Source organism: Bubalus bubalis, chromosome 5 (genome assembly GCF_019923935.1).
Source record: "Bubalus bubalis isolate 160015118507 breed Murrah chromosome 5, NDDB_SH_1, whole genome shotgun sequence".
NCBI classification, from domain to species: domain Eukaryota; kingdom Metazoa; phylum Chordata; class Mammalia; order Artiodactyla; family Bovidae; genus Bubalus; species Bubalus bubalis.
In genome coordinates this window covers 117,892,089-117,957,737 of record NC_059161.1, presented here as the reverse complement: position 1 = coordinate 117,957,737, position 65,649 = coordinate 117,892,089, and the positions used below count along the sequence as shown (strand labels likewise).

At 49.7% G+C, this 65,649-nt stretch overlaps 4 protein-coding genes and 1 long non-coding RNA gene across 7 annotated transcripts in view; 3 read left to right on the top strand and 2 right to left on the bottom strand.

The window, feature by feature from the left end:
• The first annotated feature begins 6,553 nt into the window (after nt 1-6,553).
• On the top strand, nt 6,554-21,484 carry SLC15A3 (solute carrier family 15 member 3). Its single transcript, XM_025286441.2, has 8 exons — nt 6,554-7,159; nt 10,577-10,866; nt 14,662-14,809; nt 16,460-16,570; nt 17,388-17,556; nt 19,664-19,822; nt 20,636-20,791; nt 21,268-21,484. The coding sequence occupies exons 1-8, from the start codon at nt 6,602-6,604 to the stop codon at nt 21,420-21,422; spliced, it is 1,746 nt and encodes a 581-aa protein (XP_025142226.1). The 5' UTR covers nt 6,554-6,601; the 3' UTR covers nt 21,423-21,484.
• Nucleotide 21,485: 1 nt separating this feature from the next.
• Nucleotides 21,486-34,585, bottom strand: TMEM132A (transmembrane protein 132A). Of its 3 annotated transcripts, none has more exons than XM_006061706.4 (11): nt 34,329-34,583; nt 31,552-31,766; nt 31,126-31,344; nt 29,884-30,215; nt 27,724-27,873; nt 26,527-26,725; nt 26,300-26,443; nt 24,584-24,786; nt 23,798-24,074; nt 23,199-23,390; nt 21,486-22,776 (listed from the first exon to the last, which is right to left on the bottom strand). In XM_006061706.4, exons 1-11 carry the CDS (start codon nt 34,426-34,428, stop codon nt 21,718-21,720), a joined length of 3,090 nt encoding a protein of 1,029 aa, XP_006061768.3. In that variant the 5' UTR covers nt 34,429-34,583; the 3' UTR covers nt 21,486-21,717. The 3 variants fall into 3 exon arrangements, with proteins under 3 accessions (XP_006061768.3, XP_006061769.3, XP_044799516.2); XM_006061707.4 differs by having other exon boundaries at nt 26,527-26,722; XM_044943581.2 differs by lacking the exon at nt 23,199-23,390 and having other exon boundaries at nt 34,329-34,585.
• A 958-nt stretch (nt 34,586-35,543) lies between these two features.
• On the bottom strand, nt 35,544-44,128 carry TMEM109 (transmembrane protein 109). Its single transcript, XM_006061704.4, has 4 exons — nt 43,987-44,128; nt 38,329-38,573; nt 37,336-37,438; nt 35,544-37,137 (listed from the first exon to the last, which is right to left on the bottom strand). The coding sequence occupies exons 2-4, from the start codon at nt 38,563-38,565 to the stop codon at nt 36,746-36,748; spliced, it is 732 nt and encodes a 243-aa protein (XP_006061766.3). The 5' UTR covers nt 38,566-38,573; nt 43,987-44,128; the 3' UTR covers nt 35,544-36,745.
• A 17-nt stretch (nt 44,129-44,145) lies between these two features.
• Nucleotides 44,146-54,291, top strand: LOC102408209. The gene is made up of 3 exons (XR_003109624.3): nt 44,146-44,282; nt 46,136-46,181; nt 54,035-54,291. It is a non-coding gene; the product is annotated as an uncharacterized LOC102408209 (long non-coding RNA).
• An 8,233-nt stretch (nt 54,292-62,524) lies between these two features.
• PRPF19 (pre-mRNA processing factor 19) overlaps nt 62,525-65,649 on the top strand; it is a 9,745-nt gene continuing 6,620 nt past the window's right edge. The window contains exons 1-4 of the mRNA XM_006061703.4: nt 62,525-62,766; nt 64,441-64,590; nt 64,788-64,864; nt 65,616-65,649. The exon at nt 65,616-65,649 is cut by the window's right edge and continues 108 nt beyond it. Of these exons, the coding sequence (XP_006061765.1) occupies nt 62,748-62,766; nt 64,441-64,590; nt 64,788-64,864; nt 65,616-65,649 (280 nt within the window). The 5' untranslated portion in view covers nt 62,525-62,747. The remainder of the gene's footprint in view (nt 62,767-64,440; nt 64,591-64,787; nt 64,865-65,615) is intronic.

Here is a 65,649-nt window from a genome sequence, read left to right as displayed (position 1 = left end):
AATGCAGGAGACACAATGCATAGGACAACTCTAAAGCAAAGAATTAACCAGCCTAAAGTGTCAATAGTGTTGAGGTTGAGAAACCCTGATTTATAATGAAAGTGAAAGTGAAGTCGCTCAGTCGTATCCGACTCTTTGCAACCCCCTGGTTTGTAGCCTGCCAGGCTCCTCCATCCACAGGATTTTCCAGGCAAAAATACTGGAGTGGGTTGCCATTTCCTTCTCCATGATTTATAATAAATTATTATTATTGCCTATGCTCTAAGAAGCCTCCACGGTCAACTTAATCTCTTTATCCAACTTTATTTTTCATTATAGCCTTTATTATTTGCGACACTAAATACATCCTATTCTGTTTTATTCTATTCATTTGTTTGTTGTCTGTCTCCCTCAACACATCAGCTCAATGAGGGCAGAGATTTGTGTCCGCTTTGTTCATTGCTATATCCTCAGCCTTTTGAACAGCACCCAGAATGTAGTAAGCAATTTCCAAATGTGTATTTAATTATCTCATTAGTTAATTAAAATGAAGATATTTCCTGAGCTCTTACTGTACATGAACATAGTGCTAGGTTATCTCATTTTATGTTCATTAAAAAAAAAAATTTTAGAAGGTAGGAAGTATTGTTATTCTCCTCCATTTTCCAGATAAAGAAACTGAAGAAGTTAAACAGCTTACTGAAGATTACACAGCTCTTAAGAGGACAAGACAGGAGGCTTCCCTGGTGATCCAGTGGCTAAGACTTCTCACTCCCAATGGAGGGGGCCTGGGTTCAATCCCTGGTCAGGGGACTAGATCCCATATGCTGAAACTAAGAGTTTTCATGCTGAGTTTTCACCATGAAGGCTGAAGATCCCACCTGCCACAACTAAGACCCCGTGCAGCCAAATAAATAAATATTAAAACAAAAAAAGAGATCAAAGTAGAGCCTTTTCTCAGGTGTCCAATCCCAGGGTATATTCCCTTGGAGAGGTTGGGCTTACCATGTGCCAGGCAGGGTACCAGGGAACACAGAAGTGAAGAAGACGCAATCCCTGTCCCAAGTCTCTAGTCCAGTGGGACAAAAAGCAAGTAAATAGGCACTTATGGCACCAGTCATTGCAGGGGACTCTGAGGGTTAAACCAACCTCGGGAAATCAGGGGAGACTTGATTGTGGTTCAGTCAGTAAAGAATTCGCCTGCAATATTGGGTTGGAAAGATCCCCTGGAGGAGAGCATGGCAACCCCCTCCTGTATTCTTCCCTGGAGAATTGCCGTGGACAGAGGAGTCTGGTGGGCTGCAGTCCATGGGGTCTCAAGAGTCGGACACTAGTGAGCGACTAAGCACAGCACAGCACATCATCTGTGATGCTTTGCCTCCCAACCCAAACCTCAATCCATGGATGTTCACACTCATGTGTGCTCAGGGGACAGGAAGACAACAGGAGGATGGATCCTCTACTCCATCTGCCCCCTGGGGGCCACGGCCATTCACAGACCAGTCTGCATCCATGCCAGACCTTCAGCCCTGGGAATGTCCTGCTTTCATTCATGGCCATGGGAAGGCATCCACTCCTTTAAAGGCCCCTGGCTCTCTTGGAGGTCATGGGAATGGAACAAACCAGCAGTTATCAACCTTGTCCTGAAAAAACCCAACAGAACCAGGGCCTTCCATGTGCTGCTACCCACTTAGTGGGGAATGCGAGTCCTGCACGAACAAGTCAGGTGCAGGTTACAGGCCATTCCTGATGTGCTGCTACACCCCAGGGTGTGCTGGGCTTGGCCACCCCTGCATAGGAAGCTGTTGTGGGTGGACACCTGCACAGCATCCAGGAATCGCCCTGGACTTTGCTGTCCTTTCCTCTGCTCTGCCCCTTCTCCACTTTCATCCAGGTCTATTTTGATTCCTGTGTGTGTTCTAAGTTTCCCTGAGCATGCATGCTCAGTCATATTCAACTCTTTGCAACCCCATGGTCTATAGCCCGCCAGGCTCCTCTCTCCATGGGATTTCCCAGGCAAGAATACTGGAGTGGGTTGCCTAGGTGAAGACACTGCCTCTAAATATCCCCAGCTTGCAGACACGGCCATCCTCCCCTTTGTCACCTTCACCAGCAGCTGTGGCTCCATGCGTAGGTGAAAGGCTCCATCAGCAGTCCCCGATGGAGGCATCTGCTGAGCCACTCCAGTGATTCAGTGGTGGCCTCTCTAGATGGGGTGGAGGACTACCACTTGGCTCCATTTGAGCCTGTGGGCCCAGAGTTGCCAGACTCTCCCTAACTTCAAGAACAGCCAAAAATCCTGATTTTCTTTTCTTTTTTAAAAATCAGTCTGTTAATTTATGTATTTATCTGTGTGGGGTCTCAGCTGGGGCTCACAGGCTCTTTGTTGCAAAGCAAGGGCTTAGCTGCCCTGCAGCATGTGGGATCTTAATTCCAATGCAGGAATCAAACCTGCGTCCCCTGCATTGAAAGGTGAATTCTTAACCATTGAACCACCAGGGAAGTCCCCAGAAATCCTGATTTTCATGTGACCATTTCTGAATTTTTTAAGGATGCAACTCAATTTAAACATTTTTTTTAATTAAAAAAAAAAAAAACAAGAACAAAAACTTTGCACCATGGGGCCAAATGCTATTTGGGTCAAACCACATATGCTTATGGGGCATGGACATGGGCTCTAAGTCTCCTCAGACTAAAAATCTGCTCTCCAGACCTTTATACAGGTAATTGATGTTGACTCATGCCAGGAAAGTAGTCACGGTTGTCTTCAGAACACTACTTCCAGTGTCTGCAGTACACAAATCACCCCTACCCAGCAAATTAGATCCCTCATCACCCCATCCTAGTTCCTGCCCCCTGTACACTTCAGGGACAGAGACTGGATAGCAAGGGAAAACCGGCACTTTTTTTGTGTGTTTTTTTGCTGCTTTCTTCTCTTGGTTCTTCTCTGCTAGCCACATTGTTGGTTTCTATTTGTTTTTATTTTGGCTGCTCTGGGTATCACTTGTGGCTTGCAGGCTCTTCATTGTGGCTTGCAGGCTTTCTCTAGTTGCAGCACATGGGCTTCTCGTTGAGGTGCGCAGGCTCAGTAGCTGCAGTGTGGGCGCTTAGTTGCCCCCATGGGAAGTGGAATCTTAGTTCCCTGATCAGGGATAGAACCCACGTGCCCTGCATTGGACAGTGGATTCTTAACCACTGGAACACCAAGGAGGTCCCGCCACACTGTTTTTAGGAAATTTCCTTTCATCCACCTCCTCCTGAAGGTCACAGGTGGCAGGTCAACACTCTCATCTGCAAGGCTCAGCCCCCCAAGATGGCATTTGTCACACCTGCCACCCTAGTGACCTTGTCAAGAGAGGACAGAGTCTGAATGTGACATGCATGTTGTCACCACATCCTGGTGATCCTGAGTGTCCTCCAGGTAGAGGCAGAAGAGTCCAACTATCTGGGAGGGACTAGGAGACTCCAGTCTCTGCCCAACTCATCCACAGCGCTTGCCCCTGACTAAGGTGGCTGAATCCTGGGTGGAGAGTGCTGCTTTCTCTCCATCACCCTCCATTACTCTTATCCCTGCATGGGCTTTTCCCATCCATCACAAGCTTGGCTTCTTGCCTGATAGAAAATTTGAACAACCAGTTTTTTGTGGCATCTACAGCTCTTGCAAGACTCCATTTATTTTAGCTTTAAGCCTTCCTGAGACTATAGTAGGCTTCCCTGATGCCTCAAATGGTACAGAATCTGCTTGCAGTGCAGACCTGGGTTCGACCCATGGATTGCGAAGATCCCCTGAAGGAGAGCATGGCTACCCACTTCAGTATTCTTGCCTGGAGAATCCCATAGACACAGGAGCCTGACGAGCTACAGTCCATGGGATCGTAAAGAGTCAGATATGACTGAGTGACCAAGCAGGCTCGAAAGCATGCAAGACTATATAACCCAGTACCAAGTACTGGACAGTCATTAGGTTAAAACAGTGAAAAGTTAGACAAGTGTCTTCTACAAATAGTGCTGGAACAGCTGGATATATGATCCAGCAATCGAGCTCCTTGAATTTTAACCCAAAGAAGCTGAAAATGTACATCCACACAAAAACCTGCATGTGGATATTAATAGCAGCTTTATTCATAGTTGCCAAAACTTGGAAACAACCAACATGTCCTTCAGTACACGAATGAATAAGTTCACTGTACCTTATTCATTGTACCTTCCCTGGTGGCTCAGATGGTAAAGCGTCTGCCTACAATGTGGGAGACCTGGGTTCGATCCCTGGGTTGGGAAGATACTCTGGAGAAGGAAATGGCAACCCACTCCAGTACCCTTGCCTGGAAAATCCTATGGAAGTGTGGTAGACTACAGTCCATGGGGTTGCAAACAGTCGGACACGACTGAGCGACTCCACTTTCACTTTCATGGTCCATTAGACAATGGAATATTATTTAGCACTAAAAAGAAATGAGTTATTAATATCAAGCCTTGAAAAAGTATGGAGGCACTTTGAACGCCATATTACTGAGTGAAAGAAGCCAATCTGTAAAAATTACATACTGTATGATTCTAACTATATGACATACCAGAAAAGGCAAACCTATGGAGACAATAAAAAGGACCAGAGGTTGCCAGGGCTTGAGGAGTGGGGTGGGGATGAATTGGCAGAACACAGAGGAATTGTAAGACAGTGAAAATACTGTGTGATGCTATAATGATGGATGCATGTCATTATATATTTGTTCAGACCCACAGAACATACAGCGCCAAGAATGAGCCCTACAGTAAACTATAGACTCCAGGTGACTAAAATACTTCAATGTAGGTTCATCCTTGGTTTAAAAAAAAAAAAGTATTATTCTGGTGAGTGATCTTGATAACGGGGGAGGCTATGCATGTGTGAGTGTGAGAGTAGTGGTGTGTAAGAAATTTCTGTACCATCCTCTTGATACTCTTATAAACCTAAAACTACTCTAAAAAGACAGTCTTTTTAAAGAGGTTCAACAAGTTCCTTGACCCAGTGGAACAGGTTCCTTCTACTCCACTGGAGGAGACAACCAGTCATTGAACGAGTATTCTGTGCCCTGAAGACATTAAAATGGGACAATGAGACAGAGAAAGGATGGTGAGAATCCAGTAGACAACTTCTTAGACAGGTAACCAGGGAAGGTCTTCCTGAAGAGGAGATACTCCAGCTGAAACCTAAATAAAGAGAAGAGACCAGTCATGCAAAGAGCTGGAGGAAAAGCAGTCTGGTAGAGGTAAGAGCAGAGACCAAGGTTCTGAGGCAGGAAGGGGCTCAGCGCCTGAGAGGAACAGAAAGAAGGTCAGTGTGGCTGGACGTGAGTGGACGTGGGGCTGCGCGATGTTGGAGCAGGGCAGCGGCCAGATGCCGTGGACTTTTAGGTCAGGGTGAGGGCTGGCCTTTAATCCAAGTGTTCTCGGGGCTCCGAGGAGGGGAGGGCTGAGGCCTGATTTTGATTTAGTCTGAGGCCAGGCTCTCTCAATCTCGACTCACTTGTGGGCCCTCTACAGCGCAACAAGCTTCTTGGAGGTGCCCCCACTTCCTTTTCCACAATAGCTTTTGCACAATCTGAATTGCATTTGAGAGCTTCCTGTGTCTCTCAAGAGACCGGTCAGTGGTTTACCCCTAGTTCAGCTACCATAATTAGTCATTCCCAGACCTTCCTTCCTCGCCCTTCCATGGGGGCCTCAGTCTCCGCATCCACTAAGTGGGAGAGTAGGACCAAGCGATACAGGCTGCCTTTCTGGTTCTGTATCTCTAGTTTTGGAAGTGACTGGAAGAGGATGCAGCGAAAGTGGGATCTGAGGGAGAAATGAAAGTGAAAGATGGGAAAACATTCCTCCAGCTTCCAGAAAAGTGGGCAGAACTGGGAGAGAGGGTGATGGGCGGGGAAAGGAGGTTTTTAGAAAGCTGGGCAGGCAGGGTCCGTGTGACCCGGGCTTTCGCTTCTCCTAAACAGCCCCGGGGCACCATGTGACGCATCCCGGGCCACAGAAGCAGCGAAAGGGGAAGCTAGGGGCTCCCCGAGTTTCTCAAGAAGCGGAGAGCCGGACCGAGGCTGAGCTCGGAGGGAGAGGGGCCCGGAGGGCCGGGAGGAGGGGACAGGCTTACAGTCTTGGGACGGGAGGCGGTGGAGGAGACAGCGGGCGGTGGAGGCAGAGGCAGGCCCCGTGAGGACCCCTCTCCCCGGAGCGCAGGCCAGGTGTCGCCAGGGAAAGGAACAACGGTTAAGAAAAGGCAGCCAACCGGGGAGACTGACAGGAAAGGAGGGGGAGGGGCAGAGCAGAGGCGAGAAAAAGGGTCGGCAGTGAGGATGACTGGAGGCAGGAGGAAGAGTTAGGGGCGGCAGGAGGGGAGAGGTGAGAGTTAGGGAGCAAAGAGGTAGAATCCGGGTAGCCCCCCAGGCCCCGTGGAGGCGAGAAAGACCAGGAGAGGGGACGCGGGAGCAAAGAAGGGGAAAGGGAGAGGAAGGGGGACCCCAAGGGAGTGAGAAAGGAGGGAAGGGAGGAGAGGAGTGAGGCCGCAGGGGAGGGGCGAGGGACTCGGACGGGGGAGGGGCGGGGGTTCGGCGGGGGAGGGGGTGGGTCCGAGTCGCTTCGCAGGGGGCCCAGAATGCCCGGGCCGAGCGCCCCCCGGGCGCCCTGGGAGTCGGAGGAACGCCAGGCGCTCCTGGCGCGCAGGCCGCGGAGGCCCCGTCGGTGGTGGCGGGCCGCGGCGGCCGCGGTGCTGCTGGTGGAGATGCTGGAGCGCGCCGCCTTCTTCGGCGTCGCGGGCAACCTTGTGCTTTACCTAAACAGCGCCGAACTCAACTGGGCGGGCGAGCAGGCGTCCCGCGCCGCGCTTGTCTTCCTGGGCGCCTCCTACCTGCTGGCGCCCGTGGGCGGCTGGCTGGCCGACGTGTACTTGGGCCGCTACCGCGCCATCGTGCTCAGCCTGCTGCTCTACCTGGCCGCCTCTGGCCTGCTGGCCGCCACCGCCTTCCCCGACGGCCGCAGCTCCTTCTGCGGAGAGATGCCCTCCGCGCGCCTGGAGCCCGCGTGCCCCTCGCCCGGATGCCAGTACACCTGGCGCGCCACCTACTGCGCGCCCACCCTCTACGCGGCGCTGCTGCTGCTCGCCCTGGCCGCCAGCTCCGTCAGGAGCAACCTCACCTCTTTTGGGGCCGACCAGGTGAGTGGCAGAGGGCCAGGGAGTGTGGCGGGGAGAGGGAGGGATCTGGGAGTCAGGAGGCTACGACTGCCGGCGTGACCTTGGACAAACCACTTCCCCTCCCCGGGTCCAGTTTCCTTATTTGAAAGAAGCTGCGGTGGGGGTGGGGGGTCGGAGTTTGCTTATTCCAACAACTAAAACGACAACAATAGCGACAATCCTAGTTGGCCTTCTTTGACGATGTGTCACTCCGTGTTTTAATTCATTTCATCCTCTGAACTACTTACAGGGTAGGTAGGTGCGTTATGCCCATTTTACAGATGAGGACACTGAGGTTACAGGACATTAATCAACCTTGACAAGGTCTCATAGAGAGCAGCTCAAAAGGAGGATACGGCTACCTGGACTTCAGGCCCCGTCAGGAGCCCCAGCTTTGTGTGTTATAGCCATCTGGGGGCTGCAAGAGGAGCAAGCCTTTTCCTGCCAGCTGTGCCAGAGGTGGAGTCAGGCCTATTTGCTCACATCTTAGCTCTGCCGCTCACGAACCCTCAGCACTTGGGCCAATATCCTAACTACTGAGCCTTTTTTCTGTACCCTTTTGGACAGAAGATGGCACATAGGAGAAATTCAATAGATATTTGCTAACTGAATGAGTAATCACCTGATTTATTGTTGTTCAATTGTCAAATCATGTCTGACTCTTTGCAACCCCATGAACTGCAGCATGCCAGGCTTCCCTGTCCCTCACTATCTCCCGGAGTTTGCCCATATTCATCTCCATTGAATCAGTGAAGCCATCCAACCATCTCATCCTCTGTTCCCCCCTTCTCCTCCTGCCCTCAATCTTTCCCAGTATTAGTGTCTTTTCCAATGAGTCAGTTCTTTGCATCAAGTTGCCAAAGTATTAGAGCTTCAGCTTCATCATCAGTCCTTCCAATGAATATTCAGGATTGATTTCCTTTAGGATTGACTGGTTTGATCTCCTTGCAGTCCAAGGGACTCTCAAGAATCTTCTCCAGCGCCACAGTTCAAAAGCATCAATTCTTGGGGCCTCTGCCTCCTTTATGGTCCAACTCTCACATCTGTACATGACTGCTAGATAAATACCTAATAGCACAGCTGTATTTTGATAGCTCTACTCAGTGGGATGTTAGACAGTAATTTTTAAAAATATGTAACATGATTTGAAAAAAATCACTTACAATGTTAATGAGCAAAAGCAATGCAGAACTGCATACAGAATATGATCACAGCCATGTGAAAAGACCAGGTGTCTACAAAAGGAAGAAACTGGGAAAAATTGTAACAGTAGTGGAAACAGGCTGCTGGACTAGTTAGTTGTACTTTTTTTACCTAACTGTCTATTTTAAAATGCTCTTTAATTACATGTGTTACAATCAGAAAGGGGACATTTTAGAAAGCATCATTGCATCCAGCTGTCATCCACAGTCCAGCATCCAACATAGTCTCCAGTGTCCTTGCCAAGGAGTGACTCACCCAGCCTGTTTGGATTCCTTTGGTGATGGGGGATTCAGTGCCCCCAGGACAGCCCTCTCCATTTCTCAGCCCCCACTGATCTTCCTTCAGACCAGGAGACTCCCAAAATCTGCCACTGGGAATCTCTCATCTTCCCTTAACTCTCCTCTTCACTGACATCCCACCCCATCCCCAGGTGCCCTTAATATGTGCCTTGACCTCATTGACCTCCAGAGGGCCTCAGCCATCTACTGCCTCCTGTCTTTCCCACCTTTTGGTGGCAGAACTGACTTCTCAGAGGCTCGGCCACTGGGCAGCATGGACTTTGGGTGGGGCCGGGCCAGGCTGAAAGACTGCCTAGGGGTCTGGCCTGACCCCTAGGGCAGTTCAGAAACACTAAAATGATATGAGGCAGGGATAGACATGATTAGATTTGAGTTCTTTAAAATGGCTCTGGCCACAGGTAGACAGTTGATGGGGGTCACAAGAGTGGGCACACCAGAGCAGTGAGGAGGCTGTTGCAGAATTCAGGGGGGCAGTCAGATGGGCTTGAGGGTGGGAAGGATTGTCATCATCTGGCAGAACAGCCATACACAGGAGCCAAGTGTTTTAACACACTTGCTGGTTTCAGAACGGGCCATCCATCATTCTCAACAAAGTGGCTGCTCATTTTGGGAGAACTCATTTATATCCTGAATGGGCTGTCTGCTCTTCCCCTTAGAGTTGCAATTGTCATATTCATTTACATCCAATTAATAAATGGAGTGACTGCTCGTTATGGGACTTATTCAATTTTCTGCTTGAAAGTCTACAGCAAGGATTTTCAGTGAGTGGACAGGCCTTTCCCTCTTTATTGCCAAGAGGATCCCTCAAAATCTCCAAAGGGATGCAGTTTTAAATGCATCTGTGTGAACTCTAATCTTACATTTGGAAAAGGAACAAAATACCTAGTTATCTTTTTCCTAGTGCAATCACAGAAGTTAAAGCTTGACAAAATCTGCTTAGCTAATGGGTATATGTATCCCTGGGTAGAAGAAGAATGATAGGTTCTGAGATTTGGGGAGTTGTTGAAGGGGTGATGGGGTACAGAATTGCTTATTTAGAGAGGTGACTTCCAGAGCTCACTGCTTTTTCAGATTTCAGATGTCTGGGCCCTGCCCCAGACCTGCTGAGTCAGAATCTGTGGACCAGGATCTAGGAGCAGGACAGCTGCCAGTACAGTTGATCCGAGCCAGCAGACCGGAAGTGGGCCTGGGGCTTGGCTGTCGCAGATTGATCCAAACCCTGGGTAAAGATTTTTCAGCCCTTCTGCCCTTGCTGGGGGGCCTGAATTTTTTTTTTTTTTAAAATCAGGCCAAAGTCTGCTCTTGGGGCTGCATCTAGGATCACTTCTGCTTTCCCTGATTATGCCAACTTTGTTTGACTGGGAGGCAAGTGGGGGTGGGGGCACAATAGAAAACGCTATTTGCATCTCCAAACTGCAGAGGAAATTCTCCATTGGACTTTGGTTCTTCCAGTAATACACATGAATCATATTTAATAATGTGGAGCAGACCCGAGATCTTGACTGGCTTTTTTCTGACTATGAAGGTTATGCACACTATGGTCTGCTCAAACACAAAGGGATAAATCAGCTAGAAATGAACAAAGTGGCATCAGAGACATCTGTTGTGTGCACCACTTAGTGACAATAAAAAAGCAACGTGTGTCAAGGGCATGAAGAAACAGCTGCGCCAAAATGTCCTTATCATTAACGAGTGACTCCCAAGGGAAGGGTTTATTCATTCATTCGACAAATATTATTGAGCATCTATTTAGTGATCAGGGATTAGGAAAGTGCCAGAATGCCCACCCACTGATGGAAGAAGTGTCTCTGTAGGAGGGTCATGCAGTCACAGAGAGTATGTCATGGCAAGGTGCCACCACACCTCCTTGGCCCTCACTCTTACCCCTGCTTGACAGGTGATGGATCTTGGCCGCCATGCCAGCCGCCGCTTCTTCAACTGGTTTTACTGGAGCATCAATGTGGGTGCCATGCTGTCGTTGCTGGTGGTGGCCTTTATCCAACAGAACATCAGCTTCCTGCTGGGCTACAGCATCGTCGTGGGCTGTGTGGGCCTGGCCTTCTTCATCTTCCTCTTTGCCACCCCCAGCTTCATCATCAAACCGCCCACAGGCAGCCAAGTGTCCTCCATGCTCAAACTTGCTCTCCAAAACTGCTGTCCCCGACTGTGGCACCGACACTCTGCCAGGTGAGGAGGGGGCTCTGGGGGGAGGGGCCGGGTGGTCCAGTTTAAAGATACTCTGGATCAGCTCCAGTGGTAGCCCTTCATGATGACAGGCACCTCTATGCCTGAGGATGGTGATGGAGATGATGGGGGTGGTAATATTGACAGTGGACTAACTGTAGAAGGTATGAGGATGTTAACGGTCTTGACAGTGATGGAAGTGATGGATATAGGGATGATGGTGTTATCGGTGACAATAACTTCCGGCAATAAATGCTGACCATGGCAGCAGAGGTGGTGGTTGTGGAGATGATAGTACAGTGAAGGCACTTGGGACAGAATTCTATACCACCTTGATATTAAGTATAAGAAAGACTAAGAAGTCAGCCAAATCAGTTTCTTTTCCCAAGGGAAGAAAACCATCCCCAAGAAAAAGAAATGCAACAAGGCAAAATGGTTATCTGAGGAGGTCTTACAAATAGCTGAGAAAAGAAGAGAAGCAGAAGGCAAAGGAGAAAAGGAAAGATATACCCATCTGCATGCAGAGCTCCAAAGAATAGCAAGGAGAATTAAGAAAGCCTTCCTAGGTGAACAAAGCAAAGAAATAGAGGAAAACAATAGAATGGGAAAAACTAGAGATCTCTTCAAGAAAATTAGAGATACCAAGGGAACATTTCATGCAAAGATGGTCACAATAAAGGACAGAAATAGTATGGACCTAACAGAAGCAGAAGATATTAAGAAGAGGTAGCAAGAATACACTGAAGAACTATACAAAAAAGATCTTAATGACTCAAATAACTATGATGGTGTGATCACTCACCCAGAGCCAGACATCTTGGAGTGCAAAGTCAAGTGGGCCTTAGGAAGCATCAGTATGAACAAAGCTAGTGGAGGTGATGGAATTCCAGTTGAGCTATTTCAAATCCTAAAATATGATGCAGTTAAAGTGCTGCACTCAATATGCCAGCAAATTTGGAAAACTCAGCAGTGGCCACAGGACTGGAAAAGGTCAGTTTTCATTCCAGTCCCAAAGAAGGGCAATGCCAAAGAATGTTCAAACTATTGCACAATTGCATTCATTTCACATGCTAGCAAAGTAATGCTCAAAATTCTCAAAGCCAGGCTTCAACAGTACATGAACTGTGAACTTTCAGATGTTCAAGCTGGATTTAGAAGAGGCAGAAGAACCAGAGATCAAATTGCCAACATCTGTTGAATCATAGAAAAAACAAGAGAATTCCAGAAAAACATCTACTTCTGCTACATTGACTACACTAAAGCCTTTGTGTGGATCACAACAAACTGGAAAATTCTTAGAGATGGGAATACCAGACCACCCTACCTGCCTCCTGTGAAACCTGTATGCAGGCCAAGAAGCAACCAGACATGGAACAATAGACTGGTTCAAAATTGGGAAAGGAGAATATCGAGGTTGTGTATTGTCACCCTCCTTATTTAACTTATATGTAGAGTACATCATGAGAAATACCAGATTGGATGAAGCACAAGCTGGAATCAAGACTGCTGGGAGAAATATCAATAGCTTCAGATATGCAGAGGACACCACCCTTATGGCAGAAAGCAAAGAGGAACTAAAGAGCCTCTTGATGAAGGTGAAAGAGGAGAGTGAAAAAGCTGGTTTAAAACTCAACATTTAAAAAACTAAGATCATGGCATCCGGTCCCATCACTTCATGTCAAATAGATGGGAAAATAATGGAAACAGTGACAGACTTTATTTTCTTGGGCTCCAAAATCACTACAGATGGTGACTGCAGTCATGAAATTAAAAGATGCTTGCTCCTTGGAAGAAAAGCTATGACAAACCCAGATAGCATATTAAAAAGCAGAGACAGTACTTTGCCAATAAAGATCCGTATAGTCAAAGCTATGGTTTATCCAGTAGTCATGTACAGATGTGAGAGTTGGACCACAAAGAAGGATGAGCACTGAAGAATTGATGCTTTTGAACTGTGGTGGTGGAGAAGACTCTTGAGAGTCCCTTGGACTGCAAGAAGATCAAACCAGTCAATCCTAAAGGAAATCAACCCTGAACGTTCATTGGAAGGACTGATGCTGAAGGCAGGAGGAGAAGGGGATGACAGAGGACAAAATGGTTGGAAGGCATCACCAACTACACAATGGACATGAGTCAGCAAACTCCGGGAGATGGTGAAGGACAGGGAAACCTGGGATGCTGCAGTCCATGGGGTTGCGAAGAGTCAGACACGACTGAGTAAACAACAAGAAGGGAGGAAAGTTCTGAATAACCTTGCATATGCACAATGGCTGCCTTTTGCCCCTCTCTTCCCTGAGTTTATTGACTACTTACGCTAAGCAAACCTGTCTCTAGACCGTGGACCCAGTTATAGCTCCTATCCATGGAATCTAGACAGAAAAGGTATACAGCATGCTTTCTCCCAACCTGGTACATTGCTGTAAGGTTTTGTTTGAATGATCCATTGCTGCCTAATGAACCACCCCAGAACTTAGTGTCTTAAGCAACCACCTTTTTTGCCTCTCAAAATCCTGTGGTTCACTGGGCTCACCTGGGTAGTTCTGCTTCTTGTGTTGTCATGGGGGCTGCAGTCACATGGGGGCTTGTAAGGGTTAGAACATCCAAGATAGCTCACATTCCTGGTTGGCAGTTGACGTTGACAATCAGCAAGCACACCTTGGTTCCCCTTTGTGTGGCCTCACCCTCGGGCAGCAAGGTGTTTGGGCTAGGAAAGAAAGGAAGCATGCCAAGAGAAAATGTCCCAAAGGGCAGGAAGCGGAAGCTCCGTGTCCCTTGAAGGCCTTTTGGAGTTTCAGCGTCCCAGAGCGTCACTTCTTCCTCAGTCTGTTGGTTAGCACAGTCACAGGCTTGCTCAGATTCAAGGGCAGGGCAGATAAACCCCATCTCTCAGCCAAGAAGCGACATCACTAACTGGGAGGGGAGAAGCTCACGATGGCTATCACACTGCACTGGTATGGTCCCTTTGGGCATCTCAAAGGATGAGCCAAGGCTCTTAGGTAAAAAGGGATTAGAAACTTCTCAAGACAAAGGGCAAAGGGTAAAAGTTGATCTTTCCTGCTTCCCAATAATGTCCCCTCCACCCCTACCTCTCCATTCCTTGGTCTGTAGGGAGAGGGCTCTCATGTTGCCTGTTAAGGAGGATGGGCTTGGAGACCACACCTGGGGAACTGGATTGTCTCAAATTGTGATGCCTCTTTCCCTGAGTCAGGCATGAACGGGGGCTTCCCTGATTCCCAGGCAAATCAACACTATGAGCCAAAAAATCCCCCAAGACTCTGCCTGCCACAGCCTCTGGTCTTACTTCCCCCAGGACCCAAGAGGCTGACGCTCTAGGATGGAATGAGCCTTGATCACCACCTCTGCTTCAGGGATGATAGTGATCGTATTGACAGTGGCAATGCCAACACCAGAAGGAAAAAAAAAATTAATGGTGATAGGAATGCGAATTCCGTGGAGAAGATGGCTTTGGTGACTGTGGTTACCGTTCTAATGACGGTGCTGCTGCTGCTGCTAAGTCGCTTCAGTCGTATCCAACTCTGTGTGACCCCAGAGACGGCAGCCCGCCAGGCTCCCCCGTCCCTGGGACGCTGATAGGGGTGCAAATGTTGATAATGTCGGTGAAAGTGATGCTGATGGTGGAGTGGAGGAGAGGAGGGCAGTGATTTCCGAGATGATGGCTGTGATAATTGGTGATAGGGGAATGGGATTAAAGTAGGGGATGATGGTGGAGGTGGGAAGGTAGCCATGGTGGTGGTGACGGTAGCTGCCATTTAATCTGCTGCCTCTTTGGCCCCTTAGAGACCCTCCCAGTGCCCAGCTGCTGCCTGACCAGAGGTTTCCCCAGCCTGGCCCTTCCCCCCAAGAGGACATCGCTAACTTCCAGGTGCTGGTGAAGATCTTGCCCGTCATGGTGACTTTGGTGCCGTATTGGATGGTATACTTCCAGGTCAGCACCCCTGCCCTTTCACTCTGGAGGAAGTGGCTCCCTAAGCCCCTTAGTAGTCTCATCTCTCACCATAGATGCTCTGGGCACATGGAATGAGGGTGGTGTGGTTCAGTCGCTAAGTCATGTCCAACTCTTACGACTCTATGGGCTGTGTAACCTACCAGGCTTCTCTGTCCGTGGAATTTTCCAGGCAAGAATCCTGGAATGGGTTGCCATTTCCTTCTTCAGGGGATCTTCCCAATCCAGGGATCGAACCCCCATCTCCTGCATTGCAGGCGGATTCTTTACCATCTGAGCTACCAGCCCTTCCCCCCATCCCCCCTGTGGAATGGGGAAAGGGCTTACAAAGTGAACTGCAGGGAGAGGGCCTCACAAAGTGAACTGCTGCCTGTAGCAGCCAGGTGGGCCCTGATGCAAAGCTGTCCCTGAGTGCACAAGGAGCTCTGGAGATGGGTTTGAGGCCCAGTAACTGAATAAATCACCCCATACCTCCCAGCCTCAGTTTCTCATGTTAGACTAGAGTTCAGACAGCTCTGAAGCATTCTGATTCTCCGACTTGGCAATGAAAGCCCAGAGAAGGTGGATCAGTTACCTGAGACCCTACAACAAGTCTGAGACAAGCTCAGCACCTCGAGTGCTTTGCAACAGAAGTTCCCAGCCCTGGCCTTGCCTCAGAATCCCCTGCAAAGTTTTTAAAAAATATACAGATTCCCAGGTGTCACCCCCAGATTTGTGAAAGAGAATTGCCAGGGGAGTCTCTAGTGTAATAAACTTCTCAGATGATGCTAATTCTCAGCGAGGTTTGAGAACCACTGCTTTCTCCCACCCCGCAAAGTGTGTGGGTATGTGGAGGGTGGGCAACTAACTCCAATCTCTAAGCCCCAGGCCCCACATCTGCTTTCTAGGAATCTTGTTTTGAGATGCAGAAGATGGGGGTCGTTCGGGGTCAGCCTGCTACTTGGGGACAGCACAGAGGCAGAAACTGTCTGTGATGGGACGTGTGTGTCCATGGTGATCCCCAGTCACATCAGTTGTTAGAACACTGACATCCTTCCATAACCAGTCAGCAAATAGCTGCTGCCTTGGTCAACACAAGGGCCCTCTGCTGCCCCCGGCCCTTCTGTGGGATTCTCTCAGATCCCCCTCCCTCACAGAGCAACTAACAGGGTAACACCTGGGATGGCAGGGCCCCCTGGAGTCTGCTCCTGCCACTGTGTCCAGGGACACTCTGGTGGATCAGTGGCTACGCATCCCCAGTTGTGTCAACGTGTGTGACTCAGCTTGGCTTCAGTGTCAGATAAGAGCTCCCCATGGGGCCAACCATGTCATTATCTTCCCCATGTCAACAAACATTTATCCACGAGTACTCTATGCTGGCCCTGGAGACATGAACATGAGCCAGACCAGCTGGGACCCCGGCTCTGGAGCAAAGCTAGGCACGTAGCCCTCAGGCCTGGGAACATAGTGACGGAAGCTCCCCAGGAGCGAGGAGGGTGGTATGGTCTCTTCTCCCTGAGACTAGGAAAGGGGACAGCTGCCTGGCCACCCTGTACTGCTGCAGAGGAGTGCCTGACTTGGAGCTGGGAGTGTCCTGGGGTGGAGGTGAGGTGGCCAGCTCTGTTCCAGCCTCACCTCTAGCTCTCTTGACAGATGCAGTCCACTTACGTCCTGCAAGGTCTTCACCTCCAAATCCCGAACATCTTCCCCAACTGCCCTACCAACAGATCCAAGGCTCTGAGAGCCCAGGGCAGTGTCTACAAGGTGAGAGACACATGTGCGTTCAGCCGCGATCTCAGGCCAGGCTGGGGGATTCCTCTGAGAAAAGGAAGACTGAAGCGGCCTCCACACTCCCATCCCCCAGTGGCAGAGCATCCTTGGAATATAGAAAATGCACCTGGAGGTCCAGGCATCCTGCCCCAAAGCTCAGCTGTAGCTTGTACAAGACTTCAGGCCAGCTTCAGTCCACTGCTGCTCTGAAGTGGCCCTCACTGCCCAGTTTGCACCAGACCCTCAGATCAGACACACTCGGGGCATCCTCATCTCTTCCTCACTTGCTCCCTCTCTGGAACCCCCAGATACTCAGATCTCTGCCTTGCACCAGAACTTTCCAAACCAGTTCCTTGCCGCCTCAGAGACTCTTAAAATCAAAGACTCTTCATAATAATGAGAGCTATATGGCAGATAAATGACATATTAGGTGCATAAAAAGTTTGTTCAAGTTTTTCTGTTAACACCTTATGGAAGAACTCCAGTGGACTTTTTGGCTAACTGAATATTTGCTACTAAACCTCACGCCTTGCCCATGGCAGACATCACTAATCAATCTCGACATTCTTTCATGCTGAGCCCATGAATGTTCCAGGCAGCCACAGCCAATTGATAGAAGTTAAAGGAAGCTGTTTGCCATCCCTGATCTAATCCGTCCCCTAGTTGCACAGCCGAGGAGTGTGCATTCAGGGGAGGGGAACAAACTGACTCTGGGTCACGCAGGGACAGTCTGGATGGAGTCCAGGTCTGCCGACCCCAGTCCGAGCTCCTTCTGCTCTGCTCACCTGCCTTTCTTGGTTTCTTCTTGCAGATCCCAGAAGCCTGGCTGCTCCTGGCCAATGTCGTGGTGTTGCTGATCCTGGTGCCTGTAAAGGACCACCTGCTTGACCCTTTACTGCTGCGCTGCAAGCTGCTTCCCTCGGCTCTGCAGAAGATGGCCCTGGGGATGTTCTTTGGTTTCACTTCGGTCATTGTGGCAGGTGCAGTGTAGGGCCTGGGGGAGTGGGATGGCCTTTGTCTGGGGCTGGAGGGAGGCTGGTTCCCCCAGGGGCTGATGCTGGAGCTGTGGGTCTGGGCCAAGTACACCCTCCACCTGTGGGTGCCAGTCTTGGTTTCTGGAAGATGTGAACTGAAAGAGACCCTCCTCCTTGAGTCCACCCTCCTCTCATTTTTGACAGATGAGGAAGCTCAGGTCAAGAGAGGAAGAAAGATTTTCCCCAGTGGGATGTAAGCCCCCTGAAGGCAGGGAATTTTTTTTTCTTTTTTTATTCACTGCTATGAATAATGAGGGGTTCTCTGGTGGCTTGGATGGTAAAGAATCTGCCTGCAATGTGGGAGACCCAGGTTTGATCCCTGGGTCAGGAAGATCCCCTGGAGAAGGGCATGGCAACCCACTCCAGTATTCTTGCCCATAGAATCCCATGGACAGAGGAGCCTGGCAGGTTACAGTCCATGGGGTCGCAAAGACTCAGAAATACTTTGTTGAGCGACTGAACAACAACATGAATAATGAACATGGGTACTCAATAAGTGTGTAGAATGTGTTTTCCAAAGACACACAGCTGTTCAGTGGTTGGGGGAGTTTTTTCAAAAAGTATTTACTATTTATTCTCTTCTTTCTTCCATTTCAAAAGGATTTGAAGCTGCAAAGCTGCTTACAAGAAAGGGCTCTGATAAAAGAAGCTTTGCATGCTACTGTGCTGACCTCAACCCTTTCACTTTGTGACATAATGATCCTGAAGTTTCTTAGTGTCTCTGAACTTCATCTTTAAAAAGGAGAGAGTAATTCATTCAGACACTATGCAGGGCCTGGGCTCTGCCCTCATGGAATGTGGTCCAACAGGAGTGTTGTGAGGATTAAACAAGATGAAGTCAGTAAATCACTCAGCATCATGCCTGGATCATAAGTAGGAGCCAGAGGAATTAAAGCTCAGTAAACAGTATTGTGTTTGTTTACTGGAGGATGAAAGGATGAAACCCAAACTAGATTGTTTTTCAACTAGGTACTTTGGTAAATTTTGTCCTATATCACCCTCACAAGAATCCTGGGATTTTTATTCCTGTGTGCGTGCTCAGTTGCTCAGTCATATCCAACTCTGTGACCCCATGGACTGTAGCCCACCAGGCTCCTCTGTCTATGGGATTCTCTAGACAAGAATACTGGAGTGGGTAGCCAATACCTTCTCCAGGGGATCTTCCCAACCCAGGGATCGAACCAGTTTCCTGCATTGCAGGTGGATTTATTGCCACTGAGCCTCCTGCATGAAAATACTGGGTCTCAGAGAGGTTAAGTGATTGGCCCAAGGTCACACAGCTAACCAGTGGCAGGGCCATGACTGGAACCCAAGTCACTTAATTACATAAATGGTTTTCATTCCATGAGAGCACAGCTGTCTCCTAAGCAATGAAGGGAGAGAAAATAAACTTGAAAGCCAGGTTAGAAATGCTGCTGTAATACTTGATGCTGCAGCAGAGGAGTCAGGTGATATCATGGGAAACGGGCCAGCTTTGAAACCAGACACAGAGGCACAAGCACAGCCTCAACTACTTATCAGCTTTGTGACTTGGGGCTGATTGCTTAAAGTTCTCTTTCTCATTTACAAGAATGCATACTAGGTGTCTCACCCATAACAGGCTCTCAATTAATAAGAGCTGTTACTGTTATTGAGTGCAAAATCTAGTTCTGAGCTTCCTAGCAGCTAAGGCAAAAAGGGAATAGTTGGAGGGCCAGTATTAATTTCCTTACCTGATGCCTGATCAATCACTAGCTGCTTAGGGAATACCCGCTACCTGCCAAGCTCTGTCATGGGCAAAGCTGCCTAAAGGCTTCTCAGGTGGTGCTAATGGTAAAGAACCTGCCTGCCAATGCAGGAGACATAAGAGACATGGGTTCCATCCCTGGGTTGGGAAGATTCCCTGAGGAAGGGCATGGCAACCCACTCCAGTATTCTTGCCTGGAGAATCCCACGGACAGAGGAACCTGGTGGGCTGCAGTCCATGGGGTCGCAAAGAGTTGGACATGACTGAAGAGACTTAGCACAAGCTGCCTACGGTGGATCTGACTGTATTCCTTCTCTCTGCCACCAGGAGTCCTGGAGATGAAGCGTTTAGAATACATCAATCACAACCAGACTGTGTCCCAGCAGATTGGGCAGGACACGTACTACGCAGCACCACTGTCCATCTGGTGGCAGACCCCTCAGTACCTGCTCATCGGGATCAGTGAGATTTTTGCCAGCATTGCAGGTACCCTGGACCCCCACCCCCGCCCTGCTCTTGCACAGGTGATGGGCTCTGCCTGGTGGTGCCTTGAAGTAAGAGGTTTCACAGGCTCAGCCTCTGGAGCTTGTCTTCATGGAAGCAGGCAGGATCTTCTGAGCAGGGCTGCAGTTACCCAGTGGGGACTTGTCAGCACTAATCCCAGTAGGGATTAGAGGTGAATAAGACATTCCCATACCCAACTTCCCCCCAGTCCCCCTGGTGCCATGTTCCCCACCTTCTGTGTCTTTGCACTTGCTGTCCCCTCTACCTCCCTATTTCACAGATTGGATGTGAACTCCCATTTCCCCTTCAGTCTAAGGGGACTTAGACTTCCCCTCCCTGTCTAATTGCCATGTCCTCCACGAGTCCATCTCCAAGGCCCCTGGGCAGACGGGGGTCCTCTCTGCCCTCCCTTTGTTCATGTGGCCCAGGGCAGAAGGAACAGGGGTTGGGACAGACTTTGGGAAGAGACTTCTGAGGTTGAATCAAAATGATGTGGTGATGATGTGAAAGCTGGGCAGAGAGGGTGGGGGAGAGAGAGGGTGAAGACCGGGCTGGCTCAGCGGTGCCATCACTGAAGTGGGAGACCCAGGAGGAAGGGGCAGAGGGGAGACAGCCGTGTGGGAGCAGCCAGGAGGACATGTCCAGACAGGGAAGATGAGCCGGGCAGAGGCAAGGGGCCATCTGGGGGAGGCTCGGTGGGGGTGGGGTGGGGGCTGTGGCCCAGCAGGCTGGGGCCTGAGCCTGTTCTCTGCTCATCCCCCAGCCCCTTGGGTAACCCTTCCTCCCTCTCTGCAGGCCTGGAGTTTGCATACTCAGAGGCCCCACGCTCCATGCAGGGCGCCTTGATGGGCATCTTCTTCTGCCTGTCCGGGGTGGGCTCGCTGCTGGGCTCCAGCCTGGTGGCACTACTGTCACTGCCAGGGGGCTGGCTGTACTGCCCGGAGGATACTGGTGAGTCTGGGGGGCTCCCCGGGAATGGGACACGGTTGGAAGGAGGCTTAGAAAGGGGGTGTCAACTACGAAGTGCTTTGACCCCAGGCAGAAGGAAATGGCACGTTAGACTCAGGAGAACGGGGTTGGAGCCCAAACCTAGCCCACCGCCCACAGTATGGCCTCCCCTCCATGGGCCTCCATGACCCTAACTATCCAAAAGGAGTCTGAACTCAGCAGACCTCCAAGGCGCCTTCCTGCTTCTGGAACCCTGCCAGTCTAGTTAAGGGTCACCTTTCTTGGTCTGTTTTAAGCCCCTGAAAGAACAGCCAGCTAACAGGACATTGTAGACGCCACAGAAAACACCCAGGGCAGCCCAGTGCTAGAGGATCATCTGCCCAGTGTGTTCAGATCCCACCCATTGCCCACTGTGGCTTCAGCTGCCAGCCCCAGGAGAGCCCCACCCTGACCCAAACGCCAACCCCTCCTTTCTCCAGGGAACATCAACAAATGCCGAATGGACCTCTACTTCTTCCTGCTGGCCGGCATTCAGGCTGCAGCAGCCCTGCTGTTCATCATGATCGCTGATCGCTATGAGAGGGCAGCCAAGGGCCCAGCCCCCCAAAGCTGTCCCAGGAGAGACAGTGGCTGAACAGGGCCCCCATCCCCCACCCTCGCCTCTCTTCCCCCAACACAGACAGCGGCAGTCCCCGGCTGGAGTTTCCTTCTCAGTTTATTCCAACGTTAGGATGAAATGGTTCTCATAAATAAGGGCCACGAGCCCTTCCTCACGACCACGGTCCATGACAAGGGGCAGGGCAGAGGGGGCCTGGGTGGGAGTCCCGGCAAGGGACCAGGCAGGGACTCGGATCAACAAGCACCAGAGGATGAACGGGAGGCTGCCCGGGCTGGAGGCCCACGGCGCAGGGCCAGGCAGGCTGGGAGGGTCAGGAGCTGCCCCGGATCCGCTCCATGTAGCTGCGCAGCTCCTCAGGGTCCTTCAGCCCCATGTCCTCACACACCCAGCGGATGTCCTCCTCGCCTGCCACCAGGATGGACTGCACGGCAGGAGCCCCCACCGGCTCCTCGGGCAGCTGGGCCGGGGGCACTGGCGCAAACGTCACAAATTCCACACGCTTCCTCCGCCCCCCGGCTTCCTTCCTGGCCAGGGTGCCCGAGGAGCTGGTGGTGCCCCCAGTAGGAGGAGCCTGGGCCTGGGCCAGGGTCAGGGCCTCCCCTCCTCCCCCACTCTCACAGGGGCAGCCCCCCTCCCCCTTGGGCGGGCCAGGGGACTGCCGGTCCAGCTGGCGACTCAGTTCCTCCTGGTCGGTGCCCAGCCAGACCCAGTTGTGGGGCTGGGGGGAGGCAGGGTCAGTGGCACCGTCGGGAGGCTCCTTGCGCTGGTAGCGCAGCACGAAGACCACGCCATTGACCAGGAAGATGAAGATGGCCAGACAGAAGATGCCCAGAAGGGCATACATGCCCAGCTCTAGGTCGGTGACCCGCTGAGGGGTGGGGACCATCTCCTCCTCTCCCTCCTCCTCCTCCTCCTCCCTAGCTTCTGCCTCTTCCTTCCTGGCCTCCTCCTCTGTCTGCTCGAACTTGCCCCTCACATCCCCGCTGCCCCCCATGCTGCCTGCTGCCCACCGTCCTCCACCCACGCTGGCTCCTGGGGCTGGCGATGAGCTCCGAGCTGGGCTGGATGGGAGGGCAGGGGCTGAGGTGGGAGCAGGGGGCAGCCCCAGCCAGGCAGTGCCAGAGGCCAGGGGCACACGGTGGCGGCCGCGGCGGCAGGGCTCTGGGGGGTGCAGAGCCACGTGCAGGGGCAGCCCCTCGGTGCCCGCCCCACTCACCACTACCCGGAGTTGGGCACCCTGCTCCTCGGCTGGCAGCACGGCCCCGGGCTCCTCAGCCGAGACGGACAGTCCCAGGTCATGGTGGTCGTAGAGCTCGGCAGGGGCCAGGGTGTGGTCAGAGAAGGACAGCCACAGGGAGAGGGCCACCTCCTGTGGGGTACACAGACACAGGCAGAGACATGCGAGGGCACGCACGCACGCATGCACACAGAGACCACTCCCACGGACACAGGCCACATGGAGGAGAAGAGACCAGAGAAAACAGACACAGGCAGAGAGGGACAAGACACAGGGAGAGAGGGGACATGCGTCAATCACCTGTCTGCTACTCGGCTCAGGGTCTGAGTCATCGGGAGGGTCCTCAGTTAGAGCCCTCTAATAACCTCCCACTGCCACACTCCAGCCAGCCACTGCTTGATCACCACCAGCCGCAGAGTGCTCACTACCTTACAGGGAGTCCGTCCTCATCCTGAAAACCCTAAGGTGAAGGGTGGAGGTACCTCCCATCCCTCTGGTTATCAACCCCCAGCTGGAGATGTCGACCTCAACCCCCTGACCCCGCAGCGTGTCACCTGCTTTGGGGCGGGAAGGGCGGACTGCGCCCAGCACGTGGCTGTGACCTCCCCCGGGTGGGCAGTGCCCCGGCTTAGGGCCAGTGAGATGCCCATCACCGGCTGCACTCGCAGCTCCAGCACCGAGACCTTGTCATCCGTCACAGCCAGCGCCTGCTCCCCGAGGATGGAGTCAGACAATGGGGAGCGCACCTGAGGGTGAGAGGGAGTTGGAAGTGGGGTAGAGTTATCACCCACAGACAGACTCTCCCCTCTGAGAGCCCAGCACCCCTACGGAGGGATCTGGTTTATGAGCTAGGCAGCTTTCCCACTTTCTGCACCCCAACCACACACCTTATACATACCTGGACCACAATCCCACTCCTAAGGGACAGTTACCTCCTCTCTCAAGACCTGGCCCCCTACACCCAACCCCCGCCCTTCATACTTTGAGGACTTCGCCCCCATTCATTACACGGCCGCCCTATTTTGACCCAATCCCCCATCCCCCGGGCTCATACTTCCCCAGGTGCACTCTGGGCCCTTCCGACACTCTTCGCACCTGCCCATTAATATTCTGGGAGTCACCTCCATACACCCTTTTCGGGGCGTCTGCTCACCTCGATGGAGGTGACACCGGGCTCCCGACCCACCAGGACCCGGCCTCCCTCCAGCGAGGCTACGCGCGGGTCTTGCACGCGAGCGTGCGGTGCCACGAGGTGGGACACGTCCAGCAGCCAGTCCGGGCCGAGCAGATGGGTGAGGCGGCGGCCGCCGTCCAGCGGATGGGCCGCGAAGGGGACGAGGAATCGCACGCCGGCACGCTGGTACTGCAGGCGGCAGCCGCGGGCGCGCCGCTCCGCTTCCTCTACCCCCGCAGCCTCTGGCTCCGGCGCCCTGAGGGAAAGGGCGGCCCGGGGGAGGGGCGTCAGCGCGGGCTCCGCCCCCTCGCTGGCCGAGGGCCCCGCCCACGAGAGGCCCCGCCTCCAGGTGGGGGACAGGTTATCCAAGCCCTGCCCACAGTCGCGCCTCAGTGGTCAGGTCCTTCCACCTGCTGGCGCTGAGTTCCAGTCCCCTCTGGCTCCTAATTGGAACTCTTTGACTATGCATGAGGGGAGGAGTGCGGAGGGGGATAGTCAGACCACAAACAAAATTAACCTGATCACGCGGTATGTTAGAAGTGATATGTACTATTAAAGAGGCAGGGAAGGAGGAGAGGAGTGGAGGTCAGCAGTTACAAACAGCGGTCAGAGACTGTGTGAAGGGCAGGAAGGGGCAGAAGGAACCGCAGACCACAGGGCAGTTTTGCCAATTCGGGTTTATGGCGGTATCCCGCCCCCCTCCCCGCAAGCTAGTACCAGAGGGACTTCGCCAAGGCCAGCCAGCTTCCCCAGGGCTCCACTCACCCTTCCGCTGGGCCGGGTACCCTCCAGCCTCGGACCTGCTCGAGGGTGGTGTCAGTCACTTCGATGCGCAGGGGCAGCAGCGGGGCCCACACAGTCATCCGCAGCGAGGCCCGCAGCCGGCGCCACCAGAAATCCACCCGCACCCCTCGAGCGCCCCGGCTCTCCTTGCCAGACACAAACACAGCGTCACAGGCCTCGGACACCTGTGGAAGGGCAGAGGGCAGGGGGTGGGCTTAGCCACAGCGGACAGGTGCAGACCAGAGAGTATTCCTGACTCCTACCCGTAAGAAAGGGTAAGGCTGAAATTCATCCTGTAGTCTACTATAAGGTATGGCTTCCCTGAGATTTTCCCAAGCAGCCAAGATCCATTGCCCAGGGAGGTACCGCCCTTCCCTGAGTTTACCTGGGGCTGTTGGGGAAACTGGCTTTTTGCATACAGCAAAATTTTTCCGCCAGCAGGTAAGGGTTTGAATGCACAAGTTTGGCTCCTCATTAGTGCGTTGGTAGACAAAGGGTAAGGGCAAGGCAGGCGTATCTACCCAAGGACTCTCAGGTAGGAACCACTTACATAATGCTACCTGGCACAGGTAGCAAAGGACACCTTCTCTCAGGCAGCCAGGATTTAGGAAGCAAAGCCTCTGGGCTTCCCCCTCTTAGAATTTTGATTGGGGAATGTTGCCCTGCCTTTTTTTTTTTTTTTTTTTTTTTAAAAGCCTCACGCATTATTTCAAGGCTCCAATAATGATAATTATTCTACAACAGAGGATGAGATGGTTGGATGGCATCACTGATTCAATAGACATGAGTGAGCAAACTCTGGGAGATGGTGAAGGACAGGGAAGCCCAGTGCGCTACAGTCCATGGGGTGGCAGAGAGCTGGGCACGACTGAGCGACTGAAGAACAACAACGAATGTAACAGCAGCAGCCGCTAGTGTTTCGGCCCCTGCTTTGCTGAATACAGTCTTAGAGTGCCTTTTTTTTTTTTTTTCTTTTTTGATGTGGACCATTTTAAAGTCTTTATTGAATTTGTTATAATCCTGCTTCTGTTTTATATTTTGGTTTTTTGGCCGGGAGGCATGTGGGATCTTGGCTCCCTGACCAGGGATCAAACCCACACCCACTGCATTGCAAAGAGAAGTCGTAGCCACTGGGCCACCCGGGAAGTCCCTCGTAGAGTGCTTTTAATTCTTACAACATCCTTAAAATATATTTTCATTTTAAAACTTAGGAAACGGAGACTCAGAGAAGTTGAGATTTGCCCACAGTCACACAGCTAGTTGATAACAAAGATGGGTTTCAAGCGAAAACTTTCCCACTGTAAAGTACATGCTCTTAACCCTCCCAGGTCAGTTCATCTGCCAATGTAATAATGAATGGGAAAATGCCTGAGTTGGGGGCTTTGGGGTGGTACAGCTCCCACTTAACTCTGGAGAGAGTTGGTGGGACCAAAGCTGTGGTTCCCCTAAGGAGGTCACTGGTATCAAGAAGAAGCTGCTCTCTGGGACTCCCTTGGTGGCCCAGTGGTTAACACTCCACGCTGCCAATGCAGGGGCCACAGGTTCAGTTCCTGGTCAGGGAACTAAGATCCCACATGCCGTGCAGTGTGGCCAAAAGATTGAAAAAAAGAAAAAGAAGCTGTTCTCTTGGGGACCTGATTGGGGAAGGAGGAACGCTGCGTGTGCATCAAGCAGGTACAGCCCCCACGTGCCACTCACCTGCAGGACCTGTGTGTTGGCCGACTCACAGCCGATGTGCTCTGTCACCTCCACCAGAGCTCCACCACTGTCCACGGTGACAAGGCGCACAGGGACGCGCCGCGGCACTCCAGTCAACGGTGCCGTGTTCACGAGCTCCTCAGCCTGGGGGTGCAGCAGAGGCTCAGCCCCAAGCTCTCCACCTCTTTCACCCCCAGCCTGGCCGGGAAGAGCTGTGGACCCCTTACCTTGGCCAGTGGGACGAGGGCTCTTATGTCCCGCTCTGACACCAGGATCTCCCACACCATTTTGTCCTTCTCTGCTTCGGGGGCCTGGCCTGGGTACTCCAGCTGCCAGGTGACAGGGCGAGTGACCGCCACGCCCCCACTAGTGCCATTCTCCACCAAAAAGTCCACCCACAGGAACTCGGACAGTTCAAGGGGGCTGCTGGCCAAAAGAGAGAGAATCTGAGTGCTTGCTAGCAGTCAGGTGTTGTCGTGAGCACTTCTTGTCTTGGTGAGGTCATTCCTGTGATTATCCCCATTTTACAGATGAGGAAACTGAGGTACAGAGGTTATATAACTTGCCCAAGGTCATGCAGTGAAAAGTGGCAGAGCTGGAATGAAACCTAACCATCCTGGCTCCAGAGTCCCAGTTCTTATCTGCTCAAGATCCAAGTAGCCACTTTACCAACCCCAGGGAGGCTTGCTAACCTCTGCCTTCCATAGCTGTCAGGGTGGCATAAAACACCAAGGAAGAAGATTCACTTCCAGGACTGGCACTCGACTCCTGAATTATAAAGAACCTCACAGCTTCCTTTGATCAAGCACCTACTATGTGCCAGAAACTGGCCTAGAAACTTGCTGTGCAGTACTTTATTTTCATAAACTATAAGGGGTGCATTGTTATGTCCATTTCACAGGTGAGGAAACAGAGGCTGGGGTGGGAATGGGGGAGGTGGGTTTCATCAGCTTGCCTAAGATATTTATCCAAAAAGTGTCAGAACTAGAATTCAAACAGAGGCTACAAAGTCCAAGGCCTTGACCCAGATGCAGGGCATGAATAAGGAGTTCATAAGTGTTTAAGACCTGCAGCTGGGCTTTTGGGGAAATATTAACAGCCTGGAAAAATGAACACATGTAGTGGGAGTGGGAGATGGGGTAGTGGCTGTGAGGGTTGTGACTGGGTGACCAGGACAGGTTGATGTCACCTGGAATAAGACTCAGACACTGTACCTGGCATGTGCCAAAAGATGGATAAACAGTAGCTGAGTGAAGGAAAGATATCTGTTTTGTGCTGCTTCCTTGAAGGAGACTGACTGCTCTTGTGCCTGACTACATGTAAATACAGGGGGCCGCGTGGCAGCCTCCTCCCCTCCAGCCCCATAAATCTGCCCACTTGCACTCTAGGACCATTCCCTCCCCTCATGGAAAGAAAGTACCCACCTGGAATTTGGCTCCACTGGCCCAACTCGATGGCAGGTGATGAGCGTGGTGTGGTGCTTGGAGCCCTTGAAGCGTTCCAGCTTGGCAGTCCAGAGGGTGGGCTGGGCTAGGCGGGCAGCCATCACGTGCAGCCCCTTCTTTACCTTGATCCTGGGGGAGGGGACATAGGTACAATTTGTCATGGGTGGGGTGGTGTATGTTGAAGTGCGGGCTGGATTGGAGCAGGAAGATAAGGAGCTCTGGTCTGAATCTTCTCCTCACCACCCTCCAACCCAGGGGGACCCATCTCCATGCAGGTCCTGTCTGTCACACACTCTCCTCATTCACAGAGCACTTATGACTCCCCACGGTCCACAAGGTCAAGTCTTAGCCTGGCATCTGAGGCCCTCTAGGGTTGGTCAGTCCAGTCTCATCTTCGGTTGTGACATCTCTCCATTGCGCCCTTAGCTTCAGCTGCTCCCAAAGTACACATCCACCATACCCCTTCCTGCCTCTAGCCTTTGCTCAAGCTGTGCCTTCAGCCTGGTCTGCCCTTCCTTCCTTCCTTAATTTTTTTTTAAAAAAATATTTATTTATTTATGCTGCACTGGATCTTAGCTGGGCTTCCCTGGTGGCTCAGATGGTAAAGAATCTGCCTGCAATGTGGGAGACCTGGGTTCGATCCCTAGGTTGGGAAGATCCCCTGGAGGAGGGCATGGCAACCCACTCCAGTATTCTTGCCTGGGGAATCCCCATGGACAGAGGAGTCTGGCGGGCTATATATTCCATGGGGTTGCAAACAGTCGGACAGGACTGAGCGACTAAGCACAGCACAGCAGGTTCTGGATTGTAGCATGCAGGATCTTCGATCTTCATTGCGGCATGTGGAATCTTTAGTTTCAGCCTGTGATCTCTTTTACTTGTGGCATGAGGGATCTAGTTCCCTGACCAGGGATGGAACCCAGGCCCCCTACATTGGGAGCATAGAATTTTAGCCACTGGACCACCAGGGAAGTCCCTGCCCTTCCTCTTTTCACCTGCTCATTCTTCAAGCCTCCAGCAACACAGATACTGTTTTATTTAAAAAGCTTTCCTGATGACAGGATGAATTTCCCCTTCCTCCCGGAGAAGGCAATGGCAACCCACTCCAGTACTCTTGCCTGGAAAATCCCATGTGCAGAGGAGCCTGGTAGGCTGCAGTCCATGCGGTTGCAAAGAGTCTGACACGACTGAGCAACTTCACTCTCACTTTTCACTTTCATGCATTGGAGAAGGAAATGGCAACCCACTCCAGTGTTCTTGCCTGGAGAATCCCAGGGATGAGGGAGCCTGGTGGGCTGCCGTCTATGGGGTCGCACAGAGTCGGACACGACTGAAGCGACTTAGCAGCAGCAGCAGCAGCAGCAGCCACCCTCTAACCTCTGCCCCTGCAGAGCTGGGTATGGTATGATCCAATCCATGTCCATGCAGCCCCCTTCCCTACCACTAGGGGTCCCTCAGGACACGGGGGAACCAGGCCTTGCTCTATCCTGAGCTCCAGAGTGGAGACACAGGGCTTGGCATCCTTTAAGAGTCTAGGAAAGATCTAATGATGGTGCCAGTAAGCAGAAGAGAGGGAGAGACACAGGGGTGGGACACACACAAACAGTAACAGTGGGGTGGGGGAATGGCTGGGGCGGAGTGGGGAGGCCTTCCTAAAGAAAGGGAAATGAAAAGGAGGGCCTTTGTATGGGAAGGAACCAACTCTGTCCAAAGGCTAAGGACCATGGTGAGGGTGGCCAGCGGGAAAAGATGTAGATGAATGGGACTGGGGCAAATACCTCTACTGGGGCATCCAAGCATTAACTACCCCCAGGCACCACACTTCCCAGTTTCTAAGTCCTCTTCCTGTTTCCCCTCCCTGGAGACACAATTGTGGGCAACGTTAGCCCCACCGGACCAAGGAGTCTCAGAAAAGTGCTGGGGGGAGGGGAGCTTCCTACTTCCAATTCCAAGTTCAAGGTCCTGCCCAATGGCAGCGTCCTGCCTGCTACCAGTGCCTAGCCTGGAGGGGGTCTGATGGACCCATGTTTTGCAGAGGTCAGGGATTCCATAAGGACCCCAAGAAGAGGGGGCACCTGCCCAGTCTTCCTGCAGAAGTTCCCTGCCTCTGACCCATCCCCAGGGACACAGGCAGCTCACCGCAGGGTCAGGACACCAGCTGTGAGGTTGTGCCGAAGCAGGAGGGTGGCGCTGAAGAGCTGGCCGGGCCGCACAGGCACGTCAGGCACCCGCAGAGTCACTGCCTCATCCAGGGGCACCTCTTGGTGCTGTGGGGGGTCCGCTGGGCGCAGCTCCACACTGCCCACTGGGAGTGCCTGCTCCCTGGGGTCTTCCTCCCCACCGGGGCCACAGCCCCCAGGACCCTCAGTTGCTGGCTCCAGGGTGTAGGCCAGCTCTGCCCGGGTGGCCGAGCCCTGGGAGAACCAGTGTGAAGGGAACTCCAGCTCCACCACGCAGGCGCCCAGGGATGGCTGCCAAGACACAACAGCCATGGTCAGAGTGGTGGGGGAGGGGAGCCCCAGCACCCATCCTCTGGCAGGAAACCCAGAGCTGAAGGGGTCCACAAATACAGGGCCAGCATGGGCCAGAGACGCAAGCAGGTGACATGCCAGCTGGTGACACGACAGGCTAGGTCTTAGAACACGTCCCATTGGCCATTTTTCTACCTTTGGGAACATTCTTATTCCAAAGTGAACCAGCCTCAATACCTCCCCCTGATCATACCCCGGGACTGCCCTGACTACAGCTCAGGTTTCTCAGAACCCACAGCCCAAAGAACACCTCTCCCCAGTGGAATCCCATGCTAGGCTGCGAAAGAGGGGAAATTGCAACAGTAAAAGCAATATTAGCAATAATATAAACACTCGCTGAAGGATTGCTCTTGTGCCAGGCATTGTGCCAAAAGCTATTCTTGCATCTGTCTCATTTATTCTTTTTTTTTTTTAATTACTATTTCTGTTTTGTTTTGGCTGCACCACACTTCACAGCATGTGGGATCCTAGTTCCCTGACCAAGAATCAAACCTGTGCCTCCTGCATTGGAAGGGCAGAGTCTTAACCACTGGACCACCAGGGAAGTCCTCATCTCATTTCTTTATTCCAGCTCCATATGAGGTAAGAATTGCTATTATCTCCTTTTACTGATGAAGAAACTGAACCTCAGAGAGATTAAGTTACTTGCCCAAAGTCATGTACAATAGACTGAACTCCTCAAAGGGCCCCAAATAACAGGGCCCTGTGAGAGCTAGCAGAGTAGGAATGGAATCAGGTGGTCTGTGACCCCCAAACCTCCCAGAAGTGGTGAGCCCTCTCTTTCCTATTCTGGGATCACCTTCTGGCGGGCACAGCAGCAGGGCCAAACCAGGTGGGGGCCCCCACTCACCTGGAAGCGGCAGGCTCGGTGAGCAGTGCCTGCCGGGTGTGTGGCATGGAGCCGGGCGCAGGGCAGGCTGCCAGGCCCTGGGGGCCAATCCTGCCCTCTGAGGTGGAAGAGGACACGGGCGTGGGGCTCTGCTGGAGTCACGGCCGCTTCCACTGACACGGCCCTCACGTCCCATGGGACTGGCCGTTGGTGTGGCTCAGTGACCCGAGGAGGGACCACCTGGAGGGAGAATGGGGGTGCTCAACAAAACAGGGGGTGGGGGGAAGCGAAATCTCAGGCTAGTAAGAGAGAGCCTTGATGGGTCTCCTTCTCCCCCTCTGGAAAAGGGGGAGCGCGACTAGGGCTGTGGAAGGGCCCTGAGCCACACACAGCAGACCTCGGCTCTGAGTCTCAGTAGCCCAGGAGTCTCTGGTGGCACCTCCTTACCTGCTGAGTGGCGAAGGGTGGGTAGGAGGCCCGGAAAAGTGGCTGGGCCCTGGGCCAGGGCTGCAGGAGCAGAAAGGTCTCAGATCGGGAGCCCAGAGAGGAGTTGGCAGGGGGGTAGCGGCCCACCTGCTGCACACGGAAGTGCTCAGGGGCATCCAGGAGTCCCAGGGCTGCCGGCAGGTAGACTGGGTCCAGGGGGTCCTGGTCACAGTCCACTAAGGAGGGAGAAGGGGTAGGGGTCGTGGCAGCTTCAGAGCGGGCAGGGGCTGAATCCAGCTTTGTCCCAAGGCACAGCAGTCATGGAAGGTGGAGGAAGAAAAGGGCTGTGAGTCCCATTCTTCCAGGATGTTGGAGTGGGGATCTCCCCATTTCACAGGTAATGGGGGCCAGGATTTGAATCTCCATCCAGGACTGACTGCCAGCTTCTGACTCACTCCTGCCTTCCATAGACCCAGGCCTTCCTCCCACCAGCAGAACCTTCTCAATGTCTCCTCTTCCCCCACCCGCTCCTGCCCTCTACCTACCTGCCTCTGACACCAAGGCATTTGTGTGACACCAAGCCCTCCCCAGACAGGGTCCATGTGATAATAAAAGATGGTGACGAGGTGAGCTTTGTAGAATTAGAGACCCTTCCTCTGCCCCCTGGGTCCTTGGCAAGACTTGGCTGGGCATCCACCCTCGCTACCACTGCGTCATCACCATGGCAACCTTGCACTGGTTTCCCAAACTTGCTCCTTTCTATGCCATCCCAACCGGGTATTGGAGTACAAGTCCAGAATGGGGTAGGGGGCAGGAACCCTACGGAAGCCTGGGGAGAGAGTCAAAGTAGTCAACACTCAAAAGGGCAAAGGACCCCTCAGAGCATGTCTGGTTTGTATCAACTGACTACTAGCTAGCCCTAATAATAATTTTTTGAAAGTTAACTGTGTGCAAGTTACTATTTTAAATGCTGTGCATATGTTAACGCTTCCGTGTTCTGTAATAGCTCTGAGAACTAGGTTTATTACTATTAATGCCATTTTATGGTTGTAGAAAATGAAGTTGAGAGGTTCAGGGACTGGCCTGGGGTTCCATATCTGGAGTGTGGTAGAGTTGGGAGTCAAAGAGCCCAGCTACCCACCATTACACACCCTGTCTCTCCACCCTCCCCCTCTCTCCACCCTGGGCTGCTTTCCACTGCGCCCCTGCGGGCTTCACTCCCTAGACTGTATAGGTCTCTTGTCCTCGCCTCCCTTCTCCTTGAATGTGAATGTTGACTCCTTCTTTAGGAAGCCCTCCTTGATTGCTTGCCCTCTCACCCTGGCTTCCTCCTCTGATTTAGTTTTCTTGTCTGTTGACCAGGGGGCTTGTCACACTCATCCCAGAATCCCCCATTCCTGGAGAGGATGATCTGGGAACCTGAAGTGAAAGTCCCTCAGTCGTGTCTGACTCTTTTCGATCCCATAGACTATAGTCCATGGAATTCTCCAGGCCAGAATACTGGAGTGGGTAGCCTTTCCCTTCTCCAGGGGATCTTCCCAACCCAGGGATCAAATCCAGGGCTCCCGCACAGCAGGAGGATTCTTTACCAGCTGAGCCACAAGGGAAGCCCTCTGGGAGCCTGGAGACCTGCATTTACGTCCTAACTCTGCCTTGATGAAGCTTGGGTCAGTATGCTCTTCACCTGTAGAAGGAGCATTTAGTGACACGGTAGCCAGAGGAGGGCTTTGTAAACCGGTGGCACATTGTCTGGAGGAGGGGTTGTTGCTGCTGCATAATGGATGTGACAAGCCTTTCCTCTTCTCTCTGTGTGAGGGGTTATTAGGGCTCCTGCTGGGTCCCCAGGGAGGGGAGCAGGTGGCTGAAAGGAGCCCTAGAGCCAGTTCACTCTCAGCCCCACTGCTGGTCTGGGGGACTGGATGGTTTCAACCTCCTTCAAGACCCTTCCCTCCAAGCAGCCTGTGGTGAGAAGCTTCACTCCCCCCTCCCCAAGTGTAACAGGTGAGTGACTGTGGCTCCCTGGGTCCAGACCCTGGCTTCTGGTCCTCTTGTCTATTCCACTGCCTGGATAATTACAACATGGTCTTGTGGCCTGACTCCCACGGACTCCCATCACTCAGAGTTCTGCTCTCTTGTGAGGGAGGGGAGGCGGGGGCAGAAAATGTCTCACTATCCCCCGCTCTCTCTGGCATCATCCACCTAGCAGCCTCAGTCCACGCCAGGGGCAGCCTGACTCCCACCCATGGGGTCCAGGGGAGGCTCTGCCCCTCCTCCAGGGATCCCCATACTCAGGAAGGCATGGATGGGGCAACCCCTGGAGACTCCAAGGTCAGAGAGCTCCTTGGCGCAGGGGGAAGGCAGTGAGGATCTCTCAGGTTCTGGGCAGAGGGGAGGGGGCTAGGAGCCACAGGGCTACAGCTCTCTGGACGGCCAATTAGGGAGGTGGTGCGTGCGGGGCAGGGGGCAACCAGGTTAGACGTCCCGGCTGGAGGGGAAGCTCGCGGAAGGTGCGGGGACTCGGCGAGGGTGGGAGGATGACGCGCGAGAGCCCGGGGACCGTGCTGGTCCTGGACCAGGAAGGAATCGCCAGGTTATGCAAGTGAGGGAAGCAACAGAGGCCCGCGGCTGGGGGCCAGATCCCGGGGATGAAACCTCTCCACCCTCAGGGCAGGTTGCCGGGCGACTCAGCTCGGGGCTTCGTCCCAGAACTCGTAGACTCCCGGCTCCCGAGCATCCCTCGTCCCCGGCCTCAGTTTGGGCCCGGCTGCCCCTCGCCCCGCCCTGTCCCTCCCGCTGACCTTTCACGATGTCCAGGGCGAAGGCCACCAGGAGGCAGAGCCAGGGGCCGCAGGGCCCCCGGGGAGCCGCGGCCGTGCGCCCCGCCATCCAGGCGCACATCCTTCCCAAGGAAGGCGGGGACTAGGCGGGCGGCTCAGGTGGCCGCGGTCCGCCCGGCATCTCCAGGCCGGGTGAGTCCCCGGTGCTGCCTGCGCGTCCGCAGGTCCGCCCGCCCGGCGGCTGCAGTTCCCAGACAATGGAGCGGGAGCCAGAGCTGGAGCAGGAGGGTGGGAGGGAGCGAGCGCGGCTCGCGGGCTGCCCCTCGGCCCCGCCGGGTCCTAGTGCCCCGCGGATCCCGACCCCAGAGCGCCTCCTTGATAGAGGCTGGCCATAAGGCCACTTCCCTGGGGGCTGATTTGGCTGTGCCAAGGGACAGGACGAAGTGTTCAGTTCGATCCCTCTCTGGGAAGCTCCTGATCAAGGAGGAAAGAGCCACGTCCTCTGCTTCATCCCCACTCCACAAGCAGCTCACCTGTAAAGGCATCTGACACCAGAACCAGAATTCAGGGATATAAGGAACGGAGCTCAGGGGTGGAGAGGGGATGAAAGAGGGCCCATAGGGCCAGGGGACCACTGCCTGGGTGCATGCAGCCCCATCCCTGCGGGGAGCCTGTGGGCCTAGAAGTGTGAGGGAGGAGCCCCAGGGAGAAGGCCTGCCTCCCAGGTGGTCTCCTGGCCCAGCTTCCTCCGCCAAGCAGTGTTGGGAGTGAGCGGTCTAGAGCAGGGCACCTGGCTGCACATTAGCCTTTCCTGGGCAGTTTAAAAAGGAAAACCCACACCAGGACCCCTCCAGGAAATAACTGATCCATTCCATGGGCCGGGTTGAGAACCATGGTGGGGATGCAGGGAGGGCAAGCCAGTCTCTCTCTGGCTGGAGGCCAGCCTTTACCGCTCCTGCACACAGGGATGGAAGCAGTCCCTTCCCTCCTCCCCTACAGGCACACTACTCTCTCCAAGCTGGTCAGTCCCAGGAAGTTTGGGAATGGGGCATGCCCTCCTCATTCCTCAGCCCAGGAGGGAAGGGTCCCTGGTACCAGCTGTCTTTCTCACTCCCTTTCTCCCTATTTGGCACCTGCAGGGAGAAACTAAGCAGCTCCGCAGAAATGGGTTTAGCTGGAGAGGGAGCAATCAAGGCAAGCCAGACTTTTAGCAAATACATTTTATCCAGAAAGAGATAATAAAATAGCGTGCACTTTATTTAAAACCAACCAAGCGCCGATAAAAATATATATATATATATCACTGCAGCTGTGATTCCATTTCAACTTCAACAGTAAGAACTGGGCATTTCTTTACTCTTCACATCGTGTGCAGGGCCTGGCAGAGGAGGCCACCCACCTCCACCAGAGCCTTGGAGGAAGAAATGAGTGGCCCCCCCACAGTGGGGACATCTCAGCTGCAGGGCATGAGAAGGGGCTGTGTGGTACATCTCTGTTGTCTGTGCTGCTCTCCTCCTGGGCCGCTGATCAGCGAATCCTCAGTGGCAATGACGGAGAGAGAGAGGGAGAACCATCTGGAGCTGTGCAGACAGGAAGATGAGTCCTCTTTCCTCCTTCAGGGTCTCTGAAACCCCCATGGGGGTCCCATCGCAGGGTCCTACTTGCAGGCACAAGCCTGCAAAGCAGTCATCTTTTGCTCTGGCTGAAGGGGAATCAAGAATCCGAGAGGAACCACTTTCCTCTTGACACAAAGCAGCCACAGGGAAGTTTCTTACATACAGTATGGCAGCAGCAGGCAAACGGAGGACCCCGCTGGCTCGGATTAAGGCACTTGTAACAGACTCAAGGTACGTTCCAGCCCCGGCCCCAGGTGGGAACTTCCTCACTTCTGTTTGCCCTCAGGCTCCACAGGCACTGCCTCTCCCCAACCCCACCACTGGGCAATGAAAGGGACAGGAGCACGCCTTGAGGGACTGGGGTTTGGTTGGAGTACAGGGCTGGGAGGAGAAGACAAACAAGGATGGAAGCAGGGGACTTGGCAAAGGGGGAGGTAGAGAAGGACAGGAGGGAAAGAGCACTGGAGGAAGGCAAGTCGTGGCTGAGTCATGGAGGCCATTGGCAGTGATTGGGGTGTTTGCTGAGAGCAGGTGCAGAAGCTGGCAGGAGCCCCCCGCCAACCACCTGCCCTGCTAAGACAGGCTGGGAGCAGAGAAAGAGTGGGGAGAACCAAGCCCAAACAAGAGAACCTCAGAGGACAGGGCCCCTGAGGACAAGTTGGGGCATGGTCTTCCTCTCTCGGCTAAGGGGCTGCAGAGAGAAAGGTCTGAAAGGTTCAGAGACAGGGCGAGAAAGGGGCAGGGGGCTGGAAGGAGGGTTGTGCGACCCAGAATCAGCTGGGCTCTTTGGTATGATGCAGGGAGCAGCGTCCGACGACCCTCTCACTCCTCCTCCACGTTCCGGGGCCCCTTGACCGCTCGCCTCTGCCGCCAGCGCAGCTCCTCCACCTGGCGTTCCAGACCCCGAACCTTGGCCTCCAGCTGGGCCCCCGAGGCGCGGGTGCCAGTGAGCCGGCTCAGCAAGGCGTAGAGGGTCAGCAAGGCCAGGAGAAGCAGCGCCCGGGTGGAGGGGTCGGGCACGGACCTCACCAGGGCCACAAAGGCAGCCAGGAAGAGGGCAAGCTTCAGGCCCCACAGGATCCGCCCCAGCAAGGCCAAGACCAAGCCGAGGAGCACTGACAGCAGCCAATAGGCAACCAGGGCGCCTGCTCCCCACAGTAGGAAGGTCTGGACTTGGCTGGGGCTGAGCTTCAGGCCCTCGGTGAGGTGATCTCCTAGAAGGGGAGAGAGTCATAGAATCAGCCACCCTGGCACGGTGAAGGGAGTGGGGGGAGCTGTCAAGGACCAATAAAAAGGGGAAGAGCCAAACCCCCTTCGCCAAGGAAAAATCCTTTCCCCTCAGGTCATGGAGCTTAAATCCCAGCATCTACAGGTTAAGCTCCAGCTGACCTAACCAGTTCTCTGCCACTCACCTTCTAGCCCCAAGGCGTTCAGCAACTGAGCAGCGATCCCAGACAGTGCAAAGAAGGCCACAGAAATGGCTGATGAGATGGCCCACATTATCTGCGCCAAGGTCTGTGGGAAGAGGAGGGCACGAGATGAGTCCATAATTAATGATGTTCTTCTTCTCCGAGCTTCACCACCACCGGCCAGGAACGCCTCCACCTGCTTCTCGGCCTGGCCGAGGGGTCCCTTCCACAGCCACCTTCCAGTGCATGGGGACAGGCCATTTCTCCTTCCTGAGCTGGAACCCATGACACTGGGGCCCTAATTCAACTGATGTGCTCAAATACTTTGGTAGTGGTAGTGGGTGAATGTGGTTGTGTGGGAGAATCATCAAATCCCTGAAGCAGTCACCCTGTAAAATTTGGTGGGGGGGTCCTCCTAGCCTCCCAAGGATTGAAGGTCTGGGAAGCAGCATCCCTGACGGGCTAGGCTGTTTCAGTGACAACGAAGTCAATCGGCTCTTCTGTATCATGGATCTTATAAATGGTAAGATCTTTGTTTCAGGTATTCAATAAGACCTATCAAAAGTATATGGCAACATGCTTGGGATGCCACTGGGTAGAAGAGACAGCCCTGCCTTAAGGCCCTGAGTCATCCCCACTCCCGCCTCTCCAGGTAAAAGTATGGACTCAGGTCTTGATATTTGGCCAATTTAAGACTTAAGGTCAGATTTAGACCAAAGTCAGACACATTGTCACCAGTGACATAGGTTTACAAAGATGGCTCATTTCCCAGTCTATCTGGCAAGAAAAGGCAGGGATAAGGGAAAGATGGGGGTGGAGCTAAACGCTCTGGGATAGGAATGAAACAAAGGGGGTGCAAAAAGCAGGGGCTGTCTGGCTTCATTCCGTGGCCCCACGGATTATGATACAGAGGATGTGGAGTCAAGACAGGTGGCCGTGAACAACGGCTCCTCTGTCCTCAACATGTGTGGTCACAGCAGGGAACACTCTCTTTACCTCGGAAACCAGGTGCATGGTTTCTGCCCCAATCAAGGCATCCAAGGTTCCCCGCACAGAGCGACCGATCTGGCTCAAGAGATCAACCGGGGCCTCCCTCTTCTGCTGGCCCGGTGTCACAAAGTCTCGATGTGACTGGGAAGACGCTGAGTGCAGGAGCAGGAGGGCCACGAGCACCATCAGGACAACTTTGAACAGATACTTGCCCCATGGCGAACCGCTGCCTAAGCCTGCCATGGCTGGATCTGTCAGAGTTGAGAAGCATGGCATGAGTGAGGGCCCGAACTGGCAGAGAAACCCACTGTCCTGGGTGTGACTTGCCCCAGCACCCTCCTCCACCCCTCCCTGTTAGTTGAAACGCAGAACTGAGACTTTCAGCCTCAGCTGGGTACAACCATCTAATTCACAGGTTCCTCTTTCACGTTCTTTACTGTTTGCATATTAATAAACCAGTAAGTATACGTCAGCGCCTTAAGGTGGATGAGAAGATCTCTCTGAGGCTTACTCCAGTTCTAAAAACCTGAAGGCCTGCCTTTGTGTATTAGGTGCTTTGGGCGTTAAAAAAAAAAAAAAATTATAAGACTATAAAGCTTTGTCCCCAAGGAAGTTATAATCTACTTTAGATAAAGCTAATACATATATTTTACAAACGTAAAAATTGCACTCAAATAGGATTACCACTGCATAAAGAAGTAAAGAAACATGCTTGGTTGGGTGCTCAAATACACAAGAACACACTGTACACAGGCCATTTGTTCTGCAGGAGTATCACGTGAGATGGTCCTTATCCTCCTCACCACTATGGGTAGAGAAGAGACTGAGACTTAGGACTTAAGTCATCCACCCAAGGTCACTGGGGCTAAGGAGAAAGGCCAGGATTTGGACCTAAACTTCTGCTTCCAAATCACAGAAGTGAAGGTGGATCACAACTGTGGTTGCTCACTGGAAACATCTGGAAGCTTCACAAACTATTGATGCCCCTGCCCTAAAGACAGGAGGTTATGATGTCACGGTGAGTATGGCCCGGGCTTAGACCTCCAAAAGCCCCCCAGAGGATTCCACTGTGCAAAGTCAAGATCCACTCACACTGAATGACCTCAACTCCCTAGCCCCCAAGGGAGGCAAAGAGTTAAAGCATAACTTTTAAGGAACAATATTATTAATAATAAAAAGTTAACCATGGGCCACCTATCTCATTTAATCCTCACTACAACCCATTAGGTAGGTACTGTTCTTATCCCCCATTTAACTGATGAAGAAACTGAGGAAGGATAAGAAGTAAGTACGTGAGCCAGAATTTGAATTCAGGTATACCTGACATCAGGCTTCCCTGGTGGCTCAGCGGGAAAGAATCTGCCTGCAGTGCAGGAGACGAGGAGACACCGGTTTGATCCCTAGGTTGGGAAGATCCCCTGGAGGCGGGCATGTCAACTCACTCCAGTATTTTTTCCGGGAGAATCCCATGGACAGAGCAGCATGGCGGGCTACAGTCCATGGGGTCACAAAGAGTTGGACACTGAAGGAACTTAGCATGCATGCACGTGACATCAGCACCCTCGCATATACCACCGTGCTGTATCCTCTCCAACTTAAATCTCACAAGTGATTTGGAAAGTCACCCAAGAGATTATTCATGAGCTAAAATAGACTTGGCATCTACCAGTCCAATCCATGAATTACTAGTGATAATTCAGTTAACTGCTTTGTGTCTTATGCTCTGATCTCCTCTGTAATGTGATGCTGTAGGCAAGTTAAGACCCAACAAGTATCAACTCATTGAAGTACCAGTGGATTTAGCCAAGAAAAACATTTTCAGTTCCAACTTCTATTTGCTACCGTGCTTGAGAAAAGTCAAACAGCACCGGCAAATTCCCTGTTCTCCTCCAGGCTCAGAAATGAACCTGCAGCTCCTGGGAGTGTCAGAGATTTAGACTTGAGGAGCAGAGGCTTAGCCAGGCCCCTGAGGCAGGAGCAGTCAGGTGTTTGAAGTTTTTGTAGCTACCAGGGCCCTCAGGTAGTCAGCCAGAAATCAAGGAGGAGGAGAAGATACTCTCATTTTTGTTTAGTGGGAAGCAGGGTCCAAGAACCAGTTATAAAAATATCACATTTGGGGTACTTTCTGGCACAGAAACAGTTGCTCTAAATCCCTCCTGAGACCTGTAGGATCACGCAGGCTGCAAAACAGACAGTTCAGAGGGAACAACCTCAGGTTGGGAAGTCTTCTACTCTTTTTCTGGCACAAATCAAGAACCAGATGGTTCCTGCCTGCCCGTGGTCAGAGATGAGGAAAGCACAGGTCAGTTCCTGGTCTATCTGGGTCATGACCGCACTGAGGACTTAACGAGCAGGGTTGCTATCTTGGGTTGGATTTTATATCCAAGGACCTCCACCCAGAGGGATCCGATGACATCTCCTCCTATCTTGAAGGTCAAGGTGACGTGAATTGCTCCCCACCCCCACCCCCAAATGGAAGCCTCCTGCGTTCTGTGCCAGCCTCAACCTTCAGGCAGCCATTTGCTTCAGTCCAGGGGAGTTGTGTGTGCTCAATCGCTCAATCGGGTCTGACTCTTTGCAACCTCATGGACTATAGCCCGCCAGGCTCCTCTGTCCATGGGATTCTCCAGGCAAGAATACTGGAGCAGGTTGCCATTTCCTCCTCCATGGGTTCTTCCTGACCCAGGGATCGGACCCATAGCTCCTACATCTCCTGCATTGGCAGGTGTTTTCTTTACCACTGAGCCACCTGGAAATCTGAGGAAACTTGGGGGACCTTGAAATAAACTCTCCACAGTGAGGCTGGCATTGCCTGCCAGTCAACCTTCGGAAATGTACCAGAAACCAAATCTAACCCGATTCCAGAGTGAGCCCTTTGCAGATAAGAAAGCTACTCCCTTTCTTCAAAGGTTTCCCTGGTGGCTCAGATGGTAAAGACCGCCTGTAATGCAGGAGACCTGGGTTCAATCCCTGGGTTGGGAAGATTCCCCTGGAAAAGGGACTGGCTACCCACTCCAGTATTCTTGCCTGGAGAATCCCATGGACAGAGGAGTCTGGCGGGCTACAGTCCATAGGGTCACAAAGAGTTGGACACGACTAACACTTTTACTTTTCCCTTTCTCTTCAAATTGTTTTCTTTAACAGGATTCCTCCTCATTTCTCCTTCAGCAAGGGTCTAATCCATCACCATGATACCTCCTCACTTCATCCCAACCAAATACTTTTGATAAAATGAAGCCATGCGAGTCAGGGGCTGCAGCAGCCATGAGCTCTGAGAGGAAGGATGTCTTAAATGTCTCAGCAAATAGCAGGCACTCAACAACAACAAATTGTGTGCGTGTGTGTGTTGCTTTATAATTTACAAAGTTCTTTCACCATCACATTTAAGTCCACAACAATCTTATAAGATACTGCTATTTCTCCACATTTACTCAGAAAACTATGGCTTAGAGAGATCAAGTGTTGTTCAAGTTCACACAGCAGGATGGGGACCTAACTCCAGAACCCAGGGTCTAAACCTTGCCCTTTTGCTCCTTCCACACCCCACCCACCCTGCCTCATTAAGACATGGTCGCTGCCCTCAAGGAGCTTAAAGTTCTGCCCCCAAATCAACCACCTCACAGACAGAGGACACCCAGATTCCCACAAGGAGACCACCCACCAGATGATGACCCACCTGCTGGACTCACAGGTCATGGTTCTGCAGCAAAAAGCCAGGACTAGACCTGCCACTTTTGTTTAGGCAGCAGCAATATGGCTTGGGCAGGGACAGGCTGAACTGCGGAAACTGCTTCATTTAACTGTGGTAGTGAGAAGGAAATGGCAACCCACTCCAGTGTTCTTGCCTGGAGAATCCCAGGGATGGGGGAGCCTGGTGGGCTGCCGTCTATGGGGTCGCACAGAGTCGGACATGACTGAAGCGACTTAGCAGCAGCAGTGAGAAGACACTATATGTTTAGCTGTGGTTTGCTAAGAGGGTAGGGTGGGGCGGTCCCCAGACTCCCTGCCAAGGCTCCTTCCTCCTGTCGCTTCCTCTCGCACTATAAATCACAACACAGCAGGAGGGGCAGCTGATTTTGTGCCTTCTGCCGGTCCTGATTTCCCCATCATTGTCGAAACTGCCCCTGTGGAGCAGCAGTTCTCAATTGCGGTTGCCATGAGAAGGGCTTGAGCCTCCTCAATCTGGAGTGTCTGTCCCACCTGCACCCTCCAGCCCCCGGGGCTTCTTTACTCGGACTCTCCCCAGAGTCAGGTTCAGGCTTTTGTTTTCAGAGCTCCTTGGGGATTTCTGATGCATAACAGGACAACTGCCACAAATGATCAGCAGCACAGGGGAAAGTCTACTGTTCGGGCAAAGCCGCCCAAATGCAGCAGTGTACAAAGCACTCTAGACTTTTCTGTCCCAGGCTCAGTTCTGCCACACACTAGAAGCCACTACTGAACTCCCCTGGCAGTCTAGTGGTTAACACTCCATGCTTCCAGTGGAGGGGGTGTGGGCTCAATCCCTGACCAGGGAACTAAGATCCCACATGCACTGCAGCGCGGCCAAAAAAAATAAAATTTAGAAGCCACTACCTTCTACCTTATTACTTAACTGTCTGAGTTTCAGTCTCCTCAAATCTAAAATGGGATCAAATGAGGTTAAGAGTTAATGCAAGTAGTTAACATGTTTCTACAAGAACTTTGTAAACTATAAACATCTATAGGAAAGTTGTAGCCCACAAATTGCCAATATACCACTCATTGCACTGTAGCATAATTTAGCAGTTTTTATGCCTGCCTTCCCCAAAAAACTTTGAGCACCTCCCCTTCAGACTTGATAGCTAACCTTCCTTGGAATTCCCAGTGCCTAGCACAGAACAATGACTAATAAATGCTTGTTAAATGAGTGTCAGAAGCCCAAGGAGCGGTGAGAATGACAACGGAGAGCCATGGAGAGGTACAGAGAGGATTATTTTAAAGTTGATCCAAATATGCAGCGGCCACTCGAAAAGCACAGCTGCGTGGAAAGGAAGCTCCTAAACCGGGTGAGGCTGCTACTCGGGAGTATGAAGTCAGCGTCCCGGCAGGTGGGGGCAGCCCCCGCTAAACCCCAACAGCTGCTGCCCAGCAACTGTTTGGGGGCAGGGCGACGAGCAAAGGGGCAGCTTCCCATGCGCACGGCGCTTTCCCCAGGGCCCGGCCTTCCCGAGACAGGGTGTCAGTGGCATGCTTGTGCTATTTCGAACAGCGTGTCCCTTGCCAAGGCTGCTGAGTGACGTCGCCGGCAAGGGACGCGGCGCGGCCCAGGGGTTCGGGGTACCCCCAAACGGCTGGGAGCGAAGCCGCGGGAGGCCGAGTCGTAGGCGGGAGTCGGGGTCGAGGGGCTCAGCGCTGGCCTGGTCCCGCAAACCTGACAGCCGCGTGTCCTCGACCGGACCTTGGAGCAGCACCGCGAACTCTTCTCCCCGGAAACACGCGCCTCCCCTGTTACTTAGTAACGACGCCCCCTGTTGCATAGCAACGAGGATCCGGGTCCACAGTTAAGAGTGCCCGCCGCGCGGCTTCGGACCCCTCCCCACAGGCGCTCGTCAGGCCTCGCGGCCGCCGGGCTCACACCTGCAGCGGCCGCCGCCACCCCGTCCCGCGTGCAGCCCCCGAGTCCCGGTCTCAGCTTGCACTCACCGGGATCTGGCCACCGCTGCTCTTCACGTGCGACTTCACTAAAACGCGGCACTACACCCGCGCCTCAACTCCGGGGCGTTGGTTTATCGTCTGCGCACGCGCAAGGCGGGACGCGCCCGGACCTGCGGGCCGCCCAAAAAGCCCAAAGTCCGGTGCCGGTCAGCGCATGCGCTCTACTCTCCGCTTGCGTATTTATCCCAGGCATTCCCACCGGGAGAATAATGGAGTCGGAAGTTCGAGCTGGGAACGGAAGTCTCTGGCAGGAAAGGGGAAAGTGACTATATCTGGACTATAGAGTGGGTAAACTTCATTTTTTAATTTGGAATGGAAGCTTATCTGCCTCTAAAAAAAAAAAAAAAAACCCTTGGCATTTCGGGCATTGTAGTTCTCCAGCTACGTGGGGCCTCCTGAGGCATTGTGGGAAATGTAGTTCTAAGAAAGAGGAGCCTGAGCGCACCTGGTCTTTTGAGAAAATTTTTCGCGCTTAAAAGACACAAAGGGGAAAGGGTGTTAGAGGAGCAGTAAGAGGCGCTCAACCGGGAAAATGCATCCTTTCCCTCTGAGATCATCTCCACTCCTTAACTCTGCAGATGGTTCCTAAATGTTCTCTCAGTTTTAGAGAGGGAAGGGCACTAACTTCCAGACCCATTTCAGTCAAAAAGGCAGCATTGTGAGGGAGAACGCCGCGGGATTTGGAATGAAGAGGTCTTTTTCCTGCTTTGTTATTCTGGCAGGTCGCTTCATCTCTCTGGATGTCCTTATTTCAACTTTACTATTGTTTGAAAGAAAACTGTAGGCTTGAAATGGAGTCACTTATTGTAAGGACAAGTCCCTAATCCGGGAATTAATACCTGTCGTAGCTTAAATTTCAACGTCATTCAGAAATGTAGTCTTAACAAGTTAGTCAGGAATTTTTTGGTCCGCACCAATGAGGCCATTTGTCACACGGGCTCTCTGTTGTCCCCAAAGGAAACTGAAATAATCTGCGATATAGATCCCTTCCATTCCCCATAAAATATGTTACCTATGCCTGCAATGCGGGAGAACTGGGTTCGATCCCTGGGTTGGGAAGATCCCCCAGAGAACGGAAAGGCTACCCACTGTAGTACTCTGGCCTGGAAAATTCCATGGACTGTATAGTCCATGGGGGTAGCAAAGAGTTGGACAGGACTACGCGACTTTTCACTTTCACTTTCATGCCTAAAGTAATCTTTTCTTCTGTTTATGGATTTCATGTCCTGCGTTTGAAAACCTTTCGTTTACTATAGCTCTTTGGAGATATGGGATGCTGCCTAATTTATGAATCTTCTATAACTAATTAGATATTTGAAATGTTTTCGGCTGAATTTTGTTTTTTAATTCTATAAAGTACTAAAAGTGTTCCAGTGAGAAAAAGGAAAGAGTTTTCTTTTTTTCTCTTGCCCTTTTCTGAGCACTTTTTTTACTTTGAATGTTCCTATCTGTAGTCAGTGCATGCATGCATGCATGCAAAATTCGTTCAGTCCTGTCGGTTGGAACTCTTTGCGACCCTGTGGGTCATAGCCCTATGGTCTCCTCTGTCCATGGGATTTTCCAGGCAAGAATCCTGGAGTGGATTGCAATTTCTTCCTCCAGGGGAACTTCCTGACCCAGGGATCAAACCTGGGTCTCCTGCATGGCAGCCAGATTCTTTACCAACTGAGTCACCAGGGGAAGGCTCCAGGAAAGACAATGGACCGAACTAACAGGCTGCTTGACTCCAGTCTATAACTGTTTTTGCAACAGTGCCCTTGCCTGGAAAATCACATGGACGTGTGGTAGACTACAGTCCATGGGGTCGCAAAGAGTCGAACACGACTGATCGACTCCACTTTCACCACTTTCACTTAAGAGGAAAAATAATATAAGATCCTTAAACCTTTGTTCTTTGTCACTGACCCTTGACTCTGTGCCCTCAACCTATATAATCCTCTGATTTCTGGAGGAAGGGAGGCCCAGTGCCTGAGGCAGGAGCCTGCTGTGTCTCCCTTCCTCCACCTGAGGATTGAAGCCACCTTTCTATTTCCTCCAAACCTTGTCTGCATATTTTATTTGGCTTCAGTGGGCAGAGAAAGCCAAGATTTTTGGACTACATCAGAAGATCCTAACATACATCTTCACTTCTTAGCAGGTATGGAGATTCAAGGAAATAAGTGGAGTGAACTTTTTCTGATGAAGTAAGTGGAGTTTTTTGTTTTTTAAATTTAAGTTGCTGTCCAAATGCTTTTATGTAGGTAAGTTCCCCTTTGATGTTCCTGAAACAGTTCTGAAACTCAACACTCTAAAACAAAAATCTATTTTTCCCCCTCCAATTTAAGTTGCTGTCCAAATGCTTTTATGTAGGCAAGTTCTCCTTTGATGTTCCTTAAACAATTCTGAAACTCAACACTCTAAAACAGAAATCTATTTTTCCCCTTCCTCCCTGAATCAGCTTTTTAATTCTGCCTTCCATAGCTCTGGGAGAAGGCAATGGCATCCCACTCCAGTACTCTTGCCTGGAAAATCCCATGGACGGAGGAGCCTGGTAGGCTGCAGTCCATGGGGTCACTGAGGGTCAGACACGACTGAGCGACTTCACTTTCACTTTTCACTTTTATGCATTGGAGAAGGAAATGGCAACCCACTCCAGTGGTCTTGCCTGGAGAATCCCAGGGATGAGGGAGCCTCATGGGCTGCCGTCTATGGGGTCGCACAGAGTCAGACACGACTGAAGTGACTTAACAGCAGCTTCCATAGCTCTGAGGAACTACTCCCAAGAGGTAGGGGAGAGGCCAGTATATCTGTAACTTTGGTAAGTGGTGTGTGCAATCCAGCATACATCTTGGAAGAAGGTTACTGCTAGTCGAGAGGAACAGGTATCTCAGTTCATGATTTTAATGCTTTTCTAAGTATGGGAAAATGCAAGAATTGGGGTTCACAAAAAATGTTCCTATCATATCTAGCTATCTAAGGGTCTGTTTTGCCTGTTTTCTCAAAGCACAGTGGTTCACCCTGTTCTTCATCCTGAATTTCTTTCAGGGTGTATTGTAGGTCAGTGCTGAGGACTTAATCTAGAAGATTTGTGAAACTGAATGATGAGTGACATTCCTTGTTTTACAGTGCCACCTTGTGGTCCTAAATTTAACCAAGGTTTGGGAGGCATTTCATAACCAAATTGTCCCATGGTGCCAGGAAGGCTTATTCCTAGGTCAGGTGAGGATTCCCTTGATATGCCACTCAGTGCATTATTAATGTCCCTGTTAATAGTAGCGTAAAAGTATCTGAACCACTTGTCTCACTAGTCTGCTATATTTCAAGAAATGATTCCCTTTTGTTGCCTCTTCCCATGTCTGCTGCTGCTGCTGCTAAGTCACTTCAGTCGTGTCTGACTCTGTGCGACCCCATAGACGGCAGCCCATCAGGCTCCCCCGTCCCTGGGATTTTCCAGGCAAGAACACTGGAGTGGGTTGCCATTTCTGTTACACTATTGTTCACTCGCTAAGTGGTGTCTGACTCTTTGTGACCCCATGGACTGCAGCATGCCAGGCTTCTCTGTCCAGAGTTACATTATTACAATTATTTTAATTTTATATAGAACTATATATTTGGCCGGGGCTTCCCTGGTGGTTCAGTGGGAAATAATCTGCCTGCCAATGCAAGTGACTCATGAGAGCCAGGTTCAATTCCTGGGTTGGGAAGATCTCCTGGAGAAGGAAATGGCAACCCTCTCCAATATTCTTGCCTGGAGAATTCCATGGACAGAGGAGCCTGGTGCACTGAGTCTATGGAGTCGCAAGGAATCAGACACAACTTAGGGACTAAACAGCTGTATATTTCGTCGACTGTTTCAAGCTGCTTAGTCATCAAAATATTTGTCAGAATCTCAGTTGTACTTTGGGTAATATGAAAAACAGAAATCTTGTAGAGTAAGCAGAATACAGGTAGTACAGTTAGTAGCATTTTTAAAAGTCTTAAGTAAGGATTTTTTTAATTTATTTATTTGCCTGCACCGAGTCTTAGTTGTGGAGTGAGGGATCTTTAGTTTCGGCATACAAATTCTTAGTTGCAGCATGTGGGGTCTAGGTCCCCGACCAGAAACAGAACCCTGGCCCTCGGCATTGAAAGTGTGGAGTCTTAGCTTGTAGACCACCAGGGAAGTCCCTTAAGTTAGCATTTAAACCAAGAACCTCCATTGGATGTGAGCCCTGGTCACCTGACCCATCTGTTCCATACCAATTGCTATCTTTAAGGGTAATGATAAGTTGACGTTGTTCATAAGGCACTCTGCCCAATTTCCTAATGTTATTAAGCTCCTTATCTCTAGTATAATTTAATTGTTCCCACCATAAGGAAGCCTTTAAATTTAAATGACTATAGCCTGGTATTAACAATATAAATCCATCCCGTAATTGAGGGACGGTCTCTCCCAGTAAGCAGGAGGTTATGATTTTTGACTAACATTTAGCTCATTGTTCTGATTGAGCTTGAGTGATTAACTTTTAAAGAAAAATTGTATTTATGGCCAGGGTCAGAGCAGGTATGACTGATTAGCCAAGTGAGGGAGTCCCATCTAGTAATATCAATAAGGACTTGAACAGAACTATATAACTTTTTTCTTCTAGAATAAATTTCCTAAGGGCCATCCAAGCAAGCATGGGAGTGGAAAAAATCCACCAAAGTAAACCAAAAGTACTGAACATGGATAATTGACCATAAATACAACAATTGGATTGATTTTTAAACTCTGCATAGGATTTGTGTATCCATGATAGAAACCAAGAAAACACTATAAATGATCACACAGGTCAGGCCCAGCATCTTGGAATAGCTGTTCACTTCTCATGTCATCTTCTTCTCATCTTGGTGTGGGTATTCTTTTAAGGTGATATTGAGGTCAGCAGTCCTATCTTTAGACCAGTCTGGTACAGGGGCCCTTTTTAAAGTGGGAGGAATGAATGCAGGAGTTAATTCTCTTTGGTTTCACTGCACACGAGCTAGTTAAGAATATGATAAAAATCCTTTCATCTAGGTTTGGAGACAGTTCTTTAAATGATGTATTTTCCAGTTTGAAATCTCCTTGTTTCAGGTCATGGCACATCTGATCTTCATCCAAAGATAGATTACTAGGGTAAACATCAGAATCAATTTTAGACTGTCCTTTCAATAGTTCATTAAACCTTACAATAATGCAAATTGGTAAAAAGGAGTCATCTGGGAAGTAAGTCTTAGGCAGTAAATACCAAAACTCAAAGACAACTAACAGCACTAGAACTTAATATCTACAAAGGTATATTACTGAAACATAATTTTTCTTTTGAAAACTATCCTTGTCACTACAAAATATAGCCAGATTAAGACTAATTTGCTTGCAAAATGAGTCCAGTTTCAATAAACTTAACCTGATTATATATATAAGTATAATTGACCATACATGCTTAAAACTCAAAATTTTGGGGTCCCATCAAGATCATGGCAAATAGAAAGGGAAAAGTGGAAACAGTGACAGGTTTTATTTTGGGGGGCTCTAAAATCACTTCAGACAGTAACTGCAGCCATGAAATTAAAAGATGCTTTCTCCTTGGAAGAAAAGCTATGACCAACATAGACAGCATATTAAAAAGCAGAGACATCACTTTGCCAACAAAGGTCCATATAGTCAAAGCTATGGTTTTTCCAGTGGTCATGTACAGATTTGAGAGTTGGACCACAAAGAAGGCCGAGTGCCAAAGAATTGATGCTTTTGAACTGTGATGCTGGAGAAGACTCTTCAGAGTCCCTTGGACTGCAAGGAGGTCAAACCAGTCAGTCCTAAAGGAAATCAGTCCTGAATAGTCATTGGAAGGACTGATGCTGAAGCTGAAACTCCAGTACTTTGGCCACCTGATGCAAAGAGCTGACTCATTGGAAAAGACCCAGATACTGGGAAAAATTGAAGGCAAAAGGAGAAGCAGGTGGGAGACGATGAAATGTTTAAATAGCATCATGGACTCACTGGACATGAGTCTGAGCAAACTCGAGGAGATAGTGAAGAACAGGGGAGCCTGGTGTGCCTCAGTCCATGGGGTCACAAAGAGTCAAACATGATTTAGCTACTGAACAACAACAAACGCTCTTTTAAATTGGTTTTGCTAGAACTTTTCATAAGGATTCTCAGATTTGAACTTTAAAAGGTTTCTCAAGGCCAGGAAAGTCATGCTAAGGACTTGCCATCAGATTCTGTTTGAGATACCTATAAATTTGGGTGCATAACTCCCTTCTTGAGGATCCAAAATGTCTTGAGGTTCTTGAACCTGCTGGGAAATGGCTTGAATTATTCACCTGATAAGGTTGCAAGGTACCAGACTATTTTTTTCAAGGAGTTAATGGCTCCATAAAGTCAGTCTTAGTTCCTTAATGCTGTCTTGTCATATCTGAGTCTATGCACATGTCTCTCAATTATGACATTCCAATCAAAGCCTTGAGAGTATAACCAATGTTTCCAATTGTGTGCTGTTGTAAGGAGAATAGGTTCTTACTGAATTTATGCAAATAACAGTATTGCCATGAAAATAAGAATACTCACTAAGAGTTTCCAAATTCTGGAGGGATCAAGTAGAGAGAAAAGATAAATGTTTCAGTTCTGCTTACAAAGATATAATTCATCAGATTGCTGTAAATCACAGTTAGCTTAAGGGGAAAGGTTTCTTTACATCTGGAAGGCAAAGATTACAATTCAGTAATATTTCAGACAAAAAGCCACACTTGTTAATCTTGATACTTCATGGGTTTGATGCCATCAGGTTTTCCATTAGAATTCTTTTAATTTTTTACCCAGTCAGCAATATAATCTAAACATTTTCAGAAACCTGTACTTATCAGAAAGCCCTTTCTATGAGTCTTCTTGAAGATGAAGCATTTTTATGAAGCATCAGAGCGAAATAATAATTGTCTATAAATGACAAAAGATTTTAAAGGGCATGGCTAAAGACCTGATTACAATGTAGTTGTCAAAAATATTTCGTTATTTTTGTGACATAGAATATTAATAACTAGAATTATGACTGATAGCATTTTATCAGGACACAGTCAGATTTTAGGCATTTCATATAATTTCCAGAACATTTATGTTAATAACAATTACCCATAGTGGAGAAGGAAATGGCAGTGCACTCCAGTATTCTTGCCTGAAGAATTCCGTTTACAGAGGAGCCTGACAGGCTACAGTCCATGGGGTCCCAAAGAGTCAGACATGACTGAGCAACTAACACAACATACACTATAACCTAAGGAATTTGACAGTGCTTCCCCTGTAATTTAACATACCAAATAAGCATAATTAACTTATTATCTTTCTTTGAGATGTTTTGGTATCCTCTGAAGTATCCCCAGGTTAGCTAGAGGTCAAGAGAACTTCATTTTAAAATTGGTTTGAGGAAGTTTGTCAAAGATGTCAAAAAATTTTAGGGACTTCCCTGGTGGTTCAGTGGTTAGGAATCCACATCTCAATTTGGGGGACATGGGTTCAGTCCCATGTCAGTTCCACACGCCGAGGGGCAACTAAGCACATGTGACACAACTACTGAAACCCATGCCCCTGGAGCCCACGCTCCACAATAAGAGAAGCTGCCACAGTGAGAGGCCCGGGCACCGCAACCAGAGTGTGGCTGCTACTCACCGCAACTAGAGAAAGTCCACAGGGAGTAGTGAGGACTCAGTGCAGCCAAAAAATAAATAAGTAAATAAATAAATAATTTTTAAAAAAGGAAAAAAAATTAAAACACTCGGTCAAATAGGATCATAGGTCACTATGAAACAATATTTATTTGACTAAGTGACAATTGTTGTTGTTCAGTTGCTAAGTCGTGTTCAACTCTGAGACCCCATGGACTGCAGCACGCCAGCCTTCCCGGTCCTGCACTATCTCCCAGAGCTTGCTCCAACTCATGTCCATTGAGTCAGTGATGCCATCCAACCATTTTCATCCTCTGTCACTCCCTCCTCCTCCTGCCCTCAATCAAGTGACAAAAGAATATTTCAGAGGCAAATACAAAAGTTTACAATAGGTTGTTTAAAAGGTAAAGAAACTTGACAATCTGCCATCAAAAGCAGATCAATATTCCAAGAAAACTTTGTCCCTCTTAACAGAGAGAGAAAAACAAATTCTAATTTTGTACCAGCTTATTTTTAATAGTAAAACTCAACTAATTAAGTTAATTCTAATCTTAGCCAGTCCTGCTCACATACAAAACCCTTTTCCTAGAATTTCTTTTCCATAACCTTCTGTAACTTTCTTGTTTTACCTTCAGATTTTGTCCTGTCCTGTCCCTTTTCTCTCTCTGTCTTTAACCTTTTTTAGGACAAAATTATTTCCTTTTCCCTTAACAAAATTCACTTCCTTTCTTTATACTTTATTTTTCCTTTGCATACAAATATATATTTTCCTTATTAATTTTTACAAGTTTGAGTTATATGTTTTAATTATAATCTTAAACCATTAAAACCTAATTTCTATTAAAAGTTAAGAAGTAAGCAATTATGAACTAAACTAGCATTCTGTAGAATGACAAACTTATTAGCTATAATTTCTAAAATCATGTACTTTCTTATAGAAAATGTCTCATATTAACTAATAGTCCTAAATATCATTAGTTTCTCTGTAAAAGAATCTTTATATTAATTTGAAGTATATTATTTTATTTGTAAATGACCTGCTGCTGCTGCTGCTGCTAAGTCGCTTCAGTCGTGTCCAACTCTGTGCACCCCATAGACGGCAGCCCACCAGGCTCCGTCGTCCCTCGGATTCTCCAGGCAAAAACACTGGAGTGGGTTGCCATTGCCTTCTCCAATGCATGAAAGTGAAAAGTGAAAGTGAAGTCGCTCAGTCGTGTCCGACTCTTTGCGACCCCATGGACTGCAGCCCACCAGGCTCCTCCGTTCATGGGATTTTCCAGGCAAGAGTACTGGAGCAGGGTGCCATTGCCTTCTCCAGTAAATGACCTAGATATTCAATAAACTTCTATCATTTAACTTAACTTAGCGAAACTCCAAAGTTTCAAATTACCAAAAATCTGCAGAAACTATTTTTAAGTAAACATACTGTAAAACATTATTATTCCTAGCTCAGTCAGTAAAGAATCTGCCTGCAATACAGGAGACCCGGGTTCAATTCCTGGGTCGAGAAGATCCCCTGGAGAAGGAAATGGCAACCCACTCCAGTGTTATTGCCCAGAGAATCCCATGGACAGAGGAGCCTGGCAGGCTACAGTCCATGGGGTCGAAAGAATCGGACACGACTTAGCAACTAAAGAGAGAGAATCTCTTCTCTGACTGCTTGCCTTGTTCCTCTCCTTCAGTGGCAGTTCCTCTTTCCATATTCAAACGTGATCATTCTTCAAATTTAGTGCTTGGTCTTGTTTGTACATTCCTAAAGAGTTTACCTAAAAACTCTTATCTCATTTATACTTAATTTACTTGTAAAAATCTCACTATAGCAAGTTTTTTATCTTGCTGACAGATTTTGTAAGAGATAATCAGATCTTATTTGATTATCTAATTTGATTATATTGATTATCTGATTACAGATAATCAGATCTCTTTTAACAACCCTGCATACAATAAAAGGATTATGTCATCTCAATACTATTCAAATCAAAAGGCTTAAACTTGTTTACCACCAGATATTAATGTAATACTGAATATTTCCCAGATTCATGTGAACCTGAAATCCATTTGGGTTAGTTTCTTTTATATTTCTGAGCATTTATATACATGCTCAATTTCATTTAAGCCAATTATATAGAGCTCCTTTACAAATTAATTTTGGCATTACTACCCAGAGGTAGAAATATATCTATAACATATACACAGACATATAGACATACACAGCCAGATATCCCATAGCTTCACTGAAAAGCTTAGTCATTAAAAAATAAAATAAAAACTAAAAACTTAGTCATTAATCAGTTATGACAATATAAAACTCATTTGTTTGTAAGTAAGTGAACAGAATAAGTTAAATTTACTTGCTTGAGTTTAAAAAGGCCTCTTTTCTGTTTTTTCCCCTCTGTCTCAGAAATTGGAGGTAATGTATGTAAGAGTTCCTGAGAGTCGTGGTAGAACATCTTATATCTCAAGGCACAAGGAGAGAAATGCAAGCTCCTCCTAGAAGGACTTTTGTTCCCCTAGGTTCAGAATTTTGAAAAGATGTTTTATCAAACCAATTTCTTTAACTATGCAAAAACCAGTTTTGGAATGTGAAACAACCCCATCTTGGCCATTTCAGGGTGGGGTTTCCTTGAGTTCCCAATTAAATAAATACTTATGAAAGTATTTGTTGGCTCCTCTTTTCTTCTTTTTGGGAAACCCTATTCCCCGTTTCTCAGATGACCATTATATCTACTACTGCGGGCAGGAATCCCTCAGAAGAAATGGAGTAGCCATCATGGTCAACAAAAGAGTTCGAAATGCAGTACTTGGATGCAATCTCAAAAATGACAGAATGATCTCTGTTCGTTTCCAAGGCAAACCATTCAATATCACAGTAATCCAAGTCTATGCTCCAACCAGTAACACTGAAGAAGCTGAAGTTGAATGGTTCTATGAAGACCTACAAGACCTTTTAGAACTAGCACCCAAAAAAGATGTCCTTTTCATTATAGGGGACTAGAATGCAAAAGTAGGAAGTCAAGAAACACCTGGAGTAACAGGCAAATTTGGCCTTGGAATATGGAATGAAGCAGGACAAAGACTAATAGAATTTTGCCAAGAAAATGCACTGGTCATAACAAACACTCTCTTCCAACAACATAAGAGAAGACTCTACACATGGACATCACCAGATGGTCAACACCGAAATCAGATTGATTATATTCTTTGCAGCCAAAGATGGAGAAGCTCTATACAGTCAACAAAAACAAGACCAGGAGCTGACTGTGGCTCAGATCATGAACTCCTTATTACCAAATTCAGACTTAAATTGAAGAAAGTAGGGAAAACCACTAGACCATTCAGGTATGACCTAAATCAAATCCCTTATGATTATACAGTGGAAGTGAGAAATAGATTTAAGGGCGTAGATCTGATAGATAGAGTGCCTGATGAACTATGGAATGAGGTTTGTGACATTGTACAGGAGACAGGGATCAAGACCATCCCCAAGGAAAAGAAATGCAAAAAAGCAAAATGGCTGTCTGAGGCGGTCTTACAAATAGCTGTGAAAAGAAGAGAAGCGAAAAGCAAAGGAGAAAAGGAAAGATATAAGCATCTGAATGCAGAGTTCCAAAGAATAGCAAGAAGAGATAAGAAAGCCTTCCTCAGTAATCAATGCAAAGAAATAGAGGAAAACAACAGAATGGGAAAGACTAGAGATCTCTTCAAGAAAATTAGAGATACCAAGGGAACATTTCATGCAAAGATGGGCTCGATAAAGGACAGAAATGATATGGACCTAACAGAAGCAGAAGATATTAAGAAGAGGTGGCAAGAATACACAGAAGAACTGTACAAAAAAGATCTTCACAACCCAGATAATCACGATGGTGTGATCACTGACCTAGAGCCAGACATCCTGGAATGTGAAGTCAAGTGGGCCTTAGAAAGCATCACTACAAACAAAGCTAGTGGAGGTGATGGAATTCCAGTTGAGCTATTTCAAATCCTGAAAGATGATGCCATGAAAGTGCTGCATTCAGTATGCCAGCAAATTTGGAAAACTCAGCAATGGCCACAGGACTGGAAAAGGTCAGTTTTCATTCCAATCTCAGACAAAGGCAATGCCAAAGAATGCTCAAACTACCGCACAATTGCACTTATCTCACATGCTAGTAAAGTAATGCTCAAAATTCTCCAAGCCAGGCTTCAGTAATACGTGAACCGTGAACTTCCTGATGTTCAAGCTGGTTTTAGAAAAGGCAGAGGAACCAGAGATCAAATTGCCAACATCCACTGGATCATGGAAAAAGCAAGAGAGCTCCAGAAAAACATCTATTTCTGCTTTATTGACTATGCCAAAGCCTTTGACTGTGTGGATCACAGTAAACTGTGGAAAATTCTGAAAGAAATGGGAATACCAGACCACCTGACCTGCCTATTGAGAAATCTGTATGCAGGTCAGGAAGCAACAGTTAGAACTGGACATGGAACAACAGACTGGTTCCAAATAGGAAAAGGAGTACTTCAAGGCTGTATATTGTCACCCTGCTTATTTAACTTCTATGCAGAGTACATCATGAGAAACGCTGGGCTGGAAGAAGCACAAGCTGGAATCAAGATTGCCAGGAGAAATATCACCAACCTCAGATATGCAGATGACACCACGCTTATGGCAGAAAGTGAAGAAGAGCTAAAGAGTCTCTTGATGAAAGTGAAAGACAGTGAAAAAGTTGGCTTAAAGCTCAACATTCAGAAAACTAAGATCATGGCATCTGGCCCCATCACTTCACGGCAAATAGATGGGGAAACAGTGTCAGACTTTATTTTGGGGGGCTCCAAAATCACTGCAGATGGTGACTGCAGCCATGAAATTAAAAGACGCTTGCTCCTTGGAGGAAAAGCTATGACCAACCTAGACAGCATATTAAAAAGGAGAGACATTACTTTGCCAACAAAGGTCTATCTCGTCAAGGCTATGGTTTTTCCAGTCGTCATGTATGGATGTGAGAGTTGGACTGTGAAGAAAGCTGAGCACCACAGAATTCATGCTTTTGAACTGTGGTGTTGGAGAAGACTCTTGAGAGTCCCTTGGACTGTAAGGAGATCCATCCAGTCCATTCTGAAGGAGATCAGCCCTGGGATTTCTTTGGAAGGAATGATGCTAAAACTGAAACCCCAGTACTTTGGCCACCTCATGTGAAGAGTTGACTCATTGGAAAAGACTCTGATGCTGGGAAGGATTGGGGGCAGGAGGAGAAGAGGACGACAGAGGATGAGATGGCTGGATAGCATCACCGACTCAATAGACGTGAGTTTGAGTGAAGTCCGGGAGTTGGTGATGGACAGGGAGGCCTGGCGTGCTGCGATTCATGGGATCTCAAAGAGTCGGACATGACTGAGTGACTGAACTGAACTGATTCCCCATTTTAAAGTTCATTTGCCCAGATAAAATTACTACTGAAAACCATCTGGTGGACACACGTGCTGTCTGTGAGCTTAATTCCTCTAGGTGTCACCCTGGAGTCATTGCAGCTCTTTTACCTGCCTTGCTTTCTCCCTCCAGCAATCTAACCCCCACCCCACCCCCACCCCCCAGTTTCTCACAGCAGTGGATGGCCAATCCTTATCTGTTCATCTTTCAATGAGCAACTTTTGAACATTAATGAGTGGGTTTCCCTACGGGACTGCTGCTTGGTATAAGGACTCACCTTCCCCACTGCCATAAATGTCTCACCTGAGAAAGCTGAAACCAGCCAGAAGGAACTGTGTCTGGAACTGTGTCCCTTATCTTTGGAGCTGAAAGCTCTCATGTGGTAGCTTCACTTTAATTCCAACTAACCCTGTTAAAGTTTGGTCTTCCCTAGTGGCTCAAATGGTAAAGAATCTGCCTACAATGCAGGAGACCCCGGTTCGATCCCTGGGTTGGGAAGATCCCCTGGAGAAGGGAATGGCAACCCACTTCAGTATTATTGCCTGGAGAATTCCACGGACAGAAGAGCCTGGCAGGCTACAGTTCATGGGGTTGTAAAGAGTCAGACATGGCTGAGCAACTAACACTTTCACTTTCTGTTAGAGTTTATGAAGCTGTCGGCTTTCAACCTCATCACCCAGTCCAAACCTCCACAATGTCTTTCTTTTTAAAATATAATTGTATTTATTTATTATTTTTGGTTGCACTGGGTCTTTGTTGCTGCTCACATGCTTCCTCTAGTTGCAGCAAGCGGGGCCTACTCTTCATTGTGGTGCACAGGCTTCCCTTTGTGGTGGCTTCTCTTGCAGAGCGTGGGCTCTAGGCACAGGGACTTCAGTAGCTGCAGCCCATGGACTCGGTAGTTGTGGCCCATGGGCTTTGTTGCTCTGAAGCATGTGGTATCTTCCCGGACCAGGGAATGAACCTGTGTCCCCTGCACTGGCAGGCAGATTCTTATCCACTGTACCACCAGGGAAGTCCTCCTCAGTATGCTTCACCTGAGAAAAATTTCCCCAGTGTCTCTCAATACAGGAAATACAGGTATCTCTTCTTGAACCTAAGTTCAAGGATAACCCACTTCTCATACCAAGGAATTTAACAACCTGTGAGTAAAACTCAGGATTGTCAAAAGAGATGGGAGATCTGGAGTTTAAGAGAGACTCATCTAATTTCATTGGGACACACCAAGGAGGTGGATGGACACAAGGAGCCCTTGGTGGTACCAGGGCTCTGGATCATTCTAGAGTACAGGCAAATGAGGGAAGTCTGCTCTGGGTCCCTCTCTGTGTGGTCACCAACTGTCAACTGGAAAAAAGTGCACGACATAGGAGCTGTGAGTTGAGTTCTATGCCTTATCTTACTGAGGACTGTAGCCTGAGAGACAGCCTCTCTGATAGCTCTAAGGAACTGCTGATGAGAGGGAGGGAGAGAGGCCAGTGTACCTGTGATTTTGGCCAAAGAGTATGTACAATCTCTGGAGAAGGAAACGGCAACCCACTCCAGTATTCATGCCTGGAAAATCCCATGGACCGAGGAGTCTGGTGGGCTATAATCCATGGGGTCGCAAAGAGTCGGACACGACTGAGCGACTTCTCTGTGTGTGTGTGTGTGTATGTACAATCTCACATACATCTCAGTAGGTTACTACTAGTCATGAGGAATAGGTATCTCAGTTTGTGATTTTAGTGCTTTTCTATGTATAGGAGGACAGAAGAATTGAGGTTCATAAAAAAATTTTCTTTTTATAGCTAACTATCTAAGGGCCTGTTTTGTGCACTTTTCCAAAGCACAGTGTGCCTCATCCTGTTCTTTGTCCTGAATTCCTTTCAAGAAGTACCTAGGGCAGGGACTGTAGTGGCTAATGACTTAATCCTTCCTTGTAGGACTGGATGGTAAGTGACATTCCTTGTTGTACACAGACTACACATGAGTAGCAACCAGTCTGTCCCCATGTCAAATTGCTTCTTTCCTTCAGACACATTCATTTTCCCCCGGACCCTCTGCTTTGGCTAAGGATCTCTTTCTTCCAGAACAAACTCTGATAGCATCCTTGGTCACACCTGCCAGCCTTTCTAACAGTTGCATCTTCACATTTGCTTGTGAGATCATTTCTGATTCGTAGGATTATCAATCTCATGTCACGGAATTTCCTGTGCAGGAAATGTAACTATTTTTCCCCTTATGAAAAATTAATTTTTTTAAAGTTCATTTATTTGTATATCTATTTTTGGCTGTGCTGGGTCTTCATTGCTACCCAGGCTTTTCTCTAGTTGTGGTGAGTGGCGAGGGGGAGCACTACTCTTCATTGCAGTGCACAGGCTTCTCATTGCAGTGGCTTCTCTTGTTGAGGGGCACAGACTCTAGGGCACTCAGGCTCAGTTGGGCATGTGGGCTCAGTAGTTGTGGTTCCTAGGTTCTAAAGCACAGGTTCAATAGTTGTGGCACATTGGATTAGTTGCTCCGTGGCATGTGTGATCTTCCCGGACCGGGGATCAAATCCATATCTCCTGCATTGGCAGGCAGATTCTTTACCACTGAGCCACCAGAGAAGTCCACCTTTCTTCTTCTTCTTTCTTAAAAAAAATATTTAATTTATTTGGTTGCATTGGGTCTTAACTGTAGCACTTGGGCTCTTCTGTCTTCATTGTGGCATGCAGGATCTTTAATTGCAACATGTGGGATCTAGTTTCCCAACCAGGGGTCAAATCTGGACCCCTTGCATCTGGAGCACAGAGTCCTAGCCACTGGACCACCAGGAAAGTCCCAAGTAAACTTCTTTTCAACTCTCTTTTCTATCTGAGTGGAGGGACATTCTTAGACAGTTCAAGGCTCTTTCCACCCTTGTTTTACAGTCTGTATAAACCTGGAAAATTAACAGGGTGAAGGGGGAGAATCCACCTAATCCTTAGTTGTTTGAGGTGCACTGTCCTGCTTAATCCTCTATCAGTTGTCCACAAGGTTGTAACTTAATCTACCTGCGAAATGGAGCTTCTGGGTTATTGACCTGAGAGTACCCTTGCTTCTCAAGCAGCAGCAGCAGTCTTGGCCTAGGGAAGCAGGGCATAGAGTTCCAATCTTGAGAACCCACTGACAGTTATCTTATAGCCATTCCCCCCACCTCTTTGCTTCCCAACCTTAGGTAATCTTTATCTCCTTTGTGCAGAGATTGAGACTGGGGGAAGTGAGGAGGAAACTGAGATAAAATTCTCACCTCTAATAGTTACTCCAAGATCAGTTGCCCTGAATCCTTTCTATTTCATGAGGGCCTGGCTTTTGAAACTCAACAGCCTGGAAACAACTCCCTGTTTCCTCCATTCTTCTGTCACAGCTGTAAGCTCCCTACCACAGGGACATGGGCTTCCCTGGTGGCTCAGTTGATAAAGAATCTGCCTGCAGTGAGGGAGACCTGGGTTCGATCCCTGGGTTGGGAAGATCCCCTGGAGAAGGTAATGGCTACCCACTCCAGTATTCTGGCCTGGAGAATTCCATGGATGGTATAGTCCATTGGGTCACATAGAGTCAGACATGACTGAGTGACTTTCACTTTCACTTTCATGGGGACACCTCTGGTTTTGCTCAAAGTGCTATCCCCAATGTCAAGTATAATGTCTGACTGGCACATAGTGGGACCTCAATAAAGATGGGACTTCCCAGGTGGCACTAGTGGTAAAGAACCTGCCTGCCAATACAGGAGAGGTAAAAGATGCAGGTTCAATGCCTGGGTTGGGAAGACCCCCTGGAGGAGGGCATGGCAACTCACTCCAGTATTCTTGCCTGGAGAATCCCATAGACAGAGGAGCCTGGCAGGCTATAGTCAGTCCATAGGGTCACACAGAGTCAGTCACAACTAAAGTCACTTAGCATAAAGATTTATCCAAAAAGTGAATGATTGGGTCTTGCTGCCTCCCTCTGCAACCCATCCAATAAATGTCTTCCAGAGGAATCTGCTGGAAATGTGGTTATGATTCTATACCTTATCTGCTGTAGATCCAATCAAGTCAATCCAATCAAGTCTAACCACCTCTGGTTCAAGTTCCCCTCTAAATAGATTGATTTTATTTCCTACCACATACAAATGCTTAAGATGCCTGGATTGTCAGGCAGCCTGTCATTCAACCAACAATAGTTATGATATTCCTGCTATGTATCAGGCACCGTGCTAGACCCTGAGAAACAGCAGTGACCAGAAGAATCATGGTTCCTGCCATTACAGACTTTATAATCTGCCAGAGAACCCAGACAGCAAACAGATACTTGTACATAATTAAATGATTATAGTGGGACTTCCCTGGTGGTCCAGTGGTTAAGAATCCACCTGCCAATGCCGGGGACACAGGTTTAATCCCGGGTTCCTGAAGATGCCACCTGCAGAGGGGCAACTAAGTCTGCGCTCTGCAACTAGAGAAGCCACTGTAATGAGAGTCCACACACCATAACAAAGAGTAACCCCTGCTTACTGCAACTGAGAAAGCCCTCTCACATCAGTGAAGACCCAGCACAAGCAAAAATAAATCATAAATTCTTTGAACTAAATTATTATAGCTATCCCAGAGTGACTCAGAGGAAAATTACAGGGTGCCGTGGGGACTAAAATTCAGTCAGGGGTCAATAAGAGAGACTCCAGAGGAAGTGCTATTTAGAGTGAGATTGGATTTACTTTGGAAAGGATGGGAGGGGTGGGGAGAAGGGCAGAGACTGAGGAACGTGTTCCAGGTGAAGGATCTGGAACCAGTCAGAGTGGGTAAGTTTGAGGGCTTGAAAGGCCAATGTGTCCAAGAAGCAGATGACTTGCCCAAAATCACAGAGCAAACTGGTAGTACGGGCAAGACAGAAGAGTTTCTTAGCCAGTGTTAGCTTCTCTACCCATGTGTATCTTCATCTTCACTGGGTCTTCCAAAGCTAGTCCTCTGAGAAACACTTGCCAGAGAAACACATGGGGCATGAACTGAAAATGCAGACTCTCTAAATTAAACCCCAGAAAAATGCATTTTTAAAAGTTCTTTAAGAAATTCTTACAGAAACAGAACATTGTAAAGCAATTATCCTCCAATTAAAAATAAATTAAAATTTTGAAAATAGAATAAAAAATTATGAAGTACTCAAAAATAGACATAAAATATGGAAAACCATTATGGACAATAATATAAAACTATACTGAAAAAATATTACAGAAGACCTAAGTAAATCAAAGTATACCATGCTCACGAAATAAAAGACTAATAGCATTTTTTTTTTTAATTCTCATATACTCCAATATTTGCAAGACGGTCGTTCCACCGCCCCTGGCTCAAAAGAGTGTAGCTAAATTGATTGGCTTTAAGGTCCCATGCATTAAGGGAAATGTAGTTTCGAATCTCCTCTCCCAGCCATTGGAGCTTTACGAAACTAGCCGAGAGGTCCCGGAAATAGCCGAGTATTTCCTGGCGCGCCCTTTCCTGCCTGATTGCATTATGGGAAAGGACAGTTTCCGTTAATTTCTGGAGTCTGAGGCGCGCGACTGGCCACACTCCCACGTGAAGCCTTTCGCGAGCATCGCTCCGCGGGGCAGCTCCCCGCTCACAGCGGAGTGTCTGGAAGCAGCGAGGGAACTGGAAGTGTCCCGCGGGGGCCCAGAAGCTGATCCCGGAGCCCAGCGTGAGGAGCCTCGGAGTGCAGCGAGGGCGCCATGTCTCTGATCTGCTCTAGTGAGTATCGGCTGCTGCCGCTCGCGGGGCGCCGGAGGCCGGAGAGCCGAGCGTGAGGATCTGCGCGCCTCTGCGGCTCCGGGAAGGCAGGGCGGCGGCCTGTCAGCCCGGGGGGGGGGGGGGGGGGTCTTCCTCCTCCAGCGTGAGGTCAGTTTGCGCAGCGCTTCATAGTTTACATAACGTCTCCAGTGCATTCTCGCAGGCTGCACAGAGGCAACCCACCTCGTTTGCGCAGTGGATCTGAGGCTTGGATAGCGGGGAGCTGGTGGTGCAGGAGAAAGAGGTCTCTATAGGAAGCAGGAAGCCAGAGGGCTTGTGCAGGATCCGCCTCCAGTTGGCTTTGTGATCTGGCGCCGGGATGAGGTCCTCAGTTTCCCAAACTGCAAAAATAATGGCCTTGGCACTGGATGTGTTGTCTGAGGCCCCGCTTGGGTAGGCAGCGCTTCTGCAGTTTGCGAAGGTCGCACAGTAAGTTGGAGGCGGTGACAGGCCTGGGAGCCAGACCAGCCTCACCCTGTAGGGCTGATGAAAACAGCTGCACATTTGGAAAAGCCTCTGTTGGTTTACAGCGTGCTTGCAAGACTGCAAAGTCGTTATGTCCCCACAGGAATTCTCCAAAGCAGAAATAAAGATCCGGTTTTACAGATAAGGATGTAAGGTTCAAGGAGAAATGTGGCTTTTGTAAAACAGAGTACAGCTAGTTAGTGGCAGAGCTGTGTGACGGAGCCAGGTTCTCTGACCCTGAATCCATGCTTATTTCAAATGCTTTGTCCTGTCTTTTGGATGTGTTATTGAGGAGAGTGGGTGTTTTGCATTCTGGTTGTTCATCTGGTTATTAGTTGCTCATCCTTTTCTCTCTCGGCTTCCTAACTCTCAAGCTCTTGACTCTTCTCAGAACCTCCCCATAAACCCAAAACAAAGGAGAGAAAGAGTGAAAGGAAATGTGACTAGAAAAAGAGTCCTTAAGCGTTAAAGAAATGACAGTGTGCAGAGTATTTTCACATTCATTGTTTCAGTCCTGAGGAACATCTTTTCAGTATCCATCAGCTCCACGCCATTCGCTGGTCTGTTAGATGTTTACTGAGCATTTGCCAAGCACCTGCATTGTACTGGAAGTCAGAGAGCAGCTACAGTCCCAATCCTCAGGGGTGTAAATGGATACTTCTGTTGGGGTGTGGTGAGGATGATTTCATCAATGGAAAGTGTTTTCAGTGGAGCTTGGCACCTAGTAAACACTATGTAAATAAATACTTTGTTATCATAGCACTTGTCACATCGCCTTGTAATTTGTCTGAGAATCCATCTAGGCCCTAGTCTGAGATTTGAAGGGCTTTGTGTGTATCTTCCTGTCCTGCTGTATAATGGGTGCCTAAGCGTTTTTGTTCAGAAATGAGATGGGCAGGAATTATTGACTGCTCCCTAGGTGCCTAGCGTTTAGTAGTCGTGCAGCAATTATTTGTTGACTACCTGACTGTCAGAGACTGATGGAGAAGCTAGTTAAGTGGCTGGAAAGCACTGTGGGTACCGTCCAAAACTGGCTTGGTCTCAGGTCTTGATTCCTGTTAGCTGAGTGTAGGGAGGCAAGGTCTTGTGGAGGCCAGCCAAAGGTGAAGTGTCCCCTTGGCCAGGGTCCCTGTCACCACGCCAGGCTCACCACCTGCCTTTTCTCCGCAGTCTCCAATGAAGTGCCAGAACACCCCTGTGTGTCCCCCGTTTCTAATCATGTGTATGAGCGGCGGCTCATTGAGAAGTATATTGCAGAGAACGGCACAGATCCCATCAACAACCAGCCTCTGTCCGAGGAGCAGCTCATTGATATCAAAGGTGCCTGCTGGCCAGCCTCAGTCCAGGGCAGTCGTAGCCTAAAGCCTGGGAAGGTGGGAAGGGTGGCGGGTACATAGCACGTGGGAGTCGGGGGAGGAGACGGTGGTCTGTTAGTGCAGGCTGAAGGGGAAAGAGTGTGGGAGGGCCAGCACGCCCTAGGTCATGAGTTTTCATGCCCACTTTGTCTCTCTTGGCAGTTGCTCACCCAATCCGGCCCAAGCCTCCCTCAGCCACCAGCATCCCAGCCATTCTGAAAGCCTTGCAGGATGAGTGGGTGAGTCCCTGGAAGAGAATTTATATTTTCGCCACTTGAAAAGAGGGGATCACTGGACTAGGACATGGGTGGGGATGGGAGGGATGGAGCCTTATTTTCTGTTTTGAGGGGAGGATGAAAGCAGAGGAGGAGCTCGGTTGTTAATGTCACACAGATCTGGGCTCCACCCTTTGCTCCGTTGCCCACTTGCCATGTCCCTTGGCAAGTATCCAAGTGCTGCTTTTCCTGACCATATTGCATGGATTAGTACCTGTCTTAGGGTTTTCAGAGACTCGGAGTAAGATAAACTTCATGGTGTCAGGGACTTGTTTTACTCATTAGAGCCCCAGCAGTGAGAACCAGGTACATAGTAAGTGCTGTAAATATGAATGAGTCAAGGACTGCATCTTGAGGACTGCCTGGCTCAGTGCCTGACACAATGAGAGCAGTCAATAAACAGCAGCTCCAGTGGTTTTATTCCTTTCTGGTGAGATGACAGCATGATGCTGGAGATGTGCCGGTAAATTAGAGAAGACGGGTGGGAAGAGCTGGCCCCTGTTCCTGTCTGTATGCCCAAGGTTTGGCATGATGAGGAGCTTGGGAGTGTCTGCTCGCGAGTTCAGGGTCACTCAGATCTTGCTTGGGTCACTGATACCGGTCTAGGCCGTGGGGTTGGCCTAAGATAAGAGCGTCCTCTTATCAAGGGCTGACTCCACTGCTGGGTGCTCCCCACACCTCCCTGCCCCCTCACTGTGGCGTCTCCCTCTCCCAGGATGCGGTCATGCTCCACAGCTTCACCCTGCGCC

Bases quoted from the DNA above. Each gene is read 5' to 3' on its own strand.
- SLC15A3 (XM_025286441.2), top strand. From the start codon at position 6,602: ATGCCCGGGCCGAGCGCCCCCCGGGCGCCCTGGGAGTCGGAGGAACGC. The intron at 10,867-14,661 runs GTGAGGAGGGGG...TTGGCCCCTTAG, and splicing joins TGGCACCGACACTCTGCCAG to AGACCCTCCCAGTGCCCAGC. The intron at 17,557-19,663 runs GTGCAGTGTAGG...CTCTGCCACCAG, and splicing joins CACTTCGGTCATTGTGGCAG to GAGTCCTGGAGATGAAGCGT.
- TMEM109 (XM_006061704.4), bottom strand. From the start codon at position 38,565: ATGGCAGGCTTAGGCAGCGGTTCGCCATGGGGCAAGTATCTGTTCAAA. The intron at 37,439-38,328 runs GTAAAGAGAGTG...CTCTTCCCACAG, and splicing joins CCATGCACCTGGTTTCCGAG to ACCTTGGCGCAGATAATGTG. The intron at 37,138-37,335 runs GTGAGTGGCAGA...CTCCCCTTCTAG, and splicing joins GAACGCCTTGGGGCTAGAAG to GAGATCACCTCACCGAGGGC.
- TMEM132A (XM_006061706.4), bottom strand. From the start codon at position 34,428: ATGTGCGCCTGGATGGCGGGGCGCACGGCCGCGGCTCCCCGGGGGCCC. The intron at 31,767-34,328 runs GTCAGCGGGAGG...CTCCCTCCTTAG, and splicing joins CGCCCTGGACATCGTGAAAG to TGGACTGTGACCAGGACCCC. The intron at 30,216-31,125 runs GTGAGTGGGGGC...GTGTCTTGGCAG, and splicing joins ACCGAGCCTGCCGCTTCCAG to CCATCCCTGGGCGCCTGCGT.